The sequence below is a fragment of the Hibiscus syriacus genome, unplaced genomic scaffold (assembly GCF_006381635.1).
Source record: "Hibiscus syriacus cultivar Baekdansim isolate YM2019G1 unplaced genomic scaffold, ASM638163v2 tig00001799_pilon, whole genome shotgun sequence".
Classification (NCBI taxonomy): domain Eukaryota; kingdom Viridiplantae; phylum Streptophyta; class Magnoliopsida; order Malvales; family Malvaceae; genus Hibiscus; species Hibiscus syriacus.
Genome location: NW_024061890.1, coordinates 1 through 58,671, shown reverse-complemented (window position 1 = coordinate 58,671; position 58,671 = coordinate 1). Strand labels below are relative to the sequence as shown.

The window sequence follows — 58,671 nt, the reverse complement described above, 5'->3', positions numbered from 1 at the left end:
CAAAATCAAATGTTGGTTCAACAGAAACTATCATTTCCACTACAATTTTTTCCATCTATTTGGCATTGATTTTTAATATTTAAAATGAACTTTTGAGCTAAAAGTGCTTTTAGAAAACATTATCAAATGGACCATTACTTTTGAAAAGTAACTTTTAAAATTATTGTAGTAAAGAACTTTTAAAAGTGGCTTTTCAAAACTATAATTTAAATTGTAACTGATTGAGATTGTTATTAAAAGTGATTTTATAAAGATAAAATTTATATTTTAGATATTATATTGTAAATTTAAAATATAACATCTAAATTATATTTATACTTATTAATACTATGATATATAAAATATATCAACTAAAAATATAAAAATATTTTAAGATAATTTATTAATAATATTTTTATATATGAGATGTTTTATTAAGAAAAAAAATATTATCAATACTTTTAACATTTGATTCTAAAATAGTATTTTAATTATTTTGATTTAATCATAATCAATCATTTAAAATTTAAAATAAAATAATTGAACACAATGAAATAAAATAATTTAAATGATATATATTTATCCTTTCAACCATTCAAAAAAAATATTATAAATAAATATAAAAGAAATTATTATATATGAAATATATCAATTTAAATTATAATAAAAATATACCAAATTCAAATAAAATATGTGATTATAATAAAAATATATTTTTAATAACTTACTATTAATATTTTAATATATATACAAATTTTTATTTATTTTGTGTAATTATAATAAATTATTTTTTAAGAACATTACTATTAAATTATTGAAATAAAATGTAAAAACGTAATTAATAGAGGAAATTGAATTTCAATTTTTTTTCCAGGACAAATGAGCGAGGCCATGTATTGGTAAGAGTAAAAATATAAATATGTTTCCAAACACAAAGTTGGAAATAAAAAACTAGAAATCATAGCTTTTGTAGTTGATTTGAAACCATCGATGCAACCACATTTGTTTTTTCAATTTTTACCCGTTTGACAATGATTTTATGGTCAAAATAAACTTTTTAGTTAAAAGTGATTTTAAACAACATTACCAAATGAACCCTAATTAGATTAAGGTCCAATTGCGACGCAACTTTTGAAAAGGTAAACAAACTTTTAAAAGTGTGTAGAAACAAACTTCTAAAAGTGTTGTACAAAAATGCATTTTAAAATTTAATTGGTTTGGGATTATTGTTAAAAAGTGAGTTTGAAAAGATAAAATGTTAGTTATAAATATTATGTTGTATATTGAATTATATCATTTAAATTATATTTACACTTGTCATTACTATGATATAAATTATATAAACTTAAATTATAATAAAAATGTAAAAAAATATTTTAATATAACTCATTAATAATATTTTTATATATGAAATATTTTGTTATGAAAAAAATATATTATAAATACTTTTAACATTCGTACATAGAATTATTATGAAATAATATTTTAAATACTTGTTTTAACAAAATTAATATTACATAAAAACATTAGTAATTAAAATAAATTATTTTTTAAGGATGTTAGTATTAAATTATCGAAATAAAATGTAAATACATAATTAAGTGGATCACATGCATTAGTAATGGTAAAATTATAATTTGCTTCCAAATGCAAAGTTGAATTGAAAAAGCTAGAAATCATAGCTTTTGAGGTTGGTTTGAAACCACGGTTTCCACCGTATTTCCTCCCCTCATTTTTTACCTATTTGACATTAGTTTTGTGGTCGAAATGGGCTATTTACTTAAAAGTGTTTTTAGAAAGCTATGCCAAAAGGGACCTAAATAACACTCATAATATAAATGAAATAAACCCTTTATAAAATATATAATAACATATTATAAAAATTATTCAATGATTCATTGTAGGAGCAAATTGCAAAAGATTATCAATTAATTCAAGTTTAATTATTAGATAGTAATTTTATTTAAATGTTATGTAAAATTACACAAAAAGAAAAATATTTTACAATAATATAAATTATAGTTCAAGAACATTATATTTTAATATTCTCTTAATTGTATGAACTAAGCAACCTTGGTGGTTAAAGGGATGGTTGTTATCCTTAAAGCTCATGGGTTCAAACACTAACAATTGTATAATATTTGAACGTTCATTGTCAAATAGTTAAGAATTTCTACAGCATATACTATCACCAATAATCACTCTTAAATTAATAAAAGGTTCTCTTAATTAAAATTAAAATGATACTATATTAATTTTTTACACAAATTTAGAAATTTAATACTAATATAGATGAAAAGGTAGATATAAGATAATTGAAAGATGAAAACATCCTTGGGATAATATGTATTGTTATTTTAAAAACTATTTTTTAGTATTGTTGTAGTTAACTTGATATTTGGTTAATTTGTGATTGAGAATATAGTTTAGATTGATTTTTTAGTTGATCTAAGGAAGTTTCATCTAGCTTGAAATTTAATTCAATTTTTTCAGGTAAAATCACATGCTCGAGCCAAATTTATATATAATAATAATAATAATAATAATAATAATATAATAATAATAATAAAGGCTTACTTAAAAATAATATGTTACATATGGAGTACACATGCTCTTAATAGAATTCAGAATTATAATCTGAATTTGTTTTGAAAATGTTACATATTTTATGAATCTTAAAAGAGCCAGAATTTCATAGTTTGTATATATATAAACTGTTTTAATTGTCATTATCAGATATTTTGTATTTAAAATAATGAAGATGATTTTTGAAAAGCTCTAAATTGATTTTTTTTAATAATATGGATATTTGGGTTACTCTCGAGCTCAAATGTGACACTTTAAACTTAGAGTAAACACACATTAAGTTTAAAGTATTATATAGAGAGAAACTTATCATTACAATTATCTCTACATATATAATTAATAATAATATAATTATCTCATATCGGATTATGTCAAAAACATTTTACTCTAAATTTACAATTTTTTAAATCAAAACCTTATAAGATTGAATTAAGTCGAATCCTGCGAATCCAAATCCCATATCTATCCTCACTTTTAACACGTGTGTGTATATATATATATATAAACTTCAAGTCCTTATAGCATTCATACATTTAGAATATTAACCCTCCTCCTTTTGAATTTTAAAATTAAAATCCTATTATTAATATCATTAAAATTCTTTTGTTACATTAATATCCATTACAACATTTTTTCTCATTCCAAAATATTATATCAAAAAATTTACGTAAGAATTTTAAATGAGTTAACAATTGAATTTGAATTTTAAATTTTAAAAAAGAGTAGAGATTAAAATTTTAGAAGTAAAAGTGAAGGACTAAATTATAGTACTACAAAGAGTTAAGATACTTCAGTCCTATTTGACCTAATATAATAAAGACAGCTCATATTTGTGAGAACAGGTACGAAACCGCGTAAACTCTATAATCAGAGTGAACAGTAACATAATACCATATGCTGTTAGTATTTTTCCCAATCCCATTTTAATTTGGAAACTACATTGTTAACCATCGACTGTAACCAAAACGATACTCTAGCCTAGGACAAGCTAGTCATTTAATAAAACACAGACTTTTGACCTTTACATTATATTTCTGATGTAAAAATTAAGAATCGTAATTCAATTTGTAAAAGCGAACGTACAGTACAGACTACAGACAACAAGCAAGAGATAATAAAACCCTAGCTTAGATTTACACCTCTCGCAATATCGAGTGGAGAATGAGTAGCAGTGTGGAGATACACCCTAGCAAATTCTTCTCACTCTCTCTTCTCGTCTCGCTTTGTTCTCTCTTCCGTCTCTTTGTTTCCCCCTTTTTTAAACTCTCTATTAGATCCCTCGCTGTCGAATCGATCTATCGATTGAGCAATTGGTTGAAGATTTTCCGGCGCTTGTTTGGCTTGATTTCTGGTATGCTTCACAAAGCTCTATCTTAAGTTTTATCACATGCATGGTTTTGAGTATTCTAGTTTATTTGATTTGGTGAATCGAGGTCCGGAATGAATGATTTTGCCCTAGGTTTTTGTTGCGAAATTTTGATTAGTTCATATAGTTATTTTAGCGGTGCTCCTAGTTTAAATTGTATTCATTTGTAATCTTAGTTTCCATTTTCCTGAGGTTTTTGTTTACAATTTTGCGTTTTCGTTACTGAATTGTCTGTTACAAGGGGATCTAACTTTTTTTTTCTGGGTTTTGTTTATGCCTGATCCAAAAACGATTTTTTTAGCTTTTATCTCAAATAGTGTTTGTTACGATTGGCGAAGATTTGGTATTTGTTGGTCAACGTGGTATAACTAAGATTTTTTTCTTTTCTAGCTTATCAGTAAAAAGGAATAAATAGAATGGCTCGTAATCTTATTGGGGGGGGGGGTTATTGACACTTTGCTTGTTTCTTGGTCTGTGCAATTGTTCTTACAGTGCTAGCATTTTTATGATGAATTGCTGATAAGCATTTTGTTTGTTCATGTTGTCTGATTCTTTTGATATTTGTTCTGCCTGCTAATAGAAGTTGTGCCTAATGTATTTTATTTCTTTAATTTCTTTCATTCTTTACTTATAGTGTGTAGCTGCTTCAATTTTATAGGTTTATTCTGCTTTCTACTTTTTCACCGGTGTCTGTGAAAGTGGAAATCTAGGTGTTAGAATTGAAGGTTTCAACTTTACAGAATGATTGCTACTGGAAGTGCTATGCCAAAGCTGAAATTGAAGATCAAGTTCCCTTCTCAGAAGGTAGAAGCAAGTCCAGCACCACAATCTTATGAGTGGGACCAGCAACCGGGTAGTTCTTGTGATGGAAGAAATACATCATCTGCTGGTAATTCTAAGGAGACTTCAAGTGCTTTCAAACGCCGACCAGAAGGGATGAGTGTGGGTGGTCCACCAGAAAAGAGACGGAAGATGGACCGTTGCATGACTCAGCAGTGTTCTGCCCTACTGAAAGCACTGATGAAACATCCAGCTGGTTGGGTTTTCAATAAACCAGTGGATCCTAAGGCATTGGGGATTCCTGATTATTTTTCCATAATAAAGAACCCCATGGATTTGGGTACAGTTAAGTCCAAGCTTGCAAAGAATATTTATATTGGCACCGATGAGTTTGTGGCTGATATCAGACTAACGTTTTCTAATGCCATGCTGTATAATCCCCCATCTAATAATGTTCATAAAATGGCTAAAGAAATGAAAGATGTTTTTGAGGCTAGATGGAAATCTTTGGAGGAGAAATGTAATGAAGAAAATTTGAAGATCGGGAAAGGGAAAATTATGATCATGCGACTGAAAGATGTTAATGAATCAAGACAGAGTTGTCCTAAAACACTGCTATATCGAAATAGTTCTCTTCCCAAGAAGTCAAGGGCTTCTGAGGAGAAGGTTGCTAAGGTGCCTCTGAATGTGAGAGCAGCTGAGGTGATAATTGTCTATAATATTTGTAAACAATCATGGTTATGCGTTTTAGGATTACTGAATTGGTGTAAATTCAATTTATTATTAATGAACAATTTTGGCATTGACAATTGTAAAGCAAATCAGAGATATAGTCATTGTAGTATTTTAGTTTTGACTTTGAAGTAACGTCTTACTCATTTTATGCTTGTTACCATAGAAGTTTGCATTTCTTTGGATGCTGAGTTTCTTGGCTTGTTAATAGGTTGAGCTTCCTAAAATGGCACAGAACTGTGTGAGCAAATTGGCAGGAAAAAGCTTACAAAGAGGTATGAAATGGCAGAATACAATTTCTGCTTTATGGCTCTTTATAGGAGCTAATTTGCAATGTGTCTTATAGGCACCGCTACTGGTAGTGGTGGATTTTCTCATGGGTCTATCAATGCCAAGTCACCAGTGAGCCCAGGTGCCTCCAGATGCAGTTTCTGTGGCAGCATTAAGTGTCAGTGTAGCCTTCCAAATGATTCATTCCATGCATCTTCTAGCGGTTAGTTTTGATTGTTTCTGGGTGCTACATCTGTTTTGTAGTGTTAGGACATAACTTATTTTTTGTTCGTTGTAGATATGACTTCAGAAAGATCATTGGGTGGAGATCTTAGAGTGTGCAGTGCTGATGTCTCTGAATTGGTATATAGTACTGCTTTTATAGCAATATATTCTGTTTGTTCTTATGATTGGCCATGAAATATGTTACTAATTTTTTCTACTAAATAACTAGGATTCCCAGGGAAAAAGCACATTGACTTCACAAATGAGCAAGTCTGATCAAGATTCTAATGGTGAGGAAATATTTTGATTGTATTTTTGTGATTTCCCAATTGATTTTTGATCTGAGAAATGTAATTCTTTTTAAAATGCTAAGGGGATGTAAGTGCTTTGGATGATGAGAATGTATGCAACAGTTCTCAACTTACAACTCCAACTCCAACAGATGCTGCTTCTGGTGAAGGTCAGTTTATTTGTTAATGTTAAATATTGGACTTTTTCTAATGGTTGTGGTTTCTGTTTGTTATTAGATCCCTTGTGCGGTAAGCTTAATCACTTAATTTGTTTTTTTGATCATTTGATGTAGGATTGTCAACTTCTATTTTTGATGTGAGGTTGTCACCAAAGAAGGCTCTCCGGGCTGCAATGCTGAAAACTCGTTTTGCAGACACTATTTTGAAAGCTCAGCAGAGGGCACTACTGGATCATGTAAGTTTCTGAAAGGGTATATTTTTAGTGTCGGGAATTTTGCTTGCATGTTGTCTTCTTAGTGATAATATATGACGTCTTGTTAAACAGTGTGATAAAACTGATCCAGTGAAGCTGCAGCAGGAAAAGGAAAGATTGGAAAGAAGGCAGCGTGAAGGTGATCTTTGAAGCTTCTTTGTTGTAGTTCTTTACTATTTTTTTGTAGTGTTGAATGTTGATCATTTTTATTTTTTTCATTTATCCCCTTTTTTTATTTTTTCTGCTAAAAAAAACTTCTAATTCTCTCATAAAATGGAATTAAAAAGATGAAACTGAAACTCTTTATTGGTATTCTTTAGAGATGTATACGGATTTGAAATAACTTTTTCACTTGATTTTTTTACTTGCCAATTATATGTTTAGAAATCCTTTGATCCATGAACTGTTAAAGAACTCGGCTTGTATTCTTGATTGTCTCCCGATTCAATCTTATGACTAGGATGCAATATATGCCTACTATGCAAATAATTATTTTGATATCATATTGTAGAATCTCTCTTTTTCTATCTTTGGTGTTCGAGTTTTTTTGTCTTTATATCTGAGGGTTATCAGAGAAATGGAGTGATTTGATTTATAGACTTGTATACGAGTCTATATTTTATTTGTAATCTGAGATACTATTGATACATGCATGTTGCAAGTGACTTGGAATATTAGTACTTTCAGTGTACATAGTGACCTTCCTTAGTAGTGTTAAGTTGGATGAGTAATTGCAGGGCATTAGTGTGCCCAGACCTTATACGTGATTCTTGTATCTTCACAGAAAAGGCAAAAATCGAAGCTCAAATAGTAGCCGCTGAAGCAGCTGCAAAAATGAAGGCAGAGGTCGAGCTGAAAAAGCAACGAGAAAGAGAAAGAGAAGCTGCTCGAATTGAATTGCAAAAGGTTTTATCTTTTGTTATCTTTTTGTCCACATGTGTGTATGGATAATAGACTCTAGATCATTGTAATACTATTATACAAAATGTGAAACAGAGCATCAGCTAAATCGATTATTTACTTGCCTGGTTTTCCAGATGGAGAAAACAGCTGAGATTGAGCAGAACTTGGAGATTTTGAAAGAACTTGAGATGCTAAGTGGATGCTCCCTTTCTAATAATCAATCGCATGATCTTAAGAAAGATTCTGAGAAGGTGAGTGGAGCATTATATGAAGGAATTATTGGGAATCCACTGCAACAGTTGGGTTTGTTCATCAAGGCCGAGTATTCTGAAGATGAGGATGACGAGGACGCATTTCTGAATGAAGATGGTGAAGAGGGGGAAATTCTGTCATAAAAAATAGTAGTTTCGATTGCAGCAGCCCTTTGTTCCAGTTCCCTGTTAATAATAGTAAGAAAAAACCAAAAAAATAGTCAATACGTAGTAGGAAACTGAATTAACTAAAGCAGACACTATTTATACATATATATTAGAGCTAGAGATTATCTCCAGTTTCATGAGCAGTGTGGCTACTCTTTCGTTTTTTGCTAAATGTTCCTTAGATGTTACTCTTTGATTTTCTGTATAATCGATAATTTAGAAGAAAAGATATGGGTTCTGTTTTCACGGATGTTTTTCCATCAGAACTTTTTGTTGAATTTATATATTTTCTGCCAAGTTGAAATTATTAACATTCAAGCTGGTCCTTTTCTTCGCACTTTTTAATTGGTAAATTGCTGCTAACTAAATAGAAAAAGTCCATGTGTTTGAACTAAAGTAATTTTGTTAGATCCATTAGGTAATCAGAAAATTAAGCTGATTTAATAATCTTCCGAAATAAAGCCCAGGATTACATAACAGGTGACGTTAAAGAAAAAAAATGCTTAATACAAAAATAAATGCCTAATCATGTTTTATTTTTTTTTGACCAGGATTACATAACAGGTGATGTTAAAGAAAAAAAATGCTTAATACAAGAATTTGAGGTATATTGATCATAACTGATGTTAAATTTTGTCGATTGACACATGTTTTACTCAAACAATTTAAGAAATTTTATTTTATAAAAAATATAAATTTTTGAAATTTTATAAAATGGATGTCATTTAACTGTAAAATTTAACAACGATAAAATCTAGACACCTAAAAGTATAACGGTTAAAATGTTAAATAATTAAATTAATCGAAAAATAATTTAAATACTTAAATTAATCAAAAAAATAATTTAAATATTTAAATAAAAAAAGTATATGGTTTACATTTATTTTTATATTAAGCCAAGAAGAAAGGAAAAGAAAAAGGGGGCAAAGGGAAATCTGAAATCCAATAAGAACCCTATTCCTAGCCTGAAAGAGGGTGAGGTGGAGACTGAAGAGGAAGAAACGATGTTTACCTTGGGCAGAGGAGGACATAGTGGAGCACTGCAGCCACATCTGGTGGAGTACTTGTGGACCTTCTGGTTCGATAACCCGTCTGCCAAATCCAGGAAAGCTGCTTGGGGCAGTTCCATCCACGCAATGTACACTTTTTCTACCGTCGAACAATTCCGGATCTTAATCTTTCTTCTTTCTCTCTCTTTAAATATTCGGTTCCAGGTTTTATGATTTTATTGTGGCTTTTTTGTTTTCCTTTGAAACTGTTTCTCTATTGGTTCATGGATTTGGATGATAAGTTGTTCCTACGAGACTTGTATCATTCCGTTTTTGGTATGTTTTCTGTCAATGGAAACCTGATCACCCAGTCAATAATTAGTTTATAATATCAAGAAAATGAATCATCTCATTTATTTCCCCCGTACAGTAAAATTAAGCTTTTGCATTTTGTAATGTTGTTGGATGGATTCACTAAATGTTTTGACAAGAAAAATACTAGAACTGATTTTATTCAAATACCTAAAGAATGCCATTCCTAAACTATACAAAAATACTATTGTTAGTAATAACCTTTCCTCATCTGGTGAGAACGATAACGAATAAACTCAGTTCTTAATAATTTGTTCACTAACCAAGCGCACTCTACCCGCTGGATAATGGTGTTTCATTTGAATTGGATGTCCATTAAGGTGGTATGTTCTTTAATCCATCACAATCAACATTGCAGAAGTGATTTTGTTAATAAAAATTTAAAACCGTTGGTTGATGCTTCCATTGCTAGCATCTCACGTGATCACGAAAGAAGTGCTGCCATTGATTACTGATTCCAAACTCTTACATTACAGTATTTACAACACCACACAGTTAGCCGTGTCTGTGCAAGTGGACTGTAACCCTCTATGGATCTGTCTACACCGAAAGAAAAACCAAGTTTGAGTCCAAATAAAATCAGCTGATAATAAGGCCCTTCTGATTCACCCTTTCCACAATCTTTTGCAGGGGGGAATAAATTAATCCATTGTTTGGGCCATAAGCCCACTTTCCAAAATTCTTCTTTGCCTTGAGTTTCACAATACACTATGTATTTCAAAATACAAATGGAAGCTGCAAAGATTCACGTGTTCAAATTGTGATATATCAATCAAACAACCTGTGATCAGGTCATTACCTATATATATGATAGCCCTCTCCCCCCATGGTTTCAACTACAGCATTAACACTTTTCTTACTTGGAAGATGGGAAACTTGAGAGTTTCATCAATGCTTTTGCTTTCTCTCATTGCTGCTACTTTTGCCAATAATTTCCATCAAGATGTGCAGGTAACATGGGGCGGCCGCCATGCTCGAATACTCGGTCGAGGCAATCTTCTAACCCTTAGCATGGACAAAACTTCCGGAGGCTCTGGTTTCAAGTCCAGGAGAGACTACCTCTTCGGAAGGTTCAACGTGAACATGAAGCTCATAGCTGGTAACTCTGCCGGCACCGTCACCACCTTCTACGTACGTTCTTTCTCCTTAATATCTTTGGAAAGCACCCCAAGAAGATTCAACTCTTTGATATTCCATAAAATGATGTTTTGCAGTTATCTTCTGAAGGCCCGTCTCACGATGAGATCGATCTTGAGTTCTTGGGTAACAAAAGCGGCTCTCCTTACACTCTTCATACCAACGTTTTCACTCAAGGACAAGGGGGAAGGGAGGAAGGGTTCCACCTCTGGTTCGACCCAACAAAACGTTTCCACACATATTCTATCGTATGGAATCCTCGAAACATCATGTAAGAATCTTCTTCATCGGCACTCGGTCTTTTCTCAAACATTAATTTTCAGTGACCTTCTTTCATTTGTTTATGATTTCAGAATCTTGGTGGATAACATTCCGATAAGGGTGTTTAGCAACGAAAAGTCCATCGGAGTTCCGTACCCCAATAAGCAGCGGATGAAGGTGTACGCCAGCTTGTGGGACGCCGATGATTGGGCGACCAGAGGCGGGAGAGTGAAAACCGATTGGTCCAAGGCTCCTTTCGTTGCTTATTACAGAAACTTCGTTGCTAAAAGTGAATGGGGCATCCAAGGGCTTAACGCTCGGGGCATAAAACAGCTGAGTTGGGTGCGTAAACGTTACAGAATTTACTACTATTGCAATGATCTGAAACGGAAACAGCATCGCGGTAATGGTGGTCGTCGGCCACCAGAGTGCAAGGCGTCCATCGGTGGCCATGCAGTAGTGGAGGAGAGTACTTAATGTTTGAAAGATATTTAAGTCCGTATCTACGACGGCAATATATATCAAATGCCAATGTCAACCTTTAGTTGTAGTTGGTTTTAGGGTATTAGTCTTTATCATCGCTAGATTGCCATGTCAATCATGTGACCTTCTTCAGCTCATAAAATAATAAAGTATCTTGCATTCATGAATCTATATAGGATAGAGTTGTTGATTTTAAAGTTAATAATCAAAAACACTAATTTATTCAATATATATTTTAAAACAATATTGATCAATTTATAAAATTTCATATTTTAGGAAAAAGTGTCCAACAAATATTTTTTTTACGCACTTATATTAATAATTAATTTTTTTATTAAATTTGATGTTAACGATTAGAAGAGATAAATGTATAATTTTATGTTAGGAGTACGAACTCATAAACTTATATTTTTTTGTTGCCCTCCAGTTTCAAGTTTCGCCTTGACTAATATAGACCGACCCGGGTCGTACACCTGACTTTGGTGGGTGAGTCTCCTAATGGAGATTTTCTGCATACACAAAGACTCGAACCTAAGATATTACTTAAATGATATCAAGTTGCTTACCACTTGAACCAACCCCGTTGGTAACTCATAAACTTATATTGAAATGTAATATAAAAATTTAAAATTTCTAAAAATGTGATCTTACCTGGCATCCACCTATCCACCCCTATGTACCTGTTACCTATTAATCTATTTTCGATTCAATTAAAAGTTATAAAATATCTTTAGTTACAGAGTACACTAAAACTAGATTGAAAAACATTATATATATATATATATAGTAGTAAATGGACAATAATTTGAAGGTGAATATCTATTCATTTTAAAATTTGAATTTTCTCGTTTAATTATTTACTTTATTTATGATGTTCATCCTTTTTAAAAATTTATATTATTAAGATAGTGGATTTACTTTTCAAAATATATATAAATCTGTCGTAGTATGTATTGATTTGTGCGTGATGACGGTGGCAACTGATCTATTAACAAAATCTGGCAAGACTAGCAGGACTCAAACCTGCAGCTCTTGCTTTGACAGAGCTGTGCTCTGGTTTGACCAATTGAACTACAATCCCACGAAATAAACGAAGCAAGGAAAAAGTAATGAACATGAACGTATGAAAGAAAGAAGAAGAAAAAAAATCTCCCAGGGAAAAGCATTCGAAACTACATAAAGAGAACGCCCACAGATAGGCACGTGTCCAAACGAAAGAGAAATAGACATCGGACAGGTTCTTTAATGTAGATTTAGTTTTATATTCTTTTGCCAGCGTATCCGATGTTTTCCTTCGGTCTGTGGCTTCAAACTTAATGATCTCATTCATTATCGTGCATTTTCTTTTGTTTATGTGATGAATGAATAAATAAAAGAAGAGCATGTGTTTCTTAGTTGATAAACCAATAATAATAATCTGAAAACAACCTGGTTGATCCTCTACCCAAGTGAACATGTCTCTTCTCATAAAAAAAATATAAAATATACATCTTGCTTGTACTTGCCATAAAAAAAGAAAAAGAAGAGCCCATATTGGCTAAGCACAGAGAAAATAAACAAATTTAAGATCCCATCAGCGATTGTTACTTGAAGGAGAATCTGAATTTTTAAATTCACCAATGACGCTTTAGCTTTTGCTACTAATCCGTTGTATTATTTCTGAATCTTCAGCTAGTATTTATTTAAGTAATTATACACATAGGATTTGGCAGAGAGTGAGAGCAGCCAATTAGACATTAGGGACGCCCCACACGATCTTTGAAGGATAAAAAGGAGAGAAGGGGGAATCATCGATCATGCCATCCTATGTGTATAATTACTTAAATAAATACAGAGGGAACTGGTTTTAGTTGCTCTATTTTCATTGAAATTGATTGGAAAGCATTTTGATTAATAAAATTTAGAACTCTTGTCAATCAGTTCTCTATAGTGTTTATTTGGGTCATTTCTAGAGGGAACTGGTTAACTTCTGCTCAGTGATTAGAACTATTGTGATTTTATCAAATGGTGCTAGGAAATGGGGATCCAAGAAGCCAGGATGAAAGGGAAAATGATGGCGGTGATGTTGGTTCTCCTGCATCCCACGGGACCAAAATCACCAGCATCCATCCAATCAGAGGGAAGAAGGGAAAAGGGGGCCTTCATCTATTCAATCACATATAGCAGAGGAGAAGTCCGCGGAAGGGGCCATCAGGGATGCAGGAAACACTGAGAGATCAGGATCGGACGATGTTGTTGCTGTGAAAATTGAAAAGGAGTTGGAACATCAGGAGGATCTTGAGAGTACACTTGTCACTGTTCAGCACATTGAGCATGATGAGAGTTCCAGTAGCAGTAGTAGCAGTTCAGAGGATGAATCTCAAACCTCTGAGAATAAGTCAAAGGAAGAAGCGTATAATTTTGGTTCTGAAGTGACCGCATATGGCGATGAGGATAAGCCCGCTACTGTCATGTCCGGCGAAGTCCTGAAGGTTGTTGAAGCGGCAGTCGGGAACGTTAACAGTAATTCTGCCGTGGGAACTGCCAATGTTGTCAATTTGGTAAAAACTGCTTTATCCGTGCAAGAGGAAGTGGATCACGCGACAGAAGTTTCTGCAACAAACCAGTGCCTGATGTTGAGCCAGGGTTGAAGGGAAGTGAAGAGAGGTTATTGCCCTCCTCAAATGGTGTCTAGGCTTGAATTGGGAGAATCTGAAGGAAAAATCTCTTCATCGTCCAGTACTTCCGCTGAAAGTAGTACTTTGGTGGACAAAACTCAACATTTTGAGTCTCATGTTAATTCTGAAAAGCAGGTACATCTGGCCAATCCCCAATTTTTCTTCTGAAGTTGTGGGTTTGACATTCCTTATTTAAGTTGATTTACAAGGTTTTGTTGTTTGTTTGCTTAATGGGTTCACAGCATCTTGTCGCTTCAACTCTTCCCGTTGTGCAAAGAACCTCAGTGTTAAGTTTCTGTGGATTGTTTGATGCTTTTACTGATTCTGGAAGATAATTGCAGGTTTGAGTTATCCATTGAATTTCAAAAACTGTAGTATACTTTTCTTGATGCATGCATGCATACTAAGATATGCTGGGTAGCTCATATCCTTTGTGTATGCATGCATGCATGAGAATACTAGAGTTATGTAACTGCAAGTAGATATCTTGAACTTATTGTTTGTTAACTATCTGGTATTTCTTTTGCCATCTTTAGTGACCTTGACTTTATCGTCTGCTTTTCTTTTTTTTAAAAAAAATTACTTTTTGTTCCTTCTCTGTTGAACTAATCACCAATTAATCCTGGTCGAACCAAATAAGCGGTGAATGATGGAATATTACTCGGTAGCATGTCCAATTGCCTCCCTATTGAATTAACGGTCATTTGCTAAGGGCATTTGTTGATCAATTGATCCACACTATTGTCTGATTAATATTTTATCCCCTTCAATCTTCACATATCCTCGTAATTTGGTAAAGTTTTGCTTTCATAATGCTGGAGGCTATATGTGGATCAAATGCCTCCCTGTTGAATTAACGGTCATCTGCTAAGGGCATTTGTGTTTTCACCTCACCTCCATTTCCAATTTGAAAGTCCAAATTTTAATGATTGGGATGTCTATTGGTGACAGTCTTCCAGTTTCTAGCATCGAATTATATACTAGTTGGATCATGTTTGACACACTGTTTTCTTTTTAATGCAGAACCATCTGTTCATGGGGTTTCGGTAGACATGCAGTTCGTCAAAGTCACAAATGGTTTTGGTTTCTATAATTCTATTTTATTTCAAGACTCAATGTTTTTCTTTAAAGAATAATGTGCGACAGACCTAGCTAGAAAAACAGTTGAAAGTTTCGTGGTAGTGATACTGTGGATGCTGGTAGTCGCTAGTTGTCGATTACTAGCTTTGGGTACAATCTTTTATTGGCACATTTGCGGCATAGTTTCTTAGCTAGCTTCGTGTTGTATCTAGTTCTTGTTTCCAGGTTGCAGGGACTAGTTTCCTAACAGTATGCTAGTGTTTCCTAGTGTAATTTCAACATGGTTCCTCTGTCAGTGTCTATATTGCGAATTTTGATAATATCTTTTTGTTTCAGAAAATTTATAGACGTGTTTGCTTGCCAAGACCAATAATAGGTGTCAAAATACTACTTTATAATCGTGGATAATGCATTATTGAAGATTACAAGTTTTCATTGACGAACTAATTCGTTAGCATGGCAGGTCTTTTGATTAGTGCTGCTCCTAGGAGAAATTTGGTTCTTGAGTATGAAACCCATTAAACTGAATCGAATTAAAGTAAATATAGTTGGTTTTGATCAGTCTGGTAAATCGGTTTTAATTAGGTAGTGCTCAGCCGCAGCTGCAATGTGAACGATGCAACTTTACTGCCTTGTTCTAGTTGGACTTGGAGATTGATGGAATCTTGTCATTGCACCAGAAAATTTACAGGTCCATGTGAAAGCTCATTTGTATCACACCAATTACACCTAAAGAATCAAGCGAATGCAATAGAGAAAATTTCATGGCTATAAAAGATATAAAACGAAGTAATCACAGAGCTTTTATCCACTTTAACCATGTTTTCAACTTAAATAATTCACGCGCCGCCGTGAATTGCTGCAATGTAGAAAAGCTGTGTAACTGCAAGTATGGTTATAAATGCTTCCATTGTTCTCTGCAAAAGAAGAGATTATTGGCGTTAACTAATTTATACAAGTCGAAGAGTTTACTGGAGTTGAGAATTGGGTGGGTGCTGAATTTCATTCGTACCAGACGAGCATTCCTGACTTGGAGCTCAATTTCTTTGCATGCAAATCTGCCAAGGAAAAGTTTCAAGTTAGTTTGAGGGCTTGACGTCTTTTAACTTTAGACTTGATGCCCAAGCTTGTGTTTATAGATGGCAGAGTTAAGAGGCTGACCCCATGGCGAGTAAAGTAAGAGTCCAAGCAACGCCAGCAATTGAAGCTGCTGATGGCAAGCTACCAGCCTGCCATGAACGGATATGGTTGATACCGGCGATTACGGATGCTACACCGACAACTCCGGCGAGCATAGCAAATGTCACGAAGAATCCGGTGGCAGCATTTCCCATGGGGAAGTAAATGGGTGAGAAATGCGCCGGAAGCTCGAAGCCAGGTCCTGCAAGTGTCACATGAAGAAACCATCTAAACTAAAGCCTTAGACGTACATTATAGGCGAATATTTGAAAGGTGACTTACCGATGGTAAAACCATTATCAATAGCTTTATCGACGGCCCATCCACCAATCCCTATAACAATGGCATACATGCAGAAATTAAGGAACAGAAGCAGAGCAGCGACGGGTTTCATTTGAGCATTGGCCATTGCCTCTTTTTATCTGATGATTTGCGGAAAATAAAAGAGGTACAATGCAAAAAAGAAATGGCAGGTACATGTGATTTGCGAGTTTTTGGGGGGGGGGGGGGCTACTATATAGGCCGTCGAAATGATGGGTTTGGTTCTTTTCTTGCAAAGGCTTGGCCATGCTTCATGGTCAAGGCAAGGCAATCCTTCAAAATAAACACCCAGATTCTTTCTTGCTTTCTCGTTTTCCGCTTATTCTTTCGAAAATGTGATATCCTTATATTCTTTGTCAATTGATGAAGAAAATTGATTGAAATTTTATCTGAAATCAAATGATAATCACTATCATCTTATTTTCTTTTTAATAAATAAATTATTATATATTTTCTATAGGATTAACTACATAGAAAATCACTTACGTTTATGTTTTGTCCACTTTTGGTCACTAATTTTAAAAAGCATAAGATATGGTCACTTTCATTTTTATTTAATTAAGACGTGGTCACTTTCGTTTTTATTTAATTAAGATGTGGTCACCCCGAGTTAACTTCCGTTAACAGCAGTTAAATATTTTGATATAACCACACATTTGGTCCATATTATTTACATATTCTCTTAATTTAGTCATACTTTTAATAAATTAAAATAAATTTAATCCTCAAACCGAATGACATCACATGTCATGCCGCGTAGGGGTGATCGTTCGATCGAGCCGAGTCTAGTCTAGTCTAGTCAAAAAAACTTTCATAAACCCGACTCGACTTTAAAAAATTTCAACGTCAAACTGAGTTATAAAATACAACTCGAATAACTAAAAAATTTTAGTAATTAGTAGATTGATTTTCAAGTTTGAGTTGAGTCTCTCGACTTTGTATCATAAATGTATATCACATATGAAAAAATATGAAGAAATACACATGTATTGTATATGGTTATAAAAAGATTATTTAAATTAGAATCAAATAATATCATAATATTATAAATATTTATAATTAAATTTAAACAGAAACTCAAAAATTTGACTCGTCTCGACTCAAAAAAATTCTAAGCCAACTCCCAGTTATGAAATAGGATTAAATTTATTTTAATTTATTAAAAGTGAGACTAAATTGAGAGAATATGTAAACAACAGAGATCAAATGTGTGATTATATCAAAAATATTTAATTGCTGTTACCGACATTTAACTCGGAGTGACCACATCTTAATTAAATAAAAACGAAAATAATCATATCTTATGTTTTTTGAAATCAGTGACCAAAAGTAAACAAAACATAAATGAAGTGATTTTCCATGTTGTTAACCCTTTTCTATAATATGAAATCCAATCAATCCTTTTTGACTACAATGTTTGTACTAAAGTTTTTTTTTTATATGTAAACTGACAAATATAGAACTTGATGTTAGTCGTCCCAACTTGTAGCACTTAATGTTAAAAAACTTTAGTAATGGTTACAATATCCTCCCAAGCGAAAAAAGAGAAAATGGGGGAGAAAAAAGTGAAAATCTTAGATATATCTTTAACATAAAATTTTGTAATTTAATTAAAGAAATATTTTTTAAAAATTTAATTATCTATACTAATAATTAATCATTATTTATATTAAAATACAAATTTTCATGTAATTATATAGGAATATATATGTGTATATATATAAATAGATTAAACTGTTTCAGTGTAGAAAACAAAGATAGTTAACGCATTTGAAGAGCAGGGTTGAAGAATTTAACCAACGTGAAATCCAATTAGCTCAGGAAATCGAACAACTTGAACGGAAAGTTCTAATGTTGATTATCCAAAAAAGGTTTGAAGGCGATGAAGTGGAGAAGTTTAGGGAAGTGAAAGAAATTGAAGGATGTGAGTGTTTGAAAGAGAAGAAATTGGAACAAGAGTTTGTCAATGTGATGCTTGAGATAGGGAAAATAAATGATGAAGTTAAAGATTTCAGGTTCGAAATTGAAGAAACCAAGAAATGTGAAGAAAGTGAGATCTTTAAAGAGTTAGGAATCGATCTATATGACCAGCAAGAGAATCTGTGTCAACTAGTTTCGGATAAGGAGGGAACAATGTAGAAGTTTGAGAAGTTGGGAAATGCGGTTGATAACGTTGAGTGGGGTGATGGTGATGTTGTATGTCAAATAAAAAAGGCGAATGCAAGTTATAATGGTTAGGAGGAGGAGTTCGGGGACATGGGAACCCAATAATTGCGCAAGGAAATCGAGCTCTTGGAGGCGATGTTGGAGAGGGGGAGTATTGAATTACTTGACCTGAAGACGATGATGGAAGGAATTGAGGGCTTGAAAGGGCCGGCGAAGGTGAGTGAGATGGAAGTGAAGATGGGGCAGTTGGAGTCTGGCTTGTTGGAGCTGAAGACAACTATTGTGGGGTTGAAAGGTAAGAAGAGCATGGAGCTGAAGGGTTGGGTCCCGAAGGATGAAGCCAATGTTTTTAAAGCCGGACAGTGAACCAGTGAAGGTACTGGTTTACTTGTTCAATCGGATTGAACCGGATTTTATATAAAATAATATATTTTTTTAATTTTACATAATATTCAAAACAATATTAATATACATGTAACATTTTTTTAAGTTTACAATATTAAAAAGTATAAAAATATCACAAGTCATAACATATATAAATTAAAAACCATAAAATCAAGTGAAACAAAATGATTCAAATTAACTACAACATAATATTTAAGGTAAAATATATTAAATAATAAATATAATTATAATTAAAAAATTAAAATTGAGGCTTAAAAAAATCATAACAAATGATGTCATTTGGTTTAATTGTTTAAAAAAAACAATCTCACATGACTAAGAAACATAAAATAGCATCCTAACTTACTTTTATAAATAATAGATGTAATTTGACATTCAAAATCATGGAGCTTTTTGGTGAGCACAAAGCGAATTATTCTTTCGCTTCAATTGAGCTCAAATTTTATGCTTCAACCGAAGTTCTAAATTTTTTTTTGAGTTCGAGCCTTTTCGATTTCAAGTTTTAATATTATATTTCGAGTTCGAGTTGAACTTGATAATTTTTAGCTCGTGAGTTTTTGAGTCGAGTTGAGCTTACTTTTAAAGTTTTCGAGTTCGAGTCGAGCTCAGCAATACTCGAATTTGACTCGGCTCGTTGAAAAACGACGTCGTTTGGTTTAATTTTTTTTTTTTAAAAAGTGAACCGGCGGTTCAAACCGGTTTTGCCGGTTTTCAGCCTGTTCACCCCGGTTTTACCGGTTCTGTGCTCATCCGGTTTTGGGAGTTAACCGGACCGGGCAGGCCACCGGTTCACGGTTCAACCGGTCAAACCGGTCGGTCCGGTCCGGTTTTAATAACATTGAGAAAAGCTCAATTGGGGTTCAATTATTGCATCAGTTGGAGTCGCAGCTGTAGCTGTTGCTGCCATGGTTTTTATGGGTAGCCCATGGTGGGGTGAAGACTTATCAGAGAGAAGAAACAAGCACAAAACGGGTTAGACTTCACTACATGAACTCATGATACGTATGATGAATCATGTTAAACTTCTTTCTTTGTACTGATTATAGTTCCAAGAACGATCGTATAGGTAATAATCAGATTGTAAATCCTAATCATTGCTAGGATTTGAATCCTCGTAGTCAAAATTAGTGATGAAACAGACATCAATGCCTGACCTAAATTTACCTTAAGCAAATTATCAAGTGTTGTAAACATCAAAATCATAATTTGAGAAAATTTTCATTAAACTACATGTCTTCGGATTTACTCGATATAACTACCCGAAGCTAAATACCAAAAAAGAAACCCCATTAGAGATAGGAAGTGAAACTCATAATCGCTTTAAAAATATCTCAAACATAAGTGTACTTGTGGTAATAATTCCATAATACAAATGAAGTCCATGTTGCAAAAGTTATTGTCGTTAAAAAAACCAAATTATCCAAATTTTGCAATAACACAAACAATGATTCGATGCTAAAAATAACTACATGCTTATATGCTCATTCATCTTCTTGGCTGCGCAGTCTGGCTAGCTTGTTCGTAACAACAACATCAAGCTGTGCTGCTCGTTCAACAATACCTTTTCTCTTCTTTGTTGAAACATCATGAGCAATCTCAGCACAATATGTTCTGAAAGCAACAAACAGTGAAATTAGAACACAAACTTAAATTATATATACACATTAGATGCTTGTGTAAAACACAGTATGTATTAGATTACCTGTTGTGCATCATCAAAAGTTCAAGTTCTCCAACATTTGCACAACAAATTTCTTAAAGCCATTTGGGAGATAATGCCGTGTCTTCTTGTCTGAACCATAACCAATGTTGGGCATCAAAGTACATCCCTTAAACTTTCTTCTTACACGAGAATCAATACCCTTCGGCCTACGCCAGTTTGTCTGTAACAGCACATTCACAATAAGTCAAACAAGTTTCTCACTTAGAACTTGCAAGCATGGAAAAAACTAAAAGGGTTACAAAAAGCAGATCAATGTGACCAGGGTTTTAGTAACAGAAAGCTTGTATGAGAAAAAGCTAACTGTGTCGCCAGACCTGTTCAAAATTTTATATGTGCCCTCAAAACGAAATGTCCAGCTACGAATATATAAGAACTGCACATCAGATACCACGGGCAAAAGACTTGAGAGAAATCTCATCAAATATGTGAAGCTAATTGAAATTAAACACAGCTAGTTTAGTTATGAACAATATATTATACAAATGTTCAGTGTTTTTTTTTCTGCAGAGAAGGTCTACGATCTCAGCCAAAACATGGTGATTACTTTATAATCAGTCACGGATAGAGTCAATGATTCTTTTTTCATCATTGAGTGCTTGGGAATGGAAGAAAAACAGCAGTACAAACAATTCAATCAATTAAAAGTTTGAAACTGACCATAAATTTGAAAGAAAAAATGCAATAGAGATCAGATGGTCGTGCAAAAATGAATACGCTATTTTGATAAAAATGAACAAGATTAACTGTCAACGGATATCACCATCTTCCATCTAGAGCTGAAAGTATGACTAGGCATCAAACAACAATCATCCCATACACTAGCAAAATGAAACGTTGAAAATAATCTCAACCATAATAAATGGATCAAAGAGCCCAATGATACTGACTCCACATTTTACAACTCAGTTTCAAAGATATACTTCTCTGAGAACATTCACTCAAATTCAATTCAAACTACACAAAAGGATGTTTTAGATCAAACTTTTGAAAGGAGGTAAAAAGATGAATGGAAATAGAAAATTTTGAAGATACCTTAACGGAGATTTTGCGGTCACTCTGGGGCCTCTTGAACTTCTTGACCCTCTTCTTCACGATTTTCTTACTTAGAAGCGGCACCGCCATTTCTCCTTCTCCTTCTTCTTACCTTTACAATTACCAAAGACCAAAAAAAACGTTTAAATTGCACAACTAGTTTGCAGAAAATCTTAAGAACTCCAGACACTCAAAATGAAGGTGCCGATACTTACTGGGATATTAGGGTTTGGGTCGACCACCTCACTCTAGAGTTGCTGCAGTTTATGTGTGTGTTCAGAGTGCCGGCTCTTAGGGTTTGTGTATTTTGGATTTTGAGCCATTATTTAATTCCTCATCTGGGACATCGGATTACCTTTTTCCATGGTTGGCCCATTCATGCTTTCGGATCCAATTTATAATTGGCCCAATTTGTTTTTATTTCTTTTTTTATTGGAAAAAAATGCAATGCATCCATGGAGGAAGTATGATCATATCACATAACATGTCAATATTTTTTTACTATGAATTTTAGTTTTATTGTAATATATGCATTAAGACGAAAATGTTTGGGTATAATTCAATTTTTAGAATTATTAAAATAGTTGATTTTTAATTAATCATTATTTTACTTCACTCTAATAAATCCAACCCTAAAGGCACAATTTTATATTGCTATTGGAGTAATCAAAAAGATGAACCAAAGAGATCCCGGTAAAACCAACATGTTGCCTTAATTAAAAGGCTGCTGCTTACCTTATTTGCTAGAGGCTTTGGGATGCAAGATAAAAGCTATTTGGCCCCATTGGCACGACAACGTAGCACAGAGGTCGCTTGAAGAGGTTCATGTCACTCTGGTTTTATGCCTTTTGCTTTCCTTGTTCTAATTTTGATAACGATGGGGAAGTAGCATTTTCTATGTTCCCTGACATAGTGAACATCGCCTTTCATCTTATTTAGAAGCTTTCCTTCTCGTGTTGTCGATTGATTTCCACCGTCGAGCATGTCTTGGATAAGAGAAGAAGGAAGGACTTTACCGGGGTGAACCATCCTACAAGCACAGAAGAAAAAAACGGTCATATCTGATGGATTAACCATGTAGTAACTTGGGCATGGCATAGCAAAAATCGAGGCTATGAAGGAATCTTCTGTCATGGTGATACCTGAATTGTAAACGGACAAATTCGCTGCCGTCTTGTATTAGTTTAAGACCAGTTGAAGCCTTGATTTCTACGCATCCATCTGGAGAAGGAGCATGATGCACCACATTAAGCAAGAAATCCGACAGGACTAGCTGCAGCCTTATCTGATCACCATAGAGATAGTATCTTGAATTCCTCTGGAATTTCATGAATAAATTTCAGTTTCTTTTCTCTGAGCAAAATCATGACTTGACTGACAACAGCATCGAGAACATTTCCCAGAAGAAATTCTTCCATGCTTAGCTCCATGATGCTACAAATAACAGGAAAGGCGACTAGTATTTAGTGACCTAAAGGAGCGACGCAAATAAGGTGAAGGAAATAGGTTGAACCAAATCTGCATTGAAAAAGAAATAAAAAATAATAATATTCAAAATCGTAAACGTAGTCAAGAATTGTGAACAAGCTTGTTAAAGTTGTATCAAGAAGGTAACACATCTTTCTTTTAAAGTTAAATGTTTTTTCACATACTATAAGCCGAAGGAAGAAATGAGAAGTAATGTAGAGACTAGAATGTAGATCAGGGAACAGAATGGAGGCATACCCTTCCTCAATGCTTCCCAAGTCCATATTCTCAATTATTGCCAAGATCTGTCTTTCACATGCATCACTGGTCTCAAGGAATTGCTTCTGATTTACAGAAATAGCTGTAGTTTCTAAAAGTTTGCGGGTAAACCCAATACCATTCAAAGGATTTTTTTCTCTCTTGTCGCATGTAAACTAATTGCTCAAGTTTTGTAAACAACTCTTTCTCCTCTTGCGGGTGTCTTTCACTTGCCTGCTGCAGGTTAGGTATAATAACCTTCAAGAAGCATAAACAGCCTATTATGTTCCCATCAGCATCAGTCCTTCTGTTCGCAGTTAAGAGAACTTCTACAAATTTTCCTTTTCTATCGAAAAACCCGAATTGAAACTTCTCAGTATCATGGCCGGTAATTCATTGATACAAAAGAATCATAAATCTAGTCAACATGTCATGACCTTTCAGCTGACATAAACTTCCAAACATTTCTCCGGTCAGCACTTTACCTATGACCTCACTTCTGCTCCAACCAGTCAAACTTTCCATTGCTGCGTTCCATTCAGAACAGCAGGCAATCTCATCGGAGGCAAATATTGGAGGGATCAAGGGGCTAAGACTTTGTATGATAGCCCGATAATCTCCATGTAAATGAATGAACTTATCCATCACAACTTTCTCAGATGTAATATCCTGTCCTACAAATCAGACTCCAATCACACTATTTATGTAATCCCTTCTCGTGCAGGAATTGACTACAATATAAACAATTGAGTTACGATAATGACGCCCGAATTTTTCGAGTTTTAGCTCAACATTTTTTTCTTCCTCACCTGGACATTGTCATGTAAACATGAGTTACTACATCATTTGAAGAAGATAGTTTAGAAGAAAAAAAGTTGCACTACAATATAGGTTTCAAATTAATCTACTGTAACTGGAATGCAAGGTGACAGAGTAATCATACGGCTTGTTCATAGAAACTGAATATGATGAGTGCAGAAGTGACGTGTGCTTATTTTTACTTGAATGCACTAAAATTACAACACGAGACCAAAGTGAATTCCAACATAGGCTTCATATAATAGAGGATACTGAATTTATTAGAAGATATGTTCGAAACAGAAGACTGAAAAACTGAGAAATGCAACCAAGACGATAGTGATGGAATTGGAGTTTGTAGAGTTAATTATTCGGTAGATGACTGTAAAGAAAGGACATCAAATGCACAAACAATGCATTGAATGAAATATGGACAGAAAACAAGTACAATACTATGATATTGAGTCAAAAGAAAAACAGTTTATTTATTTTTTAACTTCAACTATTTAACAAGGATTAGATTACCTTGCAGAGCTTTTTTTTGTGAGATCTTCAATCTCTTTTTGTGAATCCTCATGAACAACTTCATTAATCAGGGATTTCCCTATCGCGTCATTAGCTTGTTGTAGAAAACAAACTGTATAAAACAGAATGTAGAAAACAAACTGTAGAAAACATACAAGTCTGTTATTTTTTCTTATTTAATTCAATAGAGCATATTACATATTTATATACAAATAATGCCTCTAAACTAGGAAACTCTAAGTTAGGAAAGATACTAATCCTAGGAGATGTAATCCCTTGAAACAAGGGATTGAAAAACAAAGAATAATTATAAAATCTCTAAATTTAAGGAATTAAACAACTCATTTCTATAATTCCTACAACCTTACATAACTTACACTCCCCCTCAAACTGGTGTATATATGTTGTATATACCCAGTTTGAATGACAACTCATTAAAAGTCACTCGTGGAAGGCTTTGGTGAAGATATCTGCCAGCTGTTTCTTCGTCGGAATGTACTGTAGTTTTGCAACTTCATTGTTGACCTTCTCGTAAATAAAATGTTTGTCTATCTCAATGTATTTCGTTCTATCATGCTGCACTGGGTTCTTTGCTATACTCATAGCTGATTGGCTGTCACTAAAAATCTCAAAATTCTTCTTGTCATCTAAGTCCAGTTCTGTGAGCAGTCTTTTAATCCACATTCCTTCACATATTCCGAGAGCCATTGCTCTAAACTCTGACTCAGCACTACTTCGAGAGACAACAGCTTGTTTCTTACTTCTCCAAGTCACCAAATTACCCCAAACGTAGGTACCGTAGCCACTAACCGACCTTCTATTAGTTAATTCACCTCCCCAGCTTGCATCCGTATAAACCTTCACTGTTCTGTCTTGATTTTTTCTAAATATAAGTCCAGCTCCTGGGGTAAACTTCAAGAACCTTAGGATTCTGTTAACAGCTTCCAAATGTTCTTCTCTAGGATCACTCATATGTTGGCTGACAATACTCACCGAGTATGCAATATCAGGCCTGGTCAATGAAAGGTAGATCAACTTCCCAATTAACCTTTGGTAGGTCTCCTTGTTTACTGGATTTCCAGTCATTTCCTTGCAAAATTTCAAGCCTGACTCCATTGGAGTTTCAACTGGTTTGCAGTCGAGCATCCCAGTTTCTGCAAGAAGATCCAAAACATAGTTGCGTTGGTTTATGACTAGCCCTTCCTCGGACCTTGCAACTTCCATACCCAGGAAATACATCATACTCCCTAAATCCTTGGTTTCAAACTCCTTTGCAAGATTCATCTTTAGTTTTTCTATTTCTTCTATATCACTGCCAGTTATAATCATATCATCTACATAGACAATTAGGAGGGTTATCTTACCACTCGGTGTAATGTTTCTGAATAATGTGTGATCCGCTTGGCTTTGTTTGAAACCATTCTGTGTCATGGCCTTAGCAAATCGATCAAACCAAGCCCTGGGAGACTGTTTTAAGTCATATAAGGATTTATTGAGCTTGCACACAGTTTTCTTAGTGACCTTTCCTTCTAATCCGGGGGGGACCTCCATGTATACCTCTTCTTTAAGGTTCCTATTCATAAAAACATTCTTTATGTCCAGCTGATGTAATTTCCAATCCATGTTAACAGCTACTGATAACAATATTCTGATGGTATTAATTTTGCAACCGGTGTAAAAGTCTCTTGGTAGTCGATGCCATAAGACTGAGAAAAACCTTTAGCAACCAGCCTTGCCTTGTATCTTTCCACGTTCCCATCCGAATAGTATTTGACTGTGAATATCCACCTGTATCCAACAGCTCTCTTCCCTTCTGGAAAATCTGTCAAACTCCATGTTTTATTCTTTTGCAACGCTTTTATCTCCTCTTCCACTGTATTTTTCCACTCAGGAGATTGAAATGCTTCTGTCACATTTCTTTGGATTTTCACACTATTAATGCTGGCAGTGAAGGCCCTGAAATTAGACTGTAATTTCCCATATGCAACATACTTATTTATGGGATGAGCAGTGCATTTTCTTATCCCCTTCCTAATAGTAATAGGAAAATCATCAAGATCAACAGTAGTAGCCTCTTGGGAACCATCATTACCTTTTGTTTCAGCTGCAACAGGATCCAAATCTGGTTATTGGCAAATTCTAGGCTGACTAATTTCTTCAGCAACATCTTTCCTTCTTCTCGAGTAAACACTGAGTTGTTTCGGTTGGGGAGTTATGGTTTCAGGGTCAATGTTAGGTGCATTTTTTTGTAGTGGTGGAAGGTGTTTTGCACGGACTAGAGTGTTGAGATAAGGAGTAATGTAATTCATCAGAGTTATTTAGGTTATTCTCATCATCCGCACTAGTAATTGGGACAGTGCTAGCCGGCTTTGGAGAGACAGTAATAGGTAAAGAAAGGATAGGTTGTAAAGAAGTATCGACTTGAACAGACTGAAATTCCTTGTAACTCTCCCCCTGAATTTCTGTTTCTGGAAAATAAGGATGGTTTTCAAAAAATGTAACATCAAAGGAGACATATGTCTTTTTAGTGGAAGGTGAGTAACACTTGTAAACCTTCTGACTCGAAGAATAGCCCAAGAACACACACTTTATGGACCTAGGATCTAATTTCCCTCTGTTGTGGATATGAACAAAGGTTGTACACCCAAACACCCGTGGAGAAAGACTTGAGTTTAAATGTTTAAAATGGGGATAAAGCTGAAACATAACCTTAGTAGGAATTTTGAAATCTAAGGTCTTACTTGGCATTCTATTTATGAGGTAAGTGGCTGTAAGAAGAGCTTCCCCCCCAAAGATACTTAGGAGCATTAGCAACAAACAAGAGACAGAGTAACCTCTAGAAGATGTCTATTTTTCCTTTCTGCTACCCTGTTTTGTTGAGGTGTGTTGACACAAGAAGTAAGGTGAACAATGCCCTTTTCCTTAAAGAAATGCCCAAGGGTTTTATTCAAATACTCACTCTCATTGTCACTCCTTAGAATTTTGATTTCTGTGTCAAATTGAGTTTCAACTTTTTGATAAAAACTTTTAAAGAGAGACTCAACCTCAGACTTTTCTCTCATTAAGAATACCCATGTTGTCCTAGAGTAATCATCTATAAAAGACACAAACCACTTATACCAGAAATACTTTTGACAGGAGAAGGGCCCCAAATGTCACTATAGATAATGAAAAAAGGTGTTGTTGGTTCAAATTTGACTGCAATATATGGTTTTCTGGTGTGTTTGGCTATTTGACAAATTTCACAGGAAAACAAAGAAGGATCTTTATTTATAAATAAGTTTGGTAACATTTTGGAAAGATAGAAAAAACTATGATGACCTAATCTAGAGTGCCATAACATAATTTTATTGGTATTGAGATCAGAAGATAAAACTGGTTTCCTAAGAGCACTGGATAAGGCATGATTTTGAGATGCGTGACCTCCAACGGTGTACAATCCTTTGCCCAGCCTAGCACTGCCAATCACCCTCTTCGAGTCCTGTGCCTGAAAAATACAACCACCAGTTCCAAACACAACATTACAACCATAATCTTGAATTAATTTACTGACTGACAACAGATTGCATGCAAGTTTAGGAACATAGAGGACATTATGAAGTAGTAGATTTTTTGTTTAATGTAACAGAACTACTCCCTTTGACTGTAGTGAGAGAGCCATCTGCTATTTTTATAGAAGCTGGTAAGCTGCTTTCACTATATTCCTCCAAGAGATCAACATTTCCTGTCATATGTTCTGATGCACCCAAGTCTATTATCCATTGTACCGAGGAAGTATATGAATGATTACCTTCAGTAGCAGTATAAGCCACATTGGTAGGTTTGGCTGTCATACTGCTCAAAATCTGCTGCAGCTCCTCTATTTGTTTCTTGCTAAAATTGTTGGAGGAATCATTTTGAGAGGCAATATGGGCCTCTTTTTGAAATCTGGACCGTGTGGGCTGCTGATCGGCTGGTTTTCAGTGCAACTTCCAACATTGGTCTATCATATGGCCTGGTTTCTTAAAATGTTCACACCAGGGGTGATTTTTCCTCTGTTGGTTCCTAGAGGTGGAACTGGTGACAAGTGCAGAAGCATCTATTCGCTGAACTGGTGGCACCATCAGAGATCATCGGCTTTCCTCCCTCCGAATCTCTGAAAAAACTTCTCGGACCAAAGGAAGGGGTTTGGTGGCAAGAATCCTTCCTCTTGCTCCATCGAACTCTCCATTCAGTCCAGATAAAAACTGAAAAACTCTCATATGATTTGTCTGCCTGTTGTAGAATTTGTTGTCTTCCTGGCACTTCCATTCATTCTTTTCATATAAGTCGATTTGCTGCCAATACTTGTTGAGAATTCCGAAGTACTGTGCGACAGTAAGGTCTCCTTGTCTGAGATCTTTAATGTGATTCTCAATCCCAAAGAGCTCCGATGTATTGTCAGCACTGGAATAAGTATCTTGCACTGCATTCCAAATTTCTGCAGCAGTTTGGTACAACATGAAATTCTCCCCTACTTCAGGAATCATGAAATTTATTAACCATGACATTATCATGGTATTTTCACTCTGCCATGTACTGTTGGGTCTGTCTCTTCTGGAATCGGCATTGAGTCAGAAAGATAGGCGATTTTCCTTCTTCATGTGATATATAGCCGTACGGACTGGGACCATGGTAGGTAGTTGTTCCCATTTAGTTTGTAGGAGGTTATCGGTGAAAGAGAGGAATCTGAAATCTGAAAATCAGATTGATAGAGGCTGATATGGGAAGTGATTTCAGATGCTGAGGGATTTGGATTAGCCATGAAAAAAAATAGAATTGAACAGGAATTGATTTAAAGAGAAGCGGAAATCGGATTGATCGTTCTAACTTGATACCATGTAGAAAACAGACTGTATAAAACAGAATGTAGAAAACAGACTGTAGAAAACAAACAAGTTTGTTATTTTTTCTTATTTAATTCAGTAGATCATATTACATATTTATATACAAATAATGCCTCTAAACTAGGAAACTCTAAGTTAGGAAAGATACTAATCCTAAGGGATGAAATCCCTTGAAACAAGGGATTGAAAAACAAAAAATAATTACAGAATCTCTAAATTTAAGGAATTGAACAGCTCATTTCTATAATTCCTACAACCTTACATAACTTACACTTGTAAACATGTCAATTCAGCAATTTTTGCATTCCAACCATTTATGAGACCAGATGTATCGACTCCAAATATCGGAGCTGTTGCTGTCTCAATCAACCTAACCATATCATAAGCCACTGAGCTGAGTTCATCCATTCCCTGGATGTTAGTTTCATTCTTCGGCCCACAAACTAAATCCGAGGAGCCACTGTCCTCCATATCTTGAAATGAATCTCTCATTATAAGCTGTAAAGAGTGAATGGCATTAATTTCGGGAATCTCCCAAGGCAAACTTTTATTCCTCACCACTTCAGCAAAAGCAGCAAATGATGACCTTGGATGCATTTTTCCACCATCCTTTTCTTCTAGGAGATGCTTGCCTCCTCCCCGTTTCACTTTCTTCATAGTATGAGACCTGAACCAGAACAAAAAGTTCTTTGAATGGATTCTGGCAGTAGCCATGCCACAAACTGCGTCACTCAGTAAAGCGGCCCCGGGATAGCCAGCACAGGTCAAACTATCGGTACTCAATCCCGTAGAATTCCCATGACTGCTGAGAAGCCACTGAGCTATATCTTTTACCTGTGATTCAGTTGGAGTCACACCCAACAGCCAGCATTTTCCATTGCGGTACATTGCAGCCCCATCACACTTTACAAGGTCCATGATATTAGGGGATTGTGTCAGAATACCAAATGGGGCATCACGGAGCAACATATCACAAATTAAGGTTTGGGTCTTTAAAATTTTCTTCTCGGTTAGTTGTGATGCTAATTGAAGCTCCTTGTATAGCCGCATTCCAAATGGTTGCATGAGGAATTTACAGGCATATTGAAGGGGGAAAGGCACAAAGCGTGGAGAAGTGTGATGACAGACAACCAGTCCCCAGAGTTTTTTTGAATCATTATCATTAATAACGACTGCCATCACTAATGAGGCAATGGAGCCCATGTTTTCCATGTACTGTATGTGGCATCCATGAGGTGACCTTAATGTTGAATTTGCCAAGCAGAGAGGCTGCTGCAGCTCATTAGTTTGAATGACCTTGACTGGATTTGCATGACAATCGCAGATTAATCTCACCCGGTTCTGCTTGAACAAAAAACGAGCAGCTTGAGGGATATCGGCCGCTGGATAATTCACACCTAGGTAAGGCTCTAAATCCAACCTCCGGATTTCTGACACAACTTCGCCATGATCATCATAATGGAACTTGTACACCATAACCCTGTCAGAGCCAGTAAGCTTTGGAACATCCTCCACAACTGTATCACATAATAAACCAATATCACCACCAGGGAGTGACTGCAGCCTAGCAATTGCCCTAACAGCAAGTTTCTGTGAATGCACAGCACCAGTAAATGATAACGCAGGACCCTCTAACCGTGCAGGTTCCAAGTCGATCACAGTTCCCACATCAATCCTATGCAATATAGCATAAAATGACTTCTGACTGCTCCTGGAAAAACCCAAATTGGATTTAACAAAGAAATCTCTCTAGAAGCCATGGCTTTTCCCAAGGAATCCCCTGATGAAGGCATAAAAAGGCTTCTTGCATCCATTCAATTCAAACTCTTGAACCCTTTAGACTTATCTTTGCTATCCAAATGCAAAACCAACAGCTCAAAGCAGTTCTCACAATAACTAATGATCCTAAAGATTGGTTCTTCAATAGCAATCATACAAACCAAAGGATTGAATAAGACCTCCCCTTTGGATTTTTGACAAATAAGCAGTTATTTGTTCTTCAGGTACACTTTGCGGAGCATAAACAACTGATCTTGAATAGTTAAAGGACTTACCAGACACGCCTGACTGCTCAAACTCTGCCAGAAGCCCAGCATCTGCATTGCACTGAGCAATGGCTTTGCCTTTGGGTTTCATTTTATTTGCAGCTGATGGTGAAAAAGTAGTATTGGGTTGTTGTTCTTAGAGTTGTTTTGCTCTTCTTCCACTCTCAAGTTCGGGTTTGGTTTGCTGATAGGTTATCTTCTAAAGAACTCATTTGTTTTTGGTATAAACGGGTAGCCTATAAGTAGATCTCATCTCATCCCATCCTTAAGCATATTCAGCTTTGTTGTTACTACTTGTTTTCATTTTCCTAATCCAGTTTCTTCTTGATAAAACCTGTCTTGAATCAATTTTGTATACAATAATTATGCAACCAAACCATGATTATGGTAACAGCAAACAGTGTCACTCTCATCCCATACGTCAACTTTTATCTGTGAGACCCTTTTCTCACCGTTCTTGTTTTGAAATAAGATTCTTTTTTTTTCAACTTCTCTCATACCAAATGGTAAAAATGAGACACACTACAGCAGTAAAAACAGATTCCTCAAATCATATCATCAACTTGACGTAATCAATCACATCATTTTCGGAGAGCCAAGAAGCTGCAAGTTTAATAAATGTTAAAACTAGGAATATCAATAAGGGACATGGTATAATGCTTGGCAGTCCTAAAAGAAAATGGATGAAATAGAAATCTGTAAGCCCACTGCCACTGGACCAAAGAAACGGGACGAAAATTTGTCGGCTTTGTGAGAAGCACAAGATAACAAAATAATATACCATGTTTGTTTTGACAATAACTATGAACAAATAAGATAAGGCACCAGCAGTTTGGTCCATTTCTATTGGACAATGCACTGCACATCCCAAATAAATGAAACTTCCCAACAAACATATAAAAGAATCTTGAATATCTTTGTTAAATATGAGCCACTAGCTTTTGTTTTCTAAAATACCTACTCTGCTCCTTTTCTTTCTGTCAGTGTCTCCACTATTAAGGAAGTACATTAGTGTTTATCTCAAGTCTCAGCTGTTGCAGATAAAATCAAAACATTGTCCTAATCACAATGCAACCACAAGCAGATAGGTATAGTACATCAAATCCAACTGAATCTGTGCTTGAATTGAATTACCCGAAAGACTTAAGCCACCCATTTGCAGATAATGGGAGGGAAAACACCATAAAAATCAAATCTACTAGTATATTTGTTCTAGTTATAATATGAACAAACCCAGACATTTTGTTACAACTAAATTTCACTGAGCAATCACTCAGCGATGGCTAATCAACTGTACTTCCAAACTATTGGGGACCTAAAATTTAATAAAGTTGATTTATACAACTATTTTAAGAAATAATATTAAACGTGTTTATGGTTCAAAACTCACCAACTGCCCCTTTCGAGTTCCCGATGTAACCAAAAAAAAAACAAAAAAACAAATTGGATGATCTTTTGAGATTATAAAGAGGATTGTCATTTATATTAACGTCCTCCAATTTGATTATCTGATTGGTCACTGCAAGTTGACACAGTTATTTGAAATTTCTTTAGCAGTCAAATAACTGCTAATTTTACTTAGAATGTTATTTTGGACCAAATTCCATTTGGTTTTGTAATTGTTTTAATTTCTTCACTAGGTTTCTTATTTATTATCATTACCGATTGAGATCTGGTTATCCAAAACGGAAATGAGTAGCAAAGACTATTTCATTGACATTCTTGGTATGAAACAAGTTGACCAGGTTTAAATTAGTCTCCAAAAATGTCTGAACCCAGGTTTCTAGTTCCTGTAAGAGAGTCCCATTAGGTGGCTGCATCAGTCATGAACTAGCCTGCCCCAGATGACTAACAATGCCACAATGTTCTTCCCGAGCCTGGATCATTTCTCCTTTACTCCCCGCCAGCTTAGTGCACATTCAACTAATTAAATAAATTATGTCATCATCTTAGATCTAGAGATCCGGATCTAAAGATTTCAGGTTAAGTAACAGAGATCAGTTAACAAAAAGTTTCATGTTCTTTAGTCATTTAAGTTAGGACACCTAACAGTAACCATTCCTAGTACAGGAGATAACACCGCACCAGCACATTGCTTTGACTCAATATCATTGGCTTGAAGATCATTGCTGGGAATTGAGTTTTGGATGCATCATTTCTGCTAGGCAATGAATCTTGGCCCTGCATTATAAGAAATAAATCAATGAGTACGGTTGATTCACAAAATAGATGAACATTCATATATTTGAAAGAGAATTTGTTTTGGACCAACAATAACTGAGAATGATATTTCAAAAGTGAGGTTATGAAAAAGCAGGTAGGAAGCATTATAAAATCATCTCAAGCAACTTAATCAGATCCAAAGGAACTCTGATTATTCACCAGCTTTCGAGAAGATAGATTTGCCATTACACCCTTTAAGACATGTCTAATCTCAGCTAAAAATCTAAACTTAATTCACCGCATAAACTCTCATTAGAAGAGAATAGTACTTAAATTAACCTGTAATGTTGTTTGTCGACCTGGTTCCATCATGGATTCCTGCAAGAAACATTAATTTTCCGTCAGGATGACAACTTAAATATAAGAGCAAAAGTTCTAATTTATATCCTCTTTTTATGACTAAAAGATCTTTTCCATTTAAGAGTAGACTGCACTGCTACAGATGTTAAGTGATTATTTCAGGTTAAAGGAATGTAGGGTTGCTCAAATTAAACCTATATCTGAAATGATCCCACCGTGAACCAGTGTGTTAATGAACAGATTTCGTGTACTAGCGTGTTAATGAAAGCACACCTCTTTGCTCAAGTCACTCTGCATATGAACCTGAGATGTTGTGATCTGCCCCTCTTGTCTTTTATCTTGTTCTTGCTGCTGCTGCAAGTAAAGATAGTGATTTGGTGATGGAAATTACTGCTGACAAGAGCCTAGCAGCTGAAGCTGCTGCTGCTGCTGAAGATACTGTTGAGGCTGATGTTGAATAAATATTTGTTCATGCTGATTCTGTAGTAGCTGTGGCTGCCGATAGGCAGATGATTGCTGTTGCACTTGCAGCAAGTGTTTGTGTTGTTGATACTGTTGCTGTGAAAGCCGCTGCTGGGGCTGCTGTTGCTGTTGGTAGTAATAATATTGCCACATTTGATTATATGCTTGGTTATTCGGCATTTGCCCAAGTTGCTCATTGCTTTGCATGGAATGTTGAGAGATATGTGGTTGAGGATAAGCAGGTAGGGGAACTGGTGGAATCTGACTTGGGGCAAAATTCTGTTGGTTCATGTTGAAAGTATTAAAATGGTTTTCAAGTTTGGTAACCAACTTTGAAAAAATGGTTTTCAAAGTTTGGTAAATGTTTCTTTGAAAGTGGTTTTCAAAGTTTGGTAAATGTTTCTTTGAAAAATATTTTTCAAAGTTTGGTAGATGTTTGTTGAAAATAGGAATGGGTAAATTCACTTTAGTCATTGCACTATAGGGTATTTTCAAAGATTAGTCCCTAAGTTTCAACTACAAAATCCCCTAACTCATTTAGCTTCAAAACCATCCCAAAAATCATTTCTTTCTCCCAATACTAAAGAGCTTTCTAGTGAGTAGTGAGTGTTTTGTAAACACCTGTAAATTTTCTCTCTTAGTAAAAGATCTGCAGCAGTCCGAAGACGTAAGCACAATTAACTAAACTCCGTTATCAATTTCGGGTATTATTTTTCCTCTTTTATTTCGCATTCTCACTAATCTGGTTATAGGAAAATTACTCGTACTCGGTTTATTTCCTAACAACTGGTATCAGAGCTTTTGGTTGTGAATTTTGTCAATTTTTTTTGCTAGTTTACTATTTATTACTATTCATTACTATTCACGTGAATAGTGAATTTGGTGAATAGTAAAAATTTTGTCGGCGATACGAGCTTGTCGACGGAGGTGTTCTAATACACGGTGGTTCACAAGAATTGTTAGAAACGATCCAAACGAAACCAGATTCGAGTGGGAGCGATGGCTGTAGACGAAGGGAATGTGAAAATTGAAAAGTTCGATGCTGCGGACTTTGGCTTTTGGAAGATGCAGATCGAAGATTTTTTGTACCAGAAAAATCTATATCAACCTCTCTCAGGAAAACAACTAGAGGGCATGAAGAATGAAGACTGAGCTCTTCTCGACAGACAAGCCCTCAGAGTTATCCGACTGACGTTATCCCGCAATGTTGCTTTCAACATAGCAAAGGAAAAGACCACGGCGGGTCTTATGACGGCTCTCTCCAGTATGTATGAGAAGCCATCAGCCTCAAACAAAGTACACTTGATGAGGCGATTATTCAATTTACGGATGACGGAAGGGGCATCGATGGCACAACACCTAAATGAACTCAACACAATCACAACCTAGTTGAGTTCAGTGGAGATTGAATTCGATGATGAAGTTCGAGCTTTAATTCTCTTATCATCTCTACCAGACAGTTGGAATACTACTGTTACAGCAGTTAGCAGCTCGTCGGGAAATAGTAAATTGAAATTCGACGATGTTCGGGATCTAGTACTGAGCGAAGAAATTCGACGGAGAAAATCGGGTGAAGCATCAACCTCCTCAGCCTTGCACACGGAGTCCACAGGGAGAACTTCAGAAAAAAATTCAAATCGTGGCAGATCCAAATCCAGAAGGGGAAAATCAAGAACGGGAAAGAAAGATTTTACCTGTTATAATTGTGGCAAGAATGGTCACTTTAAAAGAGACTGTCGAGCACTGAATAAAGATACCGGTGCACAACAATCTGCCAACATGACATAGGAGACAGGTGATGCCATGATTCTAAGCGTCAACACTCCGATTGAATCATGGATCTTAGATTCAGGGGCATCTTTCTACTCCACCCCATGCCGAGAAATCATGGAGAACTATGTCAGTGGTGATTTTGGGAAGGTTCATCTAGCTGATGATGAAACCTTGAAGATCGTCGGAAGAGGAGACATCCGACTAAAGTTGTCAAACCAGACCACCTGGACGCTGAAAGAAGTGAGACATATTCCTGGCCTCAAAAGAAATTTGATTTCTGTAGGACAACTTGATGGAGAAGGATATAGCACAACCTTTTCAGGCTGTGAATGGAAGATTACCAAAGGAGAACTCGTCATTGCTCGTGGTAAGAAGACCGATACTCTCTATGTTACCTCAAATTTAGAGAATATCATTACAGTAGCAGATGCTGATGGAAAGTCAAACCTATGGCACCAAAGGCTTGGCCATATAAGCGAGAAAGGGATGAAGACACTTTTGTCAAAAGGGAAGCTGCCGGATCTAAAGAGTGTAGATGTCGGACTATGTGAGGATTGCATCTTTGGCAAACAAAAGAAAGTCAGCTTTGCAAAGATTGGTAAGACACCCAAGGCTGAAAAGTTAGAGTTGGTTCATACTGATGTATGGGGACCATCTCCAGTTCCATCTCTTGCAGGTTCATTATATTATGTCACATTCATCGATGATTCTACAAGGAAGGTGTGGGTTTATTTTCTGAAGAAGAAATCAGAAGTCTTTGATACCTTCAGAAAATGGAAGGCCATTGTGGAAAAAGATACTGGTTTGAAAGTCAAGCGGTTGAGGTCTGACAATGGAGGAGAGTACAAAAATAGAAGATTTAGAGATTTCTGCGCAAACAATGGGATCAAGATGGAGACAACAGTTCCCATGACACCGCAGCATAATGGCGTAGCAGAGCGCTTGAACAGAACTCTGAATGAACGTGCCAGAAGCATGAGGATACATGCTGGATTGCCCAAATTTCTATGGGCTGAAGCTATCAACACTGCAGCTTACCTGATCAACCGTGGACCCCCAGTTCCTTTGGATGGCAGAATACCAGAGGAAGTTTGGAGCAAGAAAGAAATAAACCTTTCACACTTAAGAGTGTTTGGTTGTATTTCTTATGTACACATAAACTCTGCTGAAAGAAGTAAACTTGATGCCAAGTCCAACAAATGTGTCTTTGTTGGTTATGGTGGTGATGAGTTCGGCTACCGGTTTTGGGACTATGAAAATCGGAAGATCATCAGAAGCAGAGATGTCATTTTCAATGAGAATGTGATGTACAAAGACAAGTCAACTGTAGAATCAAGCAGCTCCAATACAAAAGTTGAAACAAAGGAATTTGCTGAGTTCGAGGAGATTTCTGGAAATGATGTTCAGATCAGTCCTGAAGCAGTTCAAGAAGAACCAGGCACACCGGAACTAAGACGCTTTTTCAGAATTCCTAAACCAACCCAACGATATTCTCCTTCTTTGCACTACTTGTTGCTGACTGACAATGGTGAACCAGAGTGCTATGATGAAGCAATGCAAGTAGAGGATTCAGTCAAGTTGGAGTCTTCCATGAAAGATGAGATGGACTCGCTTATGTCAAATCAGACGTGGGAATTAGCTGAATTACCACCAGGCAAGAAAGCGCTCCACAACAAGTGGATTTACAAGATCAAAGAAGAGCATGATGGGAGAAAACGCTACAAAGCAAGATTGGTTGTCAAAGGTTTTCAGCAAAAGGAAGGTATTGACTACAATGAAATTTTCTCTCCAGTCGTGAAGCTATCTACAATCAGACTGGTATTGAAAATTGTAGCTGCAGAGAATTTACATCTTGAGTAGTTAGATGTAAAGACAGCTTTCCTTCATGGTGATTTGGAGGAAGAAATCTATATGAGGCAGCCAGAAGGCTTCATAGAGGCAGGCAAGAAAAACTTGGTATACAGGTTGAAGAAGAGCTTGTATGGTTTAAAACAAACTCCTAGACAGTGGTACAAGAAGTTCGATAGCTTCATGGGTAGCAATGGTTTTACCAGATGCCAAGCAGATCATTGTTGCACATCAAGAGGTTCGACAATAGCTTCATTATTTTATTGTTGTACGTTGATGACATGCTCGTTGTAGGCTCAGACATGCAAGAGATTATAAACTTGAAGCAAACATTGTCAAAGCAGTTTGCTATTAAGGATTTGGGCGCTGTAAAGCAGATTCTTGGGATGAGGATCAAGAGAGACACAAAGTCGGGAACTTTGATATTATCACAGGCTGAGTACATCAACAAAGTACTCTCCAGGTTCAACATGCAAGATGCTAAACCAGTAAGTACACCTTTAGGTGTTCATTTCAGACTCTCCAAAGAACAATCACCAAAGACGGAGGAAGAACGTGCACACATGGTGAAGGTACTATATGCCTCAGCAATTGGAAGTCTGATGTATGCCATGGTTTGTACCAGACCAGATATTGCTCAAGCAGTGGGAGTTGTTAGCAGGTACATGAATAATCCGGGCAAGGTACACTGGGAAGCAGTCAAATGGATCCTCAGATATTTGTGGGGTACCATAAACAAAGCACTTTGTTTCAAAGGTGGATATACGATACTGACAGGCTATGTAGATACTGACTTAGCCGAAAATATTGACATCAGAAGGAGCACTACAGGGTATGTCTATACTCTAGGAGGAACCGCAGTGAGTTGGGTTTCTCAACTACAGAAGATAATTGCTCTCTCGACAACTGAAGCAGAATATATCGCTGTTACGGAAGCCAACAAGGAGATGGTTTGACTCCAAAGTTTCTTAGAAGAGTTAGGCAAGAAACAAGAAAACAATGTCTTGTATTGCGACAGTCAAAGTGCTATACATCTAGCAAAGAATCCGTCTTTTCATTCCAGGACAAAGCACATACAATTGCGATATCATTTTATCCGGTCTCTTCTGGAAGATAGGATTTTGAAACTTGAAAAGATCAGTGGAGCTCAAAATCCGGCAGACATGTTGACAAAGATGGTGACTACAGACAAACTGAAGTTGTGTTCAACTACAGACAAACTGAAGTTGTGTTCAACTTCAGTTGGCATGCTAGAGTAACAAGACTAGAAAAACTGTTGCATTGATCAAGGTGTGAAGATAGATTAAAATCAGTCTTCAACTGGGAGATAGTTGAAAGTATTAAAATGGTTTTCAAGTTTGGTAACCAACTTTGAAAAAATGGTTTTCAAAGTTTGGTAAATGTTTCTTTGAAAATGGTTTTCAAAGTTTGGTAAATATTTCTTTGAAAAATGTTTTTCAAAGTTTTGTAAGTTTGGTATATGTTTGTTGAAAATAGGAATGAGTAAATTCACTTTAGTCATTGCACTGTAGGGTATTTTCAAAGATTAATCCCTAAGTTTCAACTATAAATACCCTAGTTCATTTAGCTTCAAAACCATCCCAAAAATCATTTCTTTCTCCCAATACTAGAGAGCTTTCTTGTGAGTAGTTAGTGTTTTGTAAACACCTATAAATTTTCTCTCTTAGTAAAAGATCTGCAGCAGTCCGGAGACGTAAGCACAATTGGCTGAACTCCGTTATCAATTTCGGGTATTATTTTTCCTCTTTTATTTCGCATTCTCACTAATCTGGTTATAGGGAAATTACTTGTACTCGGTTTATTTCCTAACAGTTCATATTCTTCATAGACCTGGTAGGAATTGTAGCTAAATTAGGATAAGCAGTAGATGTGGGGTATTGACTCTGTGATTGGTCACCTTGTTGAACTTGTGGGCTCTGTGAATGCAAAGATTGACTGGAGTATCCTTGACTCATAGGCACTTGTGTGTTTCATTTCGCGGATACTGCCTTTTTGGAGACATTTGTTTCCTTTGATGCAGCCTTTTATGAGAGTGCCTTCTATGGCCAGATTTATTTGCTCGATGAACTCTGTCACCACTAATCCTTTGATTCCAACTTCTGCCATCGTCTGGAGGTGTCCTCTACAAAAGTGGCTCTGTTGATGTTCTGCTGGCTTGCCAAAGATGGACTTGACATTTCAGTTTGAATTCCAGCAGAATCAGATGCTTGAGCATTCCTTGGGCTAAATTCAAGATTACCTCCACCATTACTTTGAGGGCCCTCTGGTGTAACTCCATCGATCTTGCTGGTTTCTTGAGGTTCTATTTTCATCATGCTTTCATTTGATAAGCAGGTTTCTACAGAAGTTTCACCTTGATTTGCCATACTGATTGAATCTGAAGCCTTACGATCAAGATGACCCAATGAAAGTCTCTCAAAAGGAAGTCCGTTTACACACATTAAATTACAAGATGAAATATTGGTATTAGTTTTTGTATCTTCTCTGAGATGTTTTGAACCATCCTGCGAACTCTGCAGCATTACCCCCTCCAATCGTTCATCTTCTCCTGATTGAAGCTTGTTGACTGTAGCCTGGTAAAGGGGAATTTCATGATCTTCCAACAGTGGTGATTTCTTGTCTGATACACAATCCAAGGCATCATGGTAAGGCTGGGCATCATCAACGTTAGGAGGTTCCAATATCTTGTCTTGAGATGGTGACTGAACTTCCATCTCCAGATGGATGTGAAGGCAAAAAACAAGGGCTTTCTTCTCTTCTGGCAGCAACCATCATCAAGGATATAGATTTTATACCATTAACAACAGAAAACTTGTAAGTGCTCTTCCTTGTAGAATGAGGAAAACACTTTATGTGGCGATTCCATGCTTTTCTTATATCATCTATGGTTCCACAAAGATCAACAAACAGGCCCACACAGAAGTACTTTGGCCAATCAGCTCCTAATAATTTAGAAACAACAATAAAAACAGTCTTTTTCCATTATCCACTATCTTTAAGTTGGTTGCATGGGTAATATTTCCACTACCAGATAAATTTTGATAAAAAAACAAACTAATTCTAGTCCAGATACAAAAAAAAAAAAATTGTGGCCATATAGCCACTGTCATACTAAAACAGGATCTTGAAGAGCTGGCAACTAAATATATTTTCATACAAAGACATTGAAAATGGTAAAGATATTCATCACCAATCAAACCAAAAATTCCAAGTCCCCTAATTGGTTAGTTTTCAGAAAGAAGATTCCCATGTGAGTTCATATTAGAATAGAGAGAGAGAGAGAGCAACATGAATAGTAAGAAAATGTTTTAATCACTTTGGCCATGGTGAAAGGCCAAACCAATTAAATGAGTTTAGCAATCAATAAAGGACAAAAAGACAAGTAACAATAGGATAAATAACATCCTATTACATGCTTCTCCAAAACATAAACAGCTGTGGAAAAATTCGAAGAGAAAAAGTTTACCTGTAGATATAAGCTTGATATCTCCTCTGCTTCTTTTGAATCCATAACTTGTGATGGCCCCAAAGATTTCACATCATTTATTATAGCATCTAACACATGTATGTTCTTAGGCCCTCCACGCATCATTCCAAATTTTATCAGTTCCTGCATAAGCATCAGAATGATTAAAATATTTTTATCATTCAATACTTGTCAAATTCCAATAAGCAAGAGATTAAATGAGTTGAAGAGTTGGGAAAAGGGGGGACGATTGTTCCATGCCTGCAAAATCATCATAACTATTATATGGCTGAAGGCAACATAAATGTTCTATTCATGATTCCACACCAGACAAATTATAAGTTGAAGATAACATAACTACCTCCAACAACACTTTGCAATGAGGCAGACAATTACATTCAGTGCTTCTTAAATCATGTATAATACAAACATGTTTAATTAATTGAAACTAATTATATAAATGCTATGCAAATAAAAAAATATATTAGCCAAACTTGGCGTAGGAAATGAGTTTTACTATTACGTATGTCGTAACCGGTTTTTGCCCGGGCACAAATGTTTCTTGACGGAAAAGCGAGTGAATAAATAAATGGTTTTTAATGAAATGTTTTAGAGTCGCCATCGAACCTTTTAAGTTAGTAGGTCGAATACCTAAAAATCATCTTTTAAAAGAGTTTTTAAGAAAACGTCATTTAAAAGATAAACCAGTATGCGTATAGCCAGAAATTCATTTATTTTAGTAATAAAAAGGGATTCGTGGTCGGTTATGTTTGGGGAAGGATTAGCACCCCACAACGCCCAAAATTGGTACCCATCGATTATAAATTGTCTCTATTATTGGAAATCTAAGAATTCAAATATGAATTTAATTTACGATCATATTATTCCAGATTCAATCGAATAATTCTAAAGAAAAATATATTAAAATAATTTTTATAAAATTAAAGTATATATATACTTAGGTTTCATAAATAGGGTATTTATTTATTTAAAAATATCAGAAAAAGACATCTAGTTACTTTAAGATAGTCCTTCTATTTGATATAAATAAATAAATAAATATTAATGAGAATATGATAATTTTTTCTAAAATAATAAAAACAAAGTAAATATATATATATATATATATATATATATTAAACATTATATTTATTTATTTTTAAAATACCATAATAAGACATCTAGTTATTTTAAGATAGTATATTTTTAATATTTAAAAATAAATAAAAATTATCATTTAATTAATTTATAAAATTGATTAAATTAATTGATATAAGATATTATGATTACTTACAAATATTTGAAGGAATAAAACACATATTTTAAGAAAAATAAAAATTAATAATAATAATAATCTAATAATAATAATAATAATATAATAATAATATAATAAAATTAATAAATAAAAAGGACAAACACATGTACGTGATATTCAATAATAGCAAAAGTTAATACAGGAAAGCATTTGGGTGGTTCTGCGGTACGGCGCCTAAAAAACGGTTAATATACAGCGTGACCGGTTAAACAAGTGACCGGTTAAAATTTAGACCGGTTATGTTATATTATTTAACCGGAAATATTATAAAGTACAATAACATACTAGGTAGCGCTTATATAATGTAATAGGTAGCGCTTAAATTTACCTATTTTATAAGTAAACCGGTATATTTATACCGATAGCATTGCAAATTTACCTATTACATTATATTATATTGAAAGTGTCCATACTTTTTATAAAAAGGATCGATACTTTAACAGTGTTTCATGTTTTCCACCTACAATATTAATTTAATAATTTCATTTGCACAAAAAATTATTTGATTGTTTTGATATTTTATAAAATAATATTTAGAATTTTTAATTTAATAATAATATATCGTACCGTAAAAAATAAATCATTAGACGCCTATAATTACTAAATTAATATCTTAAAACTCACTCAAAAGATAACCTTAAATTAATGTTTTCCACAGTGAAAAAGTATGGACACTTTTATAAAAAGGATAGACACTTTACAATATAACCACTACCTATTACATTATATAAACGATACCTATTACATTATATAAGGGCTACCTATTACATCATATGTTTACCTATTATATTGAAAGTGTCCATACTTTTTATAAAAAGGATCGATACTTTTTTTAAAACTTATGTAATTTATGTTTCAATTTTTTTAACAGTGTTTCATGTTTTCCACCTACAATATTAATTTAATAATTTAATTTGCACAAAAAATTATTTGATTGTTTTTATATTTTATAAAATAATATTTAGAATTTTTAATTTAATAATAATATATATCGTAACGTAAGAAATAAATCATTAGACGCCTATAATTACTAAATTAATATCTTAAAACTCACTCAAAGGATAACCTTAAGAACACTTGAAGAAGCAAGAGAACAACTATCCAAGCAATCAAAAACGAGAAAATCCCAACATGATAACAACTGAACATATCATATCAATGTTCAAACTCAAGTTGTAGATTTTGATTTCCTTTTGCTTGGCATCATATGAGATTTGGATTTTGATTTCCTTTTGCTTGGCATCATATGAGATTTGGATTTTGATTTCCTTTTGCTTGGCATCATATGAGATTTGGATTTTGATTTCCTTTTGCTTGGCACCATATGAGCTTTGGATTTTGATGAGCATCGGAAGTATTTCAGACTTATGATTTGGGTGGTACTCAACTTATGATTTTAGTTGCTATTTGTTACATTTCTTGTATACCACCCAGATCATACGCCCGAAACGTTTCTGACGCTTTAAAGTTGACCAAAAATAAAATGGTCGGGATTTCCCTCGCGTTTATACGTTGGAAAAAAAACAATGGAAATTAGGAATAATCAATGATAACATGCATATTGGCTTGGGCTAATATTTATAGTGGAGCCGAAATATATTGAAATTCAAACTCAAATTGAAATTTAAATTCAAACTCCAATTACATATGAAATGAATTTGAAATGCAGTGTTAAATTGAACATGAAAATTGCATAATTGATTCATACTGTTCAAGTAACATGCTTTATGAACCATCAAGCTAAAAGACAATATTGATTGAGTTCAAAGCTGAGTTGTGAGTTGATGGAGTTGTCACACTTGTCACATGGTTGGAATAAAGTACTCACATGCGAGATAGATTGTTTTGTTATACATAACCCATCTCAACGAAATTAATCCAAATAATGTACCCATAACAATGTTCAATTAATGTACCCACAACAATGTTTAATTGATTTGTTGTTTAATTTTCAATTTGAATTATTTGATTTAATAATTTCATTTGCACAAAAAATTATTTGATTGTTTTGATATTTTATAAAATAATATTTAGAATTTTTAATTTAATAATAATATATCGTAACGTAAAAAATAAATCATTATACGCCTATAATTACTAAATTAATATCTTAAAACTCACTCAAAAGATAACCTTAAATTAATGTTTTCCACAGTGAAAAAAGTATGGACACTTTTATAAAAAGGATAGACACTTTACAATATAACCACTACCTATTACATATAAACGATACCTATTACATATAAGGGCTACCTATTACATCATATGTTTACCTATTATATTGAAAGTGTCCATACTTTTTAAAAAGGATCGATACTTTTTTAAAACTTATGTAATTTATGTTTCAATTTTTTTAACAGTGTTTCATGTTTTCCACCTACAATATTGATTTAATAATTTCATTTGCACAAAAAATTATTTGATTGTTTTTATATTTTATAAATATTATTTAGAATTTTTAATTTAATAATAATATATACCGTAACGTAAAAATAAATCATTAGACGCCTATAATTACTAAATTAATATCTTAAAACTTACTCAAAAGATAACCTTAAATTAATGTTTTCCACAGTGAAAAAAGTATGGACACTTTTATAAAAAGGATAGACACTTTACAATATAACCACTACCTATTACATTATATAACGATACCTATTACATTATATAAGGGCTACCTATTACATCATATGTTTACCTATTATATTGAAAGTGTCCATACTTTTTATAAAAAGGATCGATACTTTTTTTAAAACTTATGTAATTTATGTTTCAATTTTTTTAACAGTGTACTGCGAATTTAAAATGATAATATACTTGTAGTTATTGTACATACCTAAATATGTACTGCGAATTTAATGTTGTACCCACCCTTTAACTACCCCTACCAATGCCACATCCTATTGAAAGCAGCACAACAGAAACATGTTCAAAATGAACCTTCGTTTACATATCCATCAACTCCTGGAGCACTGAACTTGCACAACAAAATTTTTGCCATGGATAATACTGATGTAGACAATGTTAAGCCAACCGAGGAATGCCATGAAGTACATAATGTTGATGAATCTGACAGATTGGTTGGTCAGCTCTTCTGTTCACGTGATCAAGCTTGGCACTTTTACAAGGGATTCGCACGGGAACATGGGTTTAGTGCACGTAAGGGAACAACACGGCTTGACGTGGAAGGGAATGTGAAGACACAAGAATTTTGTTGTTCCAAAGAAGGGTTTCGAGTATCAAAAGTCAATACTGTTGATCGTCAACGTGCTCATACGCCAGTCACAAGAACAGGATGTAAGGCTAGAGTCGTAGTTACAGCAACAAATACAAACGATCAGTGGGTTATAAGTAAGTCTGATCAGAAACATAATCATGCATTGTGCACATCTGCTATGACACCATTTATGCGTTCTAATCGAGTTGTAAGTAAGGCTGATATCGATGAGGCAACAACATTGAAAGTGGTCGGTGTTGGCACGTCACAAGTAATGAACTATTTAACGCAGCAGGCAGGGGGCTATCATAATGTTGGATTTACACATAAAGACCTCTACAATGCACTTCAAAGAGGTAAAGCAAAGGAAATCGTCGATGGGGATGTGAATGCGCTTATTGCCTACTTTGATTATAAGAAACATGATGATCCCGGGTTTTTTATGACATACTCGGTAGACGAATCGGGGCATTGTATAATCTTATTTGGTCGGATTCTACATCGAGATCGGATTACACATGCTTCGGTGATGTAATTGCGTTCGACACAACGTACAAAGATAATTTGTATGGTCGACCAATTATGCCTATTGTTGGTGTCAATCATCACCATAACACAATTGTGTTTGCCACTGCCATAATCGCTGACGAAACGTCTCAATCTTTCGAGTGGGTGCTACAGAATTTTTTAGAAGCCATGATGAATAAATAACCTATTTCTGTTGTAACCGATGGGGATAGGGCAATGCAGAGGGCTATCAAATCTGTTATCCCTTATGCTAAGCACAGATTATGTTCTTGGCATCTTTCTCGCAATGCACAAGCTAACATTGGTGACCCAAAGTTTACAGCAGCATTCTCAAAATGCATGGCTTCCTGGTGGACAACCAAGGAATTTGATATTCAATGGCGTTCGATTGTTTCAGAATTCAACGTCCAAAAGCATCCATGGGTGATTGAGAAGGGAAATACACGACACTTATGGGCACAAGCATATCTAACCGGTCATTTCTTTGCCAATATTCGCTCAACACAAAGGTGCGAGTCTATGAATGCTTCACTAGCTATTGCACTGAAACACAAGAAGACATATTTAGATGTTGTTCGTGCAATTGAAGATGAAATTAGTAGAATGCGTATGAACGAGTTGAAAGCGGATTACTTAAGTTCCCATACGAAGCCCTTCCAGATCACAAAACTGGTCGACCTTGAAAGCCATGCCGCTGCGATTTTACCCGCGAATCTTTTCGTGTGTTCCAAGATGAACTTATACGGGAGACATTGTACCGGATTGAGGCAGAGATTAAGTCCTTATCAGATGAATGTCAACATTATATTTTTCAAAGTACGCAGAAAAAAATAGGAAATTTGAAATTAGTTTTGATTCTCGTACGAAAACTCTAATTTGCTCCTGCAAAAAATTCGAGACCGTTGGACTTCCGTGTCGCCATCAACTTCACATTTTGAAGCAATTGGACTACACATATTTGCCCGGGACTTTGATTCAAAGTAGGTGGACTAATGATGCGAAGGCTTCTGCACCCAGCTATGTTGATTTGAATGTGTCTCCAGAAGTGATGCAAATGGCAAGGTTCGCAGCTCTACGTTCAACGTCAAGTAGGTTATGCTACATTGCATCAAAGACAGACGAGTCTTTCAAAACCGCAAGAGATGAGATGAAAAAACTAATAGAAGAATTAGAAAACTCGTTTGGTTTGAATCATTCAGTCAACCAGAGCATTGTAGTAAACAATGTTCGTGACCCTCAACGAAAACAACGCAAGCGAAAAGAAGTGCCGAAGAACAAGGTCGAGAAGAAAATTAGGCGATGTGGGTACTGCAACGGTGAGGGGCATAACAAACTAACATGTCCTCAAGTCAAGCTTAGTTTGAGGACAAGCACACAGCCTACATCAACTGATTTTTTCGAAGACGGAATGGAATGACAACGATCTCCATATAATATATCGTAAGTATCACATCACTCCTATTGTATGTACATATAAATATTTTGAATGAAGGAAGAAAAACCGCGTTACTTCAAATTACCGACACTTTTTTAAATGGTATCGACACATTTTTATTCCAATCTGGACATAAAGTACCGACACAACATTATAAAGTGTAGATATAGGTTGTAGACCTATTCGCTCATAAAACCGGTATATTTATACCGGTTATATTACAAAATTATCTATTACATTATAATTATGGGTTCCGATGTGTAAAATGTCGACACTTTTTTTAAATCGTATCGACACATTTTTCTTCCAATATGGACCTATTTTATTATAATATGTTGAAAGTGTCCATACTTTTTATAAAAAGGATCGATACTTTTTTTAAAGATATGTAATTTATGTTTCAATATTTTTTAAGTATGTTTCATGTTTTCCACCTACAATATTAATTTAATAATTTCATTTGCACAAAAAATTAGTTGAGTGTTTTGATATTTTATAAAATAATATTAAGAATTTTTAATTTAATAATAATATATACCGTAACGTAAAAAATTAATCATTAGACGCCTATAATTACTAAATTAATATCTTAAAACTCACTCAAAAGATAACCTTAAATTAATGTTTTCCACAGTGAAAAAAGTATAGACACTTTTATAAAAAGGTATCGACACATTTTTATACCGGTTATATTACAAAATTATCTATTACATTATAAATCTGGGTTCCGATGTGTAAATGTCGACACTTTTTTAAATGGTATCGACACATTTTTCTTCCAATCTGAACATAAAGTACCGACACAATATTAGAAAGTGTCGATAAAGGTTGTAGACCTATTCGCTCATAAAACCGGTATTTTTATACCGGTTATATTACAAAATTATCTATTACATTATAAATATGGGTTCCGATGTGTAAATGTCGACACTTTTTAAATGGTATCGACACATTTTTCTTCCAATCTGGACATAAAGTACCGACACAATATTAGAAAGTGTCGATATAGGTTGTAGACCTATTCGCTCATAAAACCGATATTTTTATACCGGTTATATTACAAAATTATCTATTACATTATAATCTGGGTTCCGATGTGTAAATGTCGACACTTTTTAAATGGTATCGACACATTTTTCTTCCAATCTGGACATAAAGTACCGACACAATATTAGAAAGTGTCGATATAGGTTGTAGACCTATTCGCTCATAAAACCGGTATATTTATACCGGTTATATTACAAAATTATCTATTACATTATAAATCTGGGTTCCGATGTTTTTTCAATCGACACTTTTTTAAATGGTATCGACACATTTTCTTTCATTCTGGACATAAAGTACATACACAATATTAAAAAGTGTGAAAACTTTGTTGTGGATATCGAAAACAATGCTATAGTCATGTGTTTCGATACATTTGCAAGTAGATGTAAAATATATTAGTATTGATATTTCAACAATCCTCAATGTATATGTACACATAGAAGCGAATATGGAATAATTAATGAAAATATACACACAATATAATCACACCAAATTATAAATACACAAGAATGTTCAAATAATGTACCGACAAACAAAATTAATCCGATGAAAAAGGGTTGTTTCTAACGAAGTCCGGAACATTAGAGGCCTTCAACAAATTTTCCAAATACTCTCGTATGTTTCCGCCTTTTTCTGAGGACATACATAAATAATTTCAATTATCAAACTAATGAGGTGCAATTTTACTAACAATAAATTAAATTCGCATAAGCATGAATAAATTTGTGTCATACCTAGAGCTTTGTCGTTCGAATGGGAAGCAGCGTCAAAGGTATGTGGACATATGTAATTGTATTTCTATATAAACACATAAGTTGTTAAAATAATCAATGTCTGAACACCTGTTCAACTGGAAAAACATATTGCATAAATGCAACTTACCGGATTATAAATCATTTTTTCCGCTGAATCATTGACCAAAAGTGTATTTAGCTCGTTAAAATCTGGACACGCGTTCCAAACATCATTGAGATCTTTACAGTAGGTAACAGAATCGTATGTTTTGCATTTTTTTGATCCTGTTCACAAACAGTCGAACATAAATATGTAGGAATCATAGACAACGAAAAGTCAGCAAACTGTAATGACATTCATCTTACCCACACGAATAGAAAATGCTCGGAAAATACAGGTAGTTTCTCAAGTACACGGTCGACGTTATGCCTGAGATTGTAATCAAGTTTGAATGTTAACATTCAAATGTATATTAACGATTTTGACTACAGTAATTCAATTGCCTCAAACATGTTCTAACCTCATCTTTGAAGACCAAAGGGCAACAACAAAATTGTCGACACAAAATTGCATAAATTCAAATAATCCTCTTCTGAGGACAACATCTACAACATGAAGAAAATGAGATTAAAGTTCTACGCTTATATGTTAAAATAATGGATACAAAAGAATAGAATTAAAACCTGCCGGCAGTCTTGGGATGTAGGCAAGGACACCATTGAGATCAAAAATTAAAAGTTTTCTTGAAGGCGGCGTTGCAGACACGATATACTTGTTTGGATCATCATCTTCATCATCATCATCATCATCGTCATCATCTTCATCGCCAGCTTCATCGTCATCATCATCATCATCGTCAGCTTCATCTTCTGCGACCGCTTGGTTGTCCACATCTGTTAAAAGAAAATAAAATAAAGTTCAGAACGTGTAAATGTTAAGAAACATAGATAATGAATTACCTAACTCGTTTGATGTCGTTAACGTAATTCGTTACGCAACATGGAGACTTCACGTTGCAATGATGAAATATCGGATCGCATTCCACTCACAAGGGAATCAATATGCTCCCGAAAATTGACCATGTATTCCATCACGGTCTTAATTGTGACATCCTCTGCAACTGGAGCTTCTTCCATCATTGCGTCTCCACTTGGTTGCTCTTCTTCATGGCCAACGGGGTCCATTTCCTCCCTCTCTTGATCTAATCCGACCTCCTTGACACGCTTCCAACCGAGTTTTTCAACAAAATCATATCCCGCTTTTTTTATAAATACCATGTCAATCTTGCGGGTTAATCGAACAGGGGCGTCATGCGAAAAATCAACTTCCTTCTTCTTCAACAGATGGGTGATGACACATCCATATGGTAGTGTAGTTGAAATTGTTGCTCCCTTTGTGACCATATATACAATTGTATTAAAATGAGTTTTGCAATGTTTGGAGCCGTTTTGGATTTATACTTTGCTATCCACCAATAATCGCTGTCTCGAAGCGTTGAATGTTTTCTCCCACTAGGCCGGATATACCATGTGAGCATTTTGTGAAACACTCTCGACTCTACATCGAGGTGAATTGGGCTATTTATAGTAACCCGTTTAATTGTAGACCAATCTACACCATTTTCATCTGAATCCCCTGTATTCGCTACACCTAAACCCTCCGCAATCGTTTCTGGAGATATATATATCCTTCCCCTGACATGTGTATTAATTCCTATTATATTAGTCTTATTAGGCTCGTGCTGTAAGGAAGCATTGTTGTAGAAGACTCTAACTAGGTTGGGATAATATCTTGGTTTTACACCAAGGAATTCAAGCCAACCCCAAGATGTAAATGTGGATTTAAAACTAAATGCATATTTATCATCAAACAAGAAACCCAGGTCAATGACACGTTCGGGACGAATCTTCCTTACTTTAAACTCGTATGCCATCTTTGTTTCTCCATGTCGGATCTAAAGTTCAGAGTTTCGAAGGACCTGATTTCCTCAGAAGAATCGTTTGTTACAGAAGGAGGTGGTTGAGAAGAACTGGGTTGAGAAGAGCTTTGAGAAAGACCTCGCTTCTGACGCTGACGTTTTGGAGCCATTTTGGTTGGATGCTACCCCTATTACAATGGAAAACAAACACATTCAGGATAAAAACTCCAATATAGAAATCAATCAAACCCATAGAATATCGATAAATTTACCTGAATATCTGATCGTCACTTATGATAACGGTAGAAGAAAGAGAAGATCTGCCTGCTTGCATTTATGTTTAGGGTTTCTCGATTAAGAGTACTATATATCGTAAACGGTGGAAAACACTTGATATTTAAATTAGTATCGACACAAACTATATTAGTGTCGACACATTATTTAGACATATTCTCTCATAAAACCGGTATAATTGTACCGGTTAGATTGAAAAATTACATATTACATTATACTTTTGGGTTCGATGATTTTGGGATCGACACTTTTTATATATGGATCGACACTTTATGGGTGCACCTTGTTTTCCATTCATTCTGGGAAAAAAGTATCGACACAAACTATATTAGTGTCGACACATTATTTAGACATATTCTCTCATAAAACCGGTATAATTGTACCGGTTAGATTGAAAAATTACATATTACATTATACTTTGGGTTCGATGATTTTGGGATCGACACTTTTTATATATGGATCGACACTTTATGGGTGCACCTTGTTTTCCATTCATTCTGGGAAAAAAGTATCGACACAAACTATATAGTGTCGACACATTATTTAGACATATCTCTCATAAAACCGGTATAATTGTACGGTTAGATTGAAAAATTACATATTACATTATACTTTTGGGTTCGATGATTTTGGGATCGACACTTTTATATATGGATCGACACTTTATGGGTGCACCTTGTTTCCATTCATTCTGGGAAAAAAGTATCGACACAAACTATATTAGTGTCGACACATTATTTAGACATATTCTCTCATAAAACCGGTATAATTGTACCGGTTAGATTGAAAAATTACATATTACATTATACTTTTGGGTTCGATGATTTTGGGATCGACACTTTTATATATGGATCGACACTTTATGGGTGCACCTTGTTTTCCATTCATTCTGGGAAAAAAGTATCGACACAAACTATATTAGTGTCGACACATTATTTAGACATATTCTCTCATAAAACCGGTATAATTGTACCGGTTAGATTGAAAAATTACATATTACATTATACTTTTGGGTTCGATGATTTTGGGATCGACACTTTTATATATGGATCGACACTTTATGGGTGCACCTTGTTTTCCATTCATTCTGGGAAAAAAGTATCGACACAAACTATATTAGTGTCGACACATTATTTAGACATATTCTCTCATAAAACCGATATAATTGTACCGGTTAGATTGAAAAATTACATATTACATTATACTTTTGGGTTCGATGATTTTGGGATCGACACTTTTTATATGGATCGACACTTTATGGTGCACCTTGTTTTCCATTCATTCTGGGAAAAAAGTATCGACACAAACTATATTAGTGTCGACACATTATTTAGACATATTCTCTCATAAAACCGGTATAATTGTACCGGTTAGATTGAAAAATTACATATTACATTATACTTTTGGGTTCGATGATTTTGGGATCGACACTTTTTATATATGGATCGACACTTTATGGGTGCACCTTGTTTTCCATTCATTCTGGGAAAAAAGTATCGACACAAACTATATTAGTGTCGACACATTATTTAGACATATTCTCTCATAAACCGGTATAATTGTACCGGTTAGATTGAAAATTACATATTACATTATACTTTTGGGTTCGATGATTTTGGGATTGACACTTTTTTATATATGGATCGACACTTTATGGGTGCACCCTGTGGCCATATTGTAATTCGCCTTTTACTTCCAAGTATCGACATGACCCTTAATGTGTATAAGAAACATGTACAACAACATACTGCTAACTTTTCTCATCTCATTCATAATTATATTCACATACAAAAATATAAATCGTATACAAAATTATAAATCTTATACAAAATTAACTCGACATTTACATCATTGCATCCTTTTGTTATTCTTATGTAATATTGCAGCTTTTGTTATCTCCTGTCTTCGTTCATTTTGATTGTGGCTTACGAGATCGTTTAATACTCGCGATCGATCCCAGTCTCCAACAACCTATATTCAAATTGTCAGAACGTTAAGTATTGTCAACTACAGCATTCAATCTACGACTTTAACAATTTTACCACAAACAATTTTTTCTATCCACTTACAAAATCACCAGTTGCCCCTGTAGAACCGATCGATTCCATCCACATCATCACATACATGCCGCAATCATATCTGTTACAAAATTTGAAAACCACACATGTCAATTATGATGAATACTGCATAAATTAAGCTTTCTATTTGTGATAACATCTCATACCCATTCAATTGCTTATTCTTCTTATGCTCCACAAATTTGAAATTTTTCAAGGGATACTTTCCTAGAGATCCACATGACTCAACCCAAATGCGTTTCTTATTATAAGAATCTAATATTTTAATCTGCATTAAAATAGAAGAAGTTATGCACCAAAAAATTATGCATTATAATTTACATAATGTCCTTTCATACAGACATACATACCAATCTCTTAGCATCCTTCACTCTCTGTTTAGCTGCTTCAGTTGTAACATACTATCATATATTGTTACAACATGATCTACCATATCCAACACCAACAGATACCAATGTGAATTATGGTAGTTTATTGTGATCATTATCTGCAACAAATTTCACACCCAATTTGACAAAATTCAACATTCTATATCCGAAAACATCATTTGCAATTGGTATGGTGTCTTACCTTCTCACAGTCGGTGAATTTCACATAGTTATCCAATATGACACCCCAGAAGGTAGAAATATTCTCAACACTTTCTTTGTTGTTGGCTTCCAACGCCTGTTGCTGTAATTACGGAACAAACATTATTAATTTACCGTCTATAACACTACTTTTCAATATTTATTAATTTAACTCACCACTAAGAGGTATGGAAGGTAGCCAATCCTCCGGTGTGACTTTTGAGAATCGTAGCATATGGTCCAGGCGAGCAAATCGATAACCTAACAAAATTAATTACACAATCAGAACATATTCAATAAGTTTTATTTATTTTCTACTTTCTACTTACCACACCGCCAACCCATTCCGTAGGCTTCAACGTTGCAACGTCGTATACAGTAGCGAATTGATTTCCCATTGATATTACAGAATATCTGTATGAATCATTAGGATTAATATCTTGTCATGAAATATTTAAATATCACTCACAAAACAATATATTTCACTTACCCCGATTCTAACTCGCTATTCCATAAATAATCACAAATTGCAGCTTCGATGTCATCAATTCCGGTTGGAATATCCGCTTTTTCAACCTACAATTTTGCATACAAATTTTTGTCACAACAACAATAAAAATCAAATTAAGTATTCTTTTATTAAACTTACCTTCTGCTTCTTCTTCTGGGGTGCAGGACATTCCGAATCCAAAACTGCTGCTATAACACTCTCCGGTATAAATGACATCGACTTCCTTCCTCCTCATTTCTTCCATCTCTTCTTCCTCCTCCTCTTTTCTTCTTCATATTTTTTCAGTTCATCGTACTTTTTTTCTACATAGCTCTTCATATCTTTTATTTCACCCTTCAATTGAGCTCCTTCATCCGAGTATTTATCAACCACCCCCTTCACCCCCGTAAGTTCACTCCTCAAATCAACAACCTCCTTCACCACTCCCTCAAATTTTTCTCCCGTCACCATCTTAATATCACCCCTTAACACCCCAACTTCTTTCACCACTTCACCCTCAACACCTCTACTTCTTTCACCACTCCATCTATTTTTCCTTCCACTACCCCCTTATTCCTCGAGTGTATCTTCGACTCTCTCGAGTTTCTCTACGACTTGATCAAGTTTCTCTTCGACTCTTGATTGTCTTTGCATGATTTCAAATTGGATTTTTTTGATATCAGCCAATTCAGACATCAAAATGTCGAAGTTACTCTGTTTGCTTCACCGTCGTCCCACTCACCTTCATCCCCCAATACAACCATCCCTCCTTTCTTCTCCTCTGCCTCCACTGCCTCCTCTACATCCTTGCCAATAACCTTCAAAAAATCAATTACAATATTAAGACATTGATTATATTCTTAATATTATTTAATTACATTTATTACCATTTCTTGCTTCTTCTCTCTATCCAACTTCAACTTCACCATCACTCTAACCACCTCTTCCTTCCCCCATGCACGGATGCGTGCCACTCGGTTCTTTCATAAGCCGGCACTGCCTCACAGCCCGACCAAAAATCGAACAGTGCAACCTGCATTTATAATAAATTTATATTTTTATATAAAAACACAAAAAAGTGATTCAACTCATTTACCTCTAAGATTGCTATGCACCCTTTGAGGTATCTCTGGCTGCCCTTTTTAAAGGATTATTGATTCAATCAATCTCGAATGGATATATTCAGCCCAATTGAATTCACCCTTCAAGCCTTCATCGCAAATGAGCTTCATATATTCCTTGTTCGTTGACGTATCACCCGTTGGACAAAGAAATATCCCGACAAGGTACAATAGAACTCGGGCCTTCAGCTCATCCCCCAAGTAAGATCCACTTTTGATATCCTCTTCAACTTCAGTATATGTCACCTTATGATTCAAACCATATTTGGAGGCAAGTGCTTTCCAGTTCTTACTCCTACAGACTTCTATAACACTTTTGCCTTTGTTTGTACCCCCAATACGGCTGCAGCAGTCGATACCCCCAGAGGGAATGAATCACCCATACTAGCCATACATTGACTGACGTCAAATGTGCCATCAAGGATCGACACAATTCCCTCCGAATAGGTCGATCCCTTACTCCGATCAACGATCCAAAACCTATTTCTCCTAGCACATTCAACTGACCCTTCTCCTTAAGGTGTTAATTAATAAATTCACCCTTTTAATGCTGCATCTTGTCGACACTTCCTACATTTTTTAACAATATATAATGTTATAGTTCTTATATATTTTGTATCAACGTATTTACAAGTTTAATGAATACCTTATTTTCATGTGCTTTCCTCCGTTCTTTGTATTCTTTACTATCATTCCTTGACTGTATGATGTAAGGTCCTTTTCAGCATCACTCATTGAATTCCATTTGGACCTCACATCTTTTTCACCTAATATTAAACATAAACGTTTCTTAATCAATACATTACACTAAATACTAATACTACTCAATGTCAATTTCATTTTACATACCGAACCGCTCTGTGTGCCATCTCCCTTCATCCTTTTGCATTCGGCCCATACTGTTAACATTTAAAATTTGTAATCAATTTAAAGTTTATCGATACTTTAATCCAATTACCATTTCAACAATAATAACAAAAAGACATTGATACTTACTAGAAGTACATATATCCACCCTTTGGTTGCTTTCGAGTCTCGGCCTCAATTTCAAAGTCATCTGCTCCACCACAATTTTCCAACCCATTGACTCCATTTTTCCTTCATATATCAGTTTACGCAAATCAAATTATTTTGTTACATACACTTTTCAATATACAAATATAGATAACTACTCTTGTGGTAAACGGTTTTCTTCAAAAGAATTTGAATGGCCACACCAAAATGTGTCGGCACATTTATACAACCTATATATCATTTCTACCTATAATATTTAATAAAAGTATCGACATTTAATTTTTCCTTGAATATCTATTTCTACCTGCAATCGGTTCCCAAATGCTTCTTACTCCAAAACCCCAAACAACACATAAAAAACCCTATCGCGATTACTGTAATAATAAAAAATTAGGGTTTCGACAACATACTTTTCGATTCGACTGCAGCAACAAACAAACAAACTTCGCTTTAGAAACGCCTTCTGAAATGCAGCAACAATTACTCTTCGATTTCAAAAACTCGTCCGTTCTATCTTTTTTCAGAGGATATTTAGCTATGGCCTTTATATTTTTCATCGATATGTTATTTATATTTAATCGATACAAATACAAAAGTGTCGATACTTTTATGTCAGGTGTCGATACTTTCGAAAGGATAATTACCTATTCTTTGAAAGTGTCGATAATTTATTACACGTACTTACGAAGTGTCGACACTTTCAATATATCCGGTATTATTTTACCGGTTTTATCATTTTGTTACCGGTTTATCATATTTTTACCTGTTATATCGTTGTGGATCGATATATTTTTTAAAGTATCGACACTTATAGGCGCTATAACTGCTTCTCTTTTAAATTCACAAAGTGTCGATCCTTATATAACGTATCGACACTTTTAAATTTACGGTTTTATCATTTTGTTACCGGTTTTATCATATTTTTACTGGTATATCGTTTTGGATCGATATATTTTTAAAAGTATCGACATTTTTAGGATTTAAAACTGCTTTAAAGTATGTAATTTATGTTCATTTATTTAATAGTGTTTCATGTTTCCACCCTACAATATTATTTAATAATTTAATTTA

General features: G+C 34.8%; 3 protein-coding genes, 1 long non-coding RNA gene and 3 pseudogenes across 5 annotated transcripts; 4 read left to right on the top strand and 3 right to left on the bottom strand.

The window, feature by feature from the left end:
• Window positions 1-3,787: 3,787 nt before the first annotated feature.
• LOC120134033 (transcription factor GTE12-like) lies at window positions 3,788-8,229 on the top strand. 2 transcript variants are annotated; one of them, XM_039150520.1, is made up of 11 exons: window positions 3,788-3,917; window positions 4,665-5,413; window positions 5,655-5,718; window positions 5,790-5,936; window positions 6,012-6,076; window positions 6,168-6,228; window positions 6,312-6,398; window positions 6,522-6,643; window positions 6,734-6,800; window positions 7,446-7,567; window positions 7,699-8,229. In XM_039150520.1, the coding sequence occupies exons 2-11, from the start codon at window positions 4,673-4,675 to the stop codon at window positions 7,957-7,959; spliced, it is 1,737 nt and encodes a 578-aa protein (XP_039006451.1). In that variant the 5' UTR covers window positions 3,788-3,917; window positions 4,665-4,672; the 3' UTR covers window positions 7,960-8,229. The 2 variants fall into 2 exon arrangements, with proteins under 2 accessions (XP_039006451.1, XP_039006445.1); XM_039150514.1 differs by having other exon boundaries at window positions 3,795-3,916; window positions 4,657-5,413.
• A 1,964-nt stretch (window positions 8,230-10,193) lies between these two features.
• LOC120133806 (xyloglucan endotransglucosylase/hydrolase protein 15-like) lies at window positions 10,194-11,352 on the top strand. The gene is made up of 3 exons (XM_039150328.1): window positions 10,194-10,475; window positions 10,559-10,752; window positions 10,835-11,352. The coding sequence occupies exons 1-3, from the start codon at window positions 10,212-10,214 to the stop codon at window positions 11,217-11,219; spliced, it is 843 nt and encodes a 280-aa protein (XP_039006259.1). The 5' UTR covers window positions 10,194-10,211; the 3' UTR covers window positions 11,220-11,352.
• Window positions 11,353-13,080: 1,728 nt separating this feature from the next.
• Window positions 13,081-14,050, top strand: LOC120133867 (annotated as a pseudogene).
• Window positions 14,051-14,131: 81 nt separating this feature from the next.
• On the top strand, window positions 14,132-15,269 carry LOC120133802. The gene is made up of 2 exons (XR_005517126.1): window positions 14,132-14,223; window positions 14,906-15,269. It is a non-coding gene; the product is annotated as an uncharacterized LOC120133802 (long non-coding RNA).
• Window positions 15,270-15,730: 461 nt separating this feature from the next.
• LOC120134013 (membrane protein PM19L-like) lies at window positions 15,731-16,625 on the bottom strand. The gene is made up of 4 exons (XM_039150496.1): window positions 16,424-16,625; window positions 16,124-16,343; window positions 15,975-16,020; window positions 15,731-15,879 (listed from the first exon to the last, which is right to left on the bottom strand). The coding sequence occupies exons 1-4, from the start codon at window positions 16,548-16,550 to the stop codon at window positions 15,802-15,804; spliced, it is 471 nt and encodes a 156-aa protein (XP_039006427.1). The 5' UTR covers window positions 16,551-16,625; the 3' UTR covers window positions 15,731-15,801.
• A 3,741-nt stretch (window positions 16,626-20,366) lies between these two features.
• Window positions 20,367-22,044, bottom strand: LOC120134022 (annotated as a pseudogene).
• Window positions 22,045-22,562: 518 nt separating this feature from the next.
• Window positions 22,563-34,566, bottom strand: LOC120133858 (annotated as a pseudogene).
• Between the last annotated feature and the right edge of the window lie 24,105 nt (window positions 34,567-58,671).

What these genes read in the sequence shown, in the direction of transcription:
- LOC120134033 (XM_039150520.1), top strand. Translation starts at nt 4,673, where the DNA reads ATGATTGCTACTGGAAGTGCTATGCCAAAGCTGAAATTGAAGATCAAG. An exon ending in AGATGCTGCTTCTGGTGAAG is followed by an intron (nt 6,399 to 6,521) that starts GTCAGTTTATTT and finishes CATTTGATGTAG; the next exon opens with GATTGTCAACTTCTATTTTT. An exon ending in AGAGGGCACTACTGGATCAT is followed by an intron (nt 6,644 to 6,733) that starts GTAAGTTTCTGA and finishes CTTGTTAAACAG; the next exon opens with TGTGATAAAACTGATCCAGT.
- LOC120133806 (XM_039150328.1), top strand. Translation starts at nt 10,212, where the DNA reads ATGGGAAACTTGAGAGTTTCATCAATGCTTTTGCTTTCTCTCATTGCT. An exon ending in GCACCGTCACCACCTTCTAC is followed by an intron (nt 10,476 to 10,558) that starts GTACGTTCTTTC and finishes GATGTTTTGCAG; the next exon opens with TTATCTTCTGAAGGCCCGTC. An exon ending in TGGAATCCTCGAAACATCAT is followed by an intron (nt 10,753 to 10,834) that starts GTAAGAATCTTC and finishes TTATGATTTCAG; the next exon opens with AATCTTGGTGGATAACATTC.
- LOC120134013 (XM_039150496.1), bottom strand. Translation starts at nt 16,550, where the DNA reads ATGGCCAATGCTCAAATGAAACCCGTCGCTGCTCTGCTTCTGTTCCTT. An exon ending in TGATAATGGTTTTACCATCG is followed by an intron (nt 16,344 to 16,423) that starts GTAAGTCACCTT and finishes TGACACTTGCAG; the next exon opens with GACCTGGCTTCGAGCTTCCG. An exon ending in CTTACTTTACTCGCCATGGG is followed by an intron (nt 16,021 to 16,123) that starts GTCAGCCTCTTA and finishes TTTCCTTGGCAG; the next exon opens with ATTTGCATGCAAAGAAATTG.